The sequence below is a fragment of the Ambystoma mexicanum genome, chromosome 2p (assembly GCF_040938575.1).
Source record: "Ambystoma mexicanum isolate Mex_15411 chromosome 2p, UKY_AmexF1_1, whole genome shotgun sequence".
NCBI lineage: Eukaryota > Metazoa > Chordata > Amphibia > Caudata > Ambystomatidae > Ambystoma > Ambystoma mexicanum.
This window is the reverse complement of record NC_090923.1, coordinates 1,503,135,140-1,503,207,228: the sequence shown is the minus strand read 5'-3', so window position 1 is coordinate 1,503,207,228 and position 72,089 is coordinate 1,503,135,140.

The following is a 72,089-nucleotide window of genomic DNA, read 5'->3' as shown; positions in this document are numbered from 1 at the left end:
AAAGGAAGGGTCTCAGGTTTGGAAGGGGAAGGATTTGGATATCACATCTCATCCAATAGGAAGGGTCTCAGGTTTGGAATGGGAAGGAATTGGATATCACATCTCATGTTATAGGAAGGGTCTCAGGTTTTTTATTAGAAACATTGAGATATCACATCTCATGTTATAGGACGGTTCCCAGGTTTGGTATTAGAAGCATTGAGATATCACATCTCATGGTATAGGAAGGGTCTCAGGGTTGGAATGGGAAGGAGTTGGATATCACATCTCATCCAATAGGAAGGGTCTCAGGTTTGGAATGGGAAGGAATTGGATATCACATCTCATGTTATAGGAAGGGTCTCAGGTTTTTTATTAGAAACATTGAGATATCACATCTCATGTTATAGGACGGTTCCCAGGTTTGGTATTAGAAGCATTGAGATATCACATCTCATGGTATAGGAAGGGTCTCAGGGTTGGAATGGGAAGGAGTTGGATATCACATCTCATCCAATAGGAAGGGTCTCAGGTTTGGAATGGGAAGGATTTGGATATCACATCTCATGTTATAGGACGGGTCTCAGGTTTGGTATTAGAACCATTGTGATATCACATCTCATGCTATAGGATGTGTCTCAGGATTGGAATGGGAAGGAGTTGGATATCACATCTCATGCTATAGGAAGGGTTTCAGGTTTGGTAGAAGCATTGAGATATCACATCTCATGCTATAGGAAGAGTCTCAGGTTTGGGAAGGGAAGGATTTGGATTTCACATCTCATGTTATAGGATGGTTCTCATGTTTGGTTTTTGAAGCATTGAGATATCACAGCTCATGCTATCGGAAGGGTCTCAGGTTTGGAATGGGAAGGAGTTGGATATCACATCTCATGTTATAGGAAGGGTCTCAGGTTTGGAATGGGAAGGAGTTGGATATGACATCTCTTGTTATAGGGAGGGTCTCAGGATTTGAATGGTAAGGAGTTGGATATCATATCTCATGCTATAGGAAGGGTCTCAGGTTGGAATGGGAAGGAGTTGGATATCACATCTCATGTTATATACAGGAAGGGTCTCAGGATTGGAATGGGAAGGATTTGGATATCACATCTCTTGCTATAGGAAGGGTCTCAGGTTTTTTATTAGAAACATTGAGATATCAAATCTCATGCTATAGGAAGGGTTTTAGGATTGGAATGGGAAGTATTTGGATATCACATCTCATTCTAAAGGAAGGGTCTCAGGTTTGGAAGGGGAAGGATTTGGATATCACATCTCATCCAATAGGAAGGGTCTCAGGTTTGGAATGGGAAGGAATTGGATATCACATCTCATGTTATAGGAAGGGTCTCAGGTTTTTTATTAGAAACATTGAGATATCACATCTCATGTTATAGGACGGTTCCCAGGTTTGGTATTAGAAGCATTGAGATATCACATCTCATGGTATAGGAAGGGTCTCAGGGTTGGAATGGGAAGGAGTTGGATATCACATCTCATCCAATAGGAAGGGTCTCAGGTTTGGAATGGGAAGGAATTGGATATCACATCTCATGTTATAGGAAGGATCTCAGGTTTGGTATTAGAAGCATTGAGATATCACATCTCATGCTATAGGAAGGGTCTCAGGATTGGAATGTGAAGGATTTGGATATCACATCTCATGCTAAAGGAAGGGTCTCAGGTTTGGTAGAAGCATTGAGAAATCACATCTCATGCTATAGGAAGGGTCTCAGGATTTGAATGGCAAGGAGTTGGATATCACATCTCATGCCATAGGAAGGGTCTCAGGTTTGGTATAAGCATTGAGATATCACATATCTGCTATCGGAAGGTTCTCAGGATTGGATTGGGAAGGAGTTGGATATCCCTTCTCATGCTATAGGAAGTGTCTCAAGTTGGAATGGGAAGGAGTTGAATATCACATCTCATGTTATAGGAAGGGTCTCAGGATTGGAATGGGAAGGATTTGGATATCACATCTCTTACTATAGGAAGGGTCTCAGGATTGGAATGGGAAGGATATGGATATCACATCTCATGTCATAGGAAGGATCTCAGGTTTGGTATTAGAAGCATTGATATATCACATCTCATGCTATAGGAATGGTCTCAGGATTGGAATGGGTAGGAGGTGGATATTACATTCTTGCTATAGGAAGGGTCTCATGTTTGGAATGGGAAGGAGTTGGATATCACATATGCTATAGGAAGTGTCTCAGGTTTGGAACGGGAAGGAGTTGGATATCACATCTCATGTTATAGGAAGGGTCTCAGGTTTGGTATAAGCATTGAGATATCACATCTCTGCTATCAGGAGTGACTCAGGATTGGAATGGGAAGGAGTTGGATATCCCATCTCATATTAAAGGACGGGTCTCTGGTTTGGTATTAGAATCATTGAGATATCACATCGCATGCTGTAGGAAGGGTCTAAGGATTGGAATGGGATGGACTTGGATATCACATCTCATGCTATAGGTAGGCTCTCAGGTTTGGTATAAGCATTGAGATATCACATCTCATGCTATAGGAAGGGTCTCAGGATTGGAATGGGAAGGATTTGGATATCACATCTCATGCTATAGGAAGGGTCTCAGGTTTGGTATAAGCATGGAGATATCACTTCTCATGCTATAGGAAGGGTCTCAGGATTGGAATGGGAAGGTGTTGGATATCACATCTCATGCTATAGGAAGGGTCTCAGATTTGGTATAAGCATTGAGCTATCACATCTCATGCTATAGGAAGGGTCTCAGGATTGGAATGGGAAGGAGTTGTATATGACATCTCAGGCCTTAGGAAGGGTCTCAGGTTTGGTATAAGCATTGAGATATCACATCTCTGCTATCGGAAGAGTCTCAGGATTGGAATGGGAAGGAGTTGGATATCCCATCTCATGTTATAGGAAGGGTCTCAGGTTTGGTATTAGAAGCATTGAGATATCACATCTCATGCTATAGGAAGGGTCTCAGGATTGGAATGGGAAGGACTTGGATGTCACATCTCATGCTATAGGGAGGGTCTCAAGTTTGATATTAGAAGCATTGAGATAACAAATCTCATGATATCGGAAGGGTCTCAGGATTGGAATGGGAAGGAGTTGGATATCACATCTCATGATAAAGGAAGGGTCTAAGGTTTGGAAGGGGAAGGATTTGGATATCACATCTCATGTTATAGGACGGGTCTCAGGTTTGGTATTAGAAGCATTGAGATATCAAGTCTCATGGTATAAGAAGGGTCTCAGAATTGGAATGGGAAGGAGTTGGATATCACATCTCAAGCTATAGGAAGCGTCTCAGGATTGGAATGGGAAGGAGTTTGATATCACATCTCATGCCATAGTATGGGTCTCAGGTTTGGTAGAAGCATTGGGATATCACATCTCATGCTATCGGAAGGGTATCAGTATTGGATTTGGAAGGAGTTGGATATCCCATCTCATGCTATAGGAAGGGTCTCAGGTTAGAATGGGAAGGAGTTGGATATCACATTTCATGTTATAGGAAGGGTCTCAGGATTGGAATGGGAAGGACTTGGATATCATATCTCATGCTATACGAAGGCTCTCAGGTTTGGAAGGGGAAGGAGTTGGATATCACATTTCATGTTAGAGGAAGGATCTCAGGTTTGGTATTAGGGGCCTTGAGATATCACATCTCATGCTATAGGAAGGGTCTCAGGATTGAATGGGAAGGAGTTGGATATCACATCTCAAGCTATAGGAAGGGTCTCAGGTTTGGTATAAGCATTGAGATATCACATCTCATGCTATAGGAAGGGTCTCAGGATTGGAATGGGAAGAAGTTGGATATCACATCTCATGCTATAGGAAGGGTCTCAGGTTTGGTATAAGCATTGAGATATCACATCTCATGCTATAGGAAGGGTCTCAGGGTTGGAATGGGAAGGAGTTGTATATGACATCTCATGCCATAGGAAGGGTCTCAGGTTTGGTATAAGCATTGAGATATCACATCACATGCTATAGGAAGGGTCTCAGGATTGGAATGGGAAGGACTTGGATATCACATCTCATGCTATAGGCAGGGTCTCAGGTTTGGAAAGGGATGGAGATGGATATCACATTTCATGTTAGAGGTAGGATCTCAGGTTTGGTATTAGAGGCATTGAGATATCACATCTCATGCTATCAGAAGGGTCTCAGGATTGGAATGGGAAGGAGTTGGATATCACATTTCATGCTAAAGGGAGGGTCTCAGGTTTGGAAGGGGAAGGATTTGGAAATCACATCTCATATTATAGGAAGGATCTCAGGTTTGGTATTAGAAGCATTGAGATATCACATCTCATGCTATCGGAAGGATCTCAGGTTTGGTATAAGAGGCATTGAGATATCACATCTCATGCTATAGGAAGGGTCTCAGGATTGGAATGGGAAGGAGTTGGATATCACATCTCATGTTTGGTATTAGAAGCATTGAGACATCACATCTCATGCTATAGGAAGGGTCTCAGGATTGGAATGGGAAGGAGTTGGATATCACATCTCATGCTATAGGAAGGGTCTCAGGTTTGGTATAAGCATTGAGATATCACATCTCATGCTATAGGAAGGGTCTCAGGATTGGAATGGGAAGGAGTTGGATATCACATCTCATGCTATAGGAAGGGTCTCAGGTTTGGTATAAGCATTGAGATATCACATCTTATGCTATAGGAAGGGTCTCAGGTTTGGTATAAGCATTGAGATATCACATCTCATGCTATAGGAAGGGTCTCAGGATTGGAATGGGAAGAAGTTGGATATCACATCTCATGCTATAGGAAGGGTCTCAGGTTTGGTATAAGCATTGAGATATCACATCTCATGCTATAGGAAGGGTCTCAGGGTTGGAATGGGAAGGAGTTGTATATTACATCTCATGCCATAGGAAGGGTCTCAGGTTTGGTATAAGCATTGAGATATCACATCACATGCTATAAGAAGGGTCTCAGGATTGGAATGGGAAGGACTTGGATATCACATCTCATGCTATAGGCAGGGTCTCGGTTTGGAAAGGGAAGGAGATGGATATCACATTTCATGTTAGAGGTAGGATCTCAGGTTTGGTATTAGAGGCATTGAGATATCACATCTCATGCTATCAGAAGGGTCTCAGGATTGGAATGGGAAGGAGTTGGATATCACATTTCATACTAAAGGGAGAGTCTCAGGTTTGGAAGGGGAAGGATTTGGAAATCACATCATATGCTATAGGAAGGGTCTCAGGTTTGGTATAAGCATTGAGATATCACATCTCATGCTATAGGAAGGGTCTCAGGTTTGGTATAAGCATTGAGATATCACATCTCATGCTATAGGAAGGGTCTCATGATTGGAATGGGAAGGATTTGGATATCACATCTTATGCTATAGGAAGGGTCTCAGGTTTGGTATAAGCATTGAGATATCACATCTCATGCTATAGGAAGGGTCTCAGGATTGGAATGGGAAGGAGTTGTATATGACATCTCAGGCCATAGGAAGTGTCTCAGATTTGGTATAAGCATTGAGATATCACATCTCATGATATCGGAAGGGTCTCAGGATTGGAATGGGAAGGAGTTGGATATCACATCTCATGATAAAGGAAGGGTCTAAGGTTTGGAAGGGGAAGGATTTGGATATCACATCTCATGTTATAGGACGGGTCTCAGGTTTGGTATTAGAAGCATTGAGATATCAAGTCTCAAGCTATAGGAAGGGTCTCAGGATTGGAATGGGAAGGAGTTTGATATCACATCTCATGCCATAGTATGGGTCTCAGATTTGGTAGAAGCATTGGGATATCACATCTCATGCTATCGGAATGGTATCAGTATTGGATTTGGAAGGAGTTGGATATCCCATCTCATGCTATAGGAAAGGTCTCAGGTTGGAATGGGATGGAGTTGGATATCACATTTCATGTTATAGGAAGGGTCTCAGGATTGGAATGGGAAGGACTTGGATATCATATCTCATGCTATAGGAAGGCTCTCAGGTTTGGAAGGGGAAGGAGTTGGATATCACATTTCATGTTAGAGGAAGGATCTCAGGTTTGGTATTAGAGGCCTTGAGATATCACATCTCATGCTATAGGAAGGGTCTCAGGATTGGAATGGGAAGGAGTTGGATATCACATCTCAAGCTATAGGAAGGGTCTCAGGTTTGGTATAAGCATTGAGATATCACATCTCATGCTATAGGAAGGGTCTCAGGATTGGAATGGGAAGGAGTTGGATATCACATCTCATGTTATAGGAAAGATCTCAGGCCATAGGAAGGGTCTCAGGTTTGATATAAGCATTGAGATATCACATCTCTGCTATCGGAAGGGTCTCAGGATTGGAATGGGAAGGAGTTGGATATCCCATCTTACGTTATAGGAAGGGTCTCAGGTTTGGTATTAGAAGCATTGAGATATCACATCTCATGCTATAGGAAGGGTCTCAGGATTGGAATGGGAAGGACTTGGATATCACATCTCATTCTATAGGGAGGGTCTCACGTTTGGAAAGGGAAGGAGTTGGATATCACATTTCATGTTAGATGTAGGATCTCAGGTTTGGTATTAGAGGCATTGAGATATCACATCTCATGCTATCAGAAGGGTCTCAGGATTGGAATGGGAAGGAGTTGGATATCACATCTCATGCTAAAAGGAGGGTCTCAGGAATGGAAGGGGAAGGATTTGGATATTACATCTCATGTTATAGGAAGGATCTTAGGTTTGGTATTACAAGCATTGAGATATCACATCTCATGCTATCGGAAGGATCTCAGGTTTGGTATTAGAGGCATTGAGATATCACATCTCATGCTAAAGGGAGGGTCTCAGATTTGGAAGGGGAAGGATTTGGATATCACATCTCTTGTTATAGGAAGGATCACAGGTTTGGTATTAGAAGCATTGAGATAGCACATCTCATGCTATGGGAAGGGTCTCAGGATTGGAATGGGAAGGAGTTGGATATCGCATCTCATGCTATTGGAAGGGTCTCAGGTTTGGAACGGGAAGGAGTTAGATATCACATCTCATGTTATAGTAAGAGTCTCAGGTTTGGTATAAGCATTGAGATTTCACATCTCTGCTATCGGAGGTGTCTCAGGATTGGGATGGGAAGGAATTGGATATCACATCTCATGCTATAGGAGGGGTATCAGGTTTGGAACGGGAAGGAGTTGGATATCCCATCTCATGTTATAGGACGGGTCTCAGTTTTGATATTAGAAGCATTGAGATATCACATCACATGCTGTAGGATGGGTCTCAGGTTTGGAATGAGAAGGATTTAGATATCACATCTCATGTCATAGGAAGGATCTCAGGTTTGGTATAAGCATTGAGATATCACATCTCTGCTATTGGAAAGGTCTCAAGATTGGAATGGGAAGGACTTGGATATCACAATTCATGTTATAGGAAGGGTCTCAGGTTTGGTATTAGAAGCATTGAGATATGACATCTCATGCTATAGGAAGGGTCTCAGGATTGGAATGGGAAGGACTTGGATATCACATCTCATGTTATAGGAAGGGTCTCAGGTTTGGTATTAGAAGCATTGAGATATCACATCTCATGCTATAGGAAGGGTCTCAGGAGTGGAATGGGAAGGAGTTGGATATCACATCTCATGATAAAGGAAGGGTCTAATGTTTGGAAGGGGAAGGATTTGGATATCACATCTCATGTTATTGGACTGGTCTCAGGTTTGGTATTAGAAGCATTGAGATATCAAGTCTCATGGTATAGGACGGGAGTTTGATATCACATCTCATGCCATGGTATGGGTCTCAGGTTCTGTAGAAGCATTGGGATATCACATCTCATGCTATCGGAAGGATATCAGGATTAGATTTGGAAGGAGTTGGATATCCCATCTCATGCTATAGGAAGGGTCTCAGGTTGGAATGGGAAGGAGTTGGATATCACATCTCATGTTATAGGAAGGGTCTCAGGATTGGAATGGGAAGGACTTGGATATCACATCTCATGCTGTAGGAAGGCGCTCAGGTTTGGAAAGGGAAGGAGTTGGATATCACATTTCATGTTAGAGGTAGGATCTCAGGTTTGGTATTAGAGGCATTGAGATATCACATCTCATGCTATCAGAAGGGTATCAGGATTGGAATGGGAAGGAATTGGATCTCACATCTCATGCTAAAGGGAGGGTCTCAGGTTTGGTATTAGAAGCATTGAGATATCACATCTCATGCTATCGGAAGGATCTCAGGTTTGGTATTAGAAGCATTGAGATATCACATCTCATGCTATAGGAAGGGTCTCAGGATTGGAATGGGAAGGAGTTGGATATCACATCTCATGTTATAGGAAGGATCTCAGGTTTGGTATTAGAAGCATTGAGATATCACATCTCATGCTATAGGAAGGGTCTCAGGATTGGAATGGGAAGGGGTTGGATATCACATCTCATGCTAAAGGAAGGGTCTCAGTTTTGGTAGAAGCATTGAGATATCACATCTCATGCTATAGGAAGGGTCTCAGGATTGGAATGGGAAGGAGTTGGATATCACATCTCGTGCTATAGGAAGGGTCTCAGGTTTGGTATAAGCATTGAGATATCACATCTCTGCTATCGGAAGGGTCTCAGGATTGGAATAGGAAGGACTTAGATATCACATCTCATGCTATAGGGAGGGTCTCAGTATTGATATTAGAAGCATTGAGATATCACATCTCATGCTATCGGAAGGGTCTCAGGATTGGAATGGAAGGAGCTGGATATCACATCTCATGCTAAGACCTGATATACCCTTCCTATAAAATGAGATGGGAATATCCAACTCCTTCCCATTCCAATCCTGAGACCCTTCCGATAGCAGAGATGTGATATCTCAATGCTTATACCAAACCTGAGATCCTTCCTATAACATGAGGTGTGATATCCAACTCCTTCCCATTCCAATCCTGAGACACTTCCTATAGCATGAGATGTGATATCTCACTGCTTGTACCAAACCTGATACCCTTCCTATAGCATGAGATGTGATATCCAACTCCTTCCCATTCCAATCCTGAGTCCCTTCCTATAGCATGAGATGTGATATCTCAATGCTTCTAATATCAAACTTGAGACCCTCCCTATAGCATGAGATGTGAAATCTCAATGCCTCTAATACCAAACCTGAGATCCTTCCTCTAACATGAAATGTGATATCCAACACCTTCCCTTTCCAAACCTGAGAGCCTACCTATAGCTTGAGATGTGATATCCAAGTCCTTCCCATTCCAATCCTTAGACCCTTCCTACAGCATGCAATATGATATCTCAATGATTCTAATAACAAACCTGAGACCCGTCCTATAACATGAGATGGGATATCCAACTCCTTCCCATTCCAATCCTGAGACCCTTCCTATAGCATGAGATGTGATATTGCAATGCTTATACCAAACCTGAGACCCTTCCTAATAACATGAGATGTGATATCCAACTCCTTCCAAATCCAATCTTGATACCCTTCCGATAGCATGAGATGTGATATCCCAATGCTTCTACCAAACCTGGGACCCATACTATGGCATGAGATGTGATATCAAACTCCTTCCCATTCCAATCCTGAGACGCTTCCTATAGCTTGAGATGTGATATCCAACTCCTTCCCATTCCAATTCTGAGACCCTTCCTATACCATGAGACTTGATATCTCAATGCTTCTAATACCAAACCTGAGACCCGTCCTATAACATGAGATGTGATATCCAAATCCTTCCCCTTCCAAACCTTAGACCCTTCCTTTATCATGAGATGTGATATCCAACTCCTTCCCATTCCAATCCTGAGACCCTTCCTACAACATGAGATGGGAATATCCAACTCCTTCCCATTCCAATCCTGAGACCCTTCCGATAACAGAGATGTGATATCTCAATGCTTATACCAAACCTGAGATCCTTCCTATAACATGAGATGTAATATCCAACTTCTTCCCATTCCAATCCTGAGACACTTCCTATAGCATGAGATGTGATATCTCACTGCTTATACCAAACCTGAGACCCTTCCTATAGCATGAGATGTGATATCCAACTCCTTCCCATTCCAATCCTGAGACCCTTCCTATAGCATGAGATGAGATATCTCAATGCTTCTAATACCAAACCTGAGACTCTTCCTATAACATGAGATGGGATATCCAACTCCTTCCCATTCCAATCCTGAGACCCTTCCGATAGTAGAGATGTGATATCTCACTGCTTATACCAAACCTGAGACCCTTCCGATAGCATGAGATGTGATATCCAACTCCTTCCCATTCCAATCCTGAGACCCTTCCTATAGCATGAGATGTGATATCTCAATGCTTATACCAAACCTGAGACCCTTCATATAGCATGAGGTGTGAAATCCAACTCCTTCCCATTACAATCCTGAGACCCTTCCTATAGCATGAGATGTGATGTCTCAATGCTTCTAATACCAAACCTGAGATCCTTCCTATAACATGAGATGTGATATCCAACTCCTTCCATTCCAATCCTGAGACCCTTCCTATAGCATGAGATGTGATATCTCAATGCTTCTAATATCAAACTTGAGACCCTCCCTATAGCATGAGATGTGATATCCAAGTCCTTCCCATTCCAATCCTGAGACACTTCCTATAGCATGAGATGTGATATCTCAATGCTTCTAATACTAAACCTGAGACTCTTCCTATAACATGAGATGGGATATCCAACTCCTTCCCATTCCAATCCTGAGACCCTTCCAAAAGCAGAGATGTGATATCTCAATGCTTATACCAAACCTGAGACCCTTCCTATGGCATGAGATGTCATATACATATCCTTCCCATTCCAATCCTGAGACCCTTCCTATAGCATGAGATGTGATATCTCAATGCTTATACCAAACCTGAGACCCTTCCTATAGCATGAGATGTGATATCCAAGTCCTTCCCATTCCAATCCTTAGACCCTTCCTATAGCATGCAATATGATATCTCAATGAATCTAATACCAAACCTGAGACTCTTCCTATAACATGAGATGGGATATCCAACTCCTTCCCATTCCAATCCTGAGACCCTTCCAAAAGCAGAGATGTGATATCTCAATGCTTATACCAAACCTGAGACCCTTCCTATGGCATGAGATGTCATATACATATCCTTCCCATTCCAATCCTGAGACCCTTCCTATAGCATGAGATGTGATATCTCAATGCTTATACCAAACCTGAGACCCTTCCTATAGCATGAGATGTGATATCCAAGTCCTTCCCATTCCAATCCTTAGACCCTTCCTATAGCATGCAATATGATATCTCAATGATTCTAATAACAAACCTGAGACCCGTCCTATAACATGAGATGGGATATCCAACTCCTTCCCATTCCAATCCTGAGACCCTTCCGATAGCAGAGATGTGATATCTCAATGCTTATACCAAACCTGAGACCCTTCCTACGGCATGAGATGTCATATACAACTCCTTCCCATTCCAATCCTGAGACCCTTCCCATAGCATGAGATGTGATGTCTCAATGCTTCTAATACCAAACCTGAGATCCTTCTTATAACATGAGATGTGATATCCAACTCCTTCCATTCCAATCCTGAGACCCTTCCTATGGCATGAGATGTGATATCTCAATGCTTCTAATATCAAACTTGAGACCCTCCCTATAGCATGAGATGTGATATCCAATTCCTTCCCATTCCAATCCTGAGACACTTCCTATAGCATGAGATGTGATATCTCAATGCTTCTAATACCAAACCTGAGACTCTTCCTATAACATGAGATGGGATATCCAACTCCTTCCCATTCCAATCCTGAGACCCTTCCAAAAGCAGAGATGTGATATCTCAATGCTTATACCAAAGCTGAGACCCTTCTTATGTCATGAGATGTCATATACATATCCTTCCCATTCCAATCATGAGACCCTTCCTATAGCATGAGATGTTATATCTCAATGCTTATACCAAACCTGAGACACTTCCTATAGCATGAGATGTGATATCCAACTCCTTCCCATTCCAATCCTGAGACCCTTCCTATAGCATGAGATTTGATATCTCAATGCCTCTAATACCAAACCTGAGATCCTTCCTCTAACATGAAATGTGATATCCAACTCCTTCCCTTTCCAAACCTGAGAGCCTACCTATAGCATGAGATGTGATATCCAAGTCCTTCCCATTCCAATCCTTAGACCCTTCCTATAGCATGCAATATGATATCTCAATGATTCTAATAACAAACCTGAGACCCGTCCTATAACATGAGATGGGATATCCAACTCCTTCCCATTCCAATCCTGAGACACTTCCGATAGCAGAGATGTGATATCTCAATGGTTATACCAAACCTGAGACCCTTCCTATAACATGAGATGTGATATCCAACTCCTTCCCATTCCAAACCTGAGACCCTTCCTATAGCATATGTGATATCCAACTCCTTCCAATTCCAAACATGAGACCCTTCATATAGCAAGAATGTAATATCCAACTCCTTCCCATTCCAATCCTGAGACCATTCCTATAGCATGAGATGTGATATCTCAATGCTTCTAATACCAAACCTGAGATCCTTCCTATGACATGAGATGTGATATCCAATTCCTTCCCATTCCAAACCTGAGACCCTTCCTACAGCATGCGATGTGATATCTCAATGCTTCTAATACCAAACCTGAGACCAGTCCTATAACATGAGATGGGATATCCAACTCCGTCCCGTTCCAATCCTGAGACACTTCTGATTGCAGAGATGTGATATCTCAATGCTTATACCAAACCTGAGACTCTTCCTATAACATGAGATGTGATATCCAACTCCTTCCCGTTCCAAACCTGAGACCCTTCCTATAGCATGAGATGTGATATCCAACTCCTTCCCATTCCAATCCTGAGACCCTTCCGATAGCATGAGATGTGATATCTCAATGCCTCTAATAACAATCCTGAGATCCTTCCTATAACATGTGATGTGATATTCAATTCCTTCCCCTTCCAAACCTGAGACCCTCCCTTTAGCATGAGATGTGATATCCAACTCCTTCCCATTCCAATCCTGAGACCCTTATGATAGCATGAGATGTGATATCTCAATGCCTCTAATACCAAACCTGAGATACTTCCGATAGCATGAGATGTGATATCTCAATGCTTCTAATACCAAACCTGAGATCCTTCCTATAACATAAGATGTGATATCCAACTCCTTCCCATTCCTATCCTGAGACCCTTCTGATAGCATGAGATGTGATATCTCAATGCCTCTAATACCAAACCTGAGATCCTACCTCTAGCATGAAATGTGATATCCAACTCTTTCCCTTTCCAAACCTGAGAGCCTACCTATAGCATGAGATGTGATATCCAAGTCCTTCCCATTCCAATCCTTAGACCCTTCCTATAGCATGCAATATGATATCTCAATGATTCTAATAACAAACCTGAGACCCGTCCTATAACATGAGATGGGATATCCAACTCCTTCCCATTCCAATCCTGAGACACTTCCGATAGCAGAGATGTGATATCTCAATGCTTATACCAAACCTGAGACCCTTCCTATAACATGAGATGTGATATCCAACTCCTTCCAATTCCAAACATGAGACCCTTCCCATAGCAAGAATGTAATATCCAACTCCTTCCCATTCCAATCCTGAGACCATTCCTATAGCATGAGATGTGATATCTCAATGCTTCTAATACCAAACCTGAGATCCTTCCTATGACATGAGATGTGATATCCAATTCCTTCCATTCCAAACCTGAGACCCTTCCTACAGCATGCGATGTGATATCTCAATGCTTCTAATACCAAACCTGAGACCAGTCCTATAACATGAGATGGGATATCCAACTCCTTCCCGTTCCAATCCTGAGACACTTCCGATTGCAGAGATGTGATATCTCAATGCTTATACCAAACCTGAGACTCTTCCTATAACATGAGATGTGATATACAACTCCTTCCCGTTCCAAACCTGAGACCCTTCCTATAGCATGAGATGTGATATCCAACTCCTTCCCATTCCAATCCTGAGACCCTTCCGATAGCATGAGATGTGATATCTCAATGCCTCTAATACCAAACCTGAGATCCTTCCTATAACATGTGATGTGATATTCAATTCCTTCCCCTTCCAAACCTGAGACCCTCCCTTTAGCATGAGATGTGATATCCAACTCCTTCCCATTCCAATCCTGAGACCCTTATGATAGCATGAGATGTGATATCTCAATGCCTCTAATACCAAACCTGAGATACTTCCGAGAGCATGAGATGTGATATCTCAATGCTTCTAATACCAAACCTGAGATCCTTCCTATAACATGAGATGTGATATCCAACTCCTTCCCATTCCAATCCTGAGACCCTTCTGATAGCATGAGATGTGATATCTCAATGCCTCTAATACCAAACCTGAGATCCTACCTCTAAAATGAAATGTGATATCCAACTCCTTCCCTTTCCAAACCTGAGACCCTGCCTATAGCATGAGATGTGATATCCAAGTCCTTCCCATTCCAATCCTGAGACCCTTCCTATAGCATGAGATGTGATATCTCAATGTCTCGTCGTCGTGTTGAGTCTGCAGCAGCAGAGTTGAGTAAAAGACGTCCCAAACGATGGAACCCGCACAGTTTGTTACCACAGCAGGGCCACGGAGCGGCGGTGTGTATCTGAGCCAAATGTTCACTACTCACTTCAGACCTGGGAACGCCAAGTGTACGAATCATGTGAGAGTGACAAGGACTCGATATACTACACAACCTGGCGGCGGTTACAGAGCAAGACTCCTGTGTAGGCTGGTCAGTCTGCTGGATGGCCCAGAGACGCTTCCGAAGGCTTACTAGCAGGAGATGGTGAAGATGCCGAGAATAGCTGTCCCCGCTATTCCAAGGGTCGAAGTACCAGTACAGGCCTTCTGGTTCGATCAAAGGTGAAAAGGGTTTCACAAGGCGACAGCAGTGCAGAGGAGCAGTCCTTCAGCGGGTCACCAGCGATTCCTCGGTTCAGCCTCTTGGTTGCAGGATACTTGGCTCCTGTATTCCTTCGTTCGTGAGAACTCAGGAGATCGACATGGTAGTGGTGTTTCCAGCCCCCTCTTATCCACGGTTCCCTTCGCGCCAAAACGGAGGGGACCCAATGGGAGATCCGCTCATCAACACTCACACCATTCGTGGACCTATCACGGACCACGGTGGTCCCAGGCATTCACACCACCCTAGACTCTCTGGCACCCAGGATGTGTATTGGGACCAGACATCCCAGCCCACATCCTGGAGGCACACACAAGACATGTAGAAGCCCGCGAAAGCATCTGTGTTTCGCGGGAAAGTACATGCCCAAATAAGGAAGGCCCCAGGTCGGCTCGACCTGGGGAAGGTGAAGGGAGCAAGATGGTCAGCGGTCAGGACAAAGGAGCCTCGTGGTCTGGCCATTTTGGGCTCTAGGCCACCATTTTGGGTTAAGCGCGAGAAACGCGCTTAGAACGCCAAAAGGAGCTCAAAACACAATAAACGATCGCTGCCACCATTCCCGTCCGTGAATCACTTGCACCGATCAGTTACAATCCTGGAAGAGTATCTAGGGCCTGTAGAAGGCTAGAGACCCAAGAGAGCAGTAACTTATCTTACAGTGCCCTCTTGTGTCATGTTGCACGAAAGCCGCAACATGATAAAAGAAACTACGGAAACAAGCGTTTCTTGGTACTGACTGTCTTAAGGGCATGACAGTTTCCCCGTAATAAAGGAGCGAAAGCCCAGAGGAGTGCGGCAGAAGGCTGCACTTCTCTGGCAAAGTCGAGAACAAGGTGAAAAACAACAGCAAAAAGTTTAGGGGTTGCCACATGGAAGGAAAATTACCTACAATTACGAAATCTTTCCTAACACTCGCCCCTCCCAGACTATGGACAGGGGGAACTAATCCACCCCTGGATGAGTCTCTTGTTCAGGTCGGTTAAACATTCTGCACAACCCATCAGCATTGCTATGTTGGACACCTGGCCTATGCTCAATAGTGAAGTCGAAGCCTCGTAGACTTATGGACCACCTAAGCAACTTTGGATTCTCCCCCTTCATGTTTATTAGCCACTTTAAGGGCTTATGGTCAGTTTGCACAGTGAAGTGGGTCCCATAGAGGTAGGGCCTCAGCTTCCTTAGGGCCCACACAACAGAGAAACATTCTTTCTCTACCGTGGACCATCTGAGCTCTCTGTCCTTAAACTGGCGACTAATAAAACCAATAGGGTGTTCCTTGCCCTTCTCATCTACTTGCGATAGTACAGCTCCTATCCCAGTGTCAGAGGCGTCCGTCTGCACGATAAAAGGTCTTTGATAATCAGGGGCCCTGAGGACAGGGCCTGGCACAAGGAGTCTTTTAAGCCATTGAAGGCCTTCTCACACTCGTCGGTCCAAGTTACCTTCTTGGGTTTCTTCAGAGTTGTGAGGGCAGTCAGAGGGGCAGCTATGGTGCCATAGTCTGCCACAAAATTGCGGTAATACCCCGTGAGTCCTAAGAAGGCTCTCACTTGGGTTTGTGTAGTGGGGGTAGGCCAGTCTTGTACTGCTTGTACTTTACTGGGTAGAGGCTGTATCCTCCCTCCACCTACTTCATGTCCAAGGTAAAACACTGAGCCTTGTCCAATCTGGCATTTACTAGCCTTTATGGTCAAGTGTGCTTTCTGAAGAGCCTGGAGCACAATCCCGAGGTGTTTCACATGGTCTTCCCAGGTGGCACTGAAAACTGCTATATCGTCCAGATATGCAAGACAGAATTCGTCCAACCCATTCAAAACATGATGCACAAGCCTCTGGAAAGTGGCAGGTGCATTCTTCAACCCGAACGGCATTACCCGGAATTGGTAAAGGCCGTCTGGAGTAGAAAACGCTGTCTTCTCCTTGGCATGTTCTGCTAAAGCTATTTGCCCATAGCCAGCAGTGAGGTCAAACGTGCTGAGGTACTTGGAGGCACCCAAAGTATCCACCAGCTCATCTGTTCGAGGCAAGGGGTGTGCATCTGTCTTGGTGACAGCATTCAGAGCCCTGTAATCCACGCAGAACCTCAATTCAGAAGCGCCTGCCTTTGGAACGAAAACCACAGGGCTGGACCAAGGACTACTAGAGGGTTCAATCACCCCAAGGTCTAACATCTTGTTGACCTCGGTCTTAATATAAGACCGTACTTTGTCTGACATCCTGTATCCCCTACTTTTGGTAGGTACACTGTCTCCTGTGTCTATGTTATGTTTGCACCAAGGTGTCAAACCAGGCGACTGTGAAAACAGGGGGGAAAACTGCCTAAGCAAACTTTTCACCTCAGCCTGCTGATCAGAAGTCAGGTGAGGGGCCCCTCGGACACCCTCAAAGGAGCTATCTGAAGGACCGCTTTGGAACAGGTCGGGGAGAGGTTCAGACTCCTCTTCCTCAACATCTGAAGCCAGTAACAGTGCTGCGATTTCGACTCTTGGGACGAAAGCCTTCAGCCTATTCACGTGAAACACTTTTGGAGCCTGTCCAGGCCTTCCAAGGTCCACTAAATAGTTAACCTCACCCAGGGGCTCCACCACTGTGTAAGGGCCTGACCATTTGTCCTGTAAAGCTCAAGGCCTTATGGGATTCATGATCAGGACTTGCTGACCAGGTGTAAAGTTGATGAGGGAAGCTTTCTGGTCGTACCAATGTTTCACCAGTGCTTGTCCTGCCTTCAATTTATCACTAGCCAAGCCCATCAGAAGTACCATCCGTTTTCTGAGCCCTAGCACATAATCAACTACGTTGGTAGTAACAGGGGGAGTGGGCATCTCCCATCCCTCTTTGACTATGGCTAAAGGTCCCCGTACAGGATGACCAAACAGAAGTTTGAAGGGGCTGAAGCCAACACCCTCCTGTGGTACCTCTCGGTAGGCAAACAGTAAGCATGGTAAAAGAAGATCCCATTGTCTTCTCTGAAGCTTCTCCAGAGCCCCAATCATGCTTTTTAACGTTCTGTTGAAACGTTCCACCAGACCATTGGTCTGGGGGTGGTATGCAGAAGAGAACTTGTAGGTGACCCCACATTCTTTCCACATAGCCTGCATATACTTCGACATAAAGTTGCTGCCACGATCTGACACAACTTCTTTAGGGAAGCCAACCCTAGTAAATATGCCAAGTAAAGCTTTTGCAACTGACTTGGCAGTTACAGTTTTCAATGGGATGGCCTCAGGATATCTGGTTGCATGGTCGACCAGCACCAGGATAAACCTATTGCCCGAGGATGTTTGCGGGTCAAGGGGACCAACGATGTCGATCCCTACCCTTTCAAATGGTACCCCCACAACTGGGAGCGGTACCAACGGAGCTTGGATTGTCGAGCCAACCTTACCAGATAACTGGCAGGAGGCACAACTCCTGCAGTGACTTTCTACTTGCACCCCCATCTTAGGCCAGTAGAAGTGCATGGATAACCTTTGCTTGCTCCTCTTAATACCAAGGTGACCAGCAAGGAGCACTTCATGCGCCAACTGCAGGAGGAAGGGCCTAACAGCAAGGGGAACCACCAACCTCCTATGGTCTCCTTCTGTAGACTCTGTGGGCTCACTATACAGGAGTCCACCTTCCCAATAAATCCTATGCGTCCCAGGAGGTTCACCCTCAAGCTGGGAGCAGGCCTGTCTCCTTAGGCCTTCCAGAGATGGGCACTCTTGTTGGCCTTTACTGAATTCGTCCCTATCAGGACCTCCTTCAACTAACAAGTCTTTTAGTTCAGGATGGTCGTTGGGGTCAAATACTTCAGGCATCGCCACCTCCTCGTCAGGCCCGGGCGATTGACCAACTTCCTCCACCGCAGTGGTAGGCGAGCTCGGGGGAATATTCTCTTTCCCTCGTCTTGACTTGTTGACTCCTTTCGCCTTGGGTTTCCCCTTCGGCTGGGGCGGCGTATTGGTCTTGGCCAATGCTGCCCGTGCTTGAGACCGTGTGTAGGGTCTTTCGGCAGTGTCTCCTACGAGCCCTAAAGCTCTGAGATCATTACCTAACAAGACCTTTCCCGGGACGTTTCTCTGAATGCTCACTGGAATCCTGACTGCTGTACCATTTAAAGTAAGATTTACAGGTATTACTGGGAACATACGGAGTGGGCCGTCAGCCAACTTAGTGGGCATCAGAGTAGCTCTGGCAACTTCCTCTGAGTCTACCAAGGTAGAATCCACTACAGTTCGACTGCACCCACTATCCCTAAGAGCTGGAGTATCTACTCCATTGATCAGCACACTGTCTTTAAAGTAGTGCTTGGTATTATCTGTAATCCTAGCATAAGCCTCTGCGACTTTAGACTCCCAGGAACCCAGGGAAACTAAAACTACCTCAGCCTCTATCCCGCTGGGAAATGAGTCTGAGGAGAAGGATGCTCCTGTAATCTCTTCTTCCTCGTAGGAGGAGAAGGCCAGATTAGCGGAGTGGACCCCCAAAGGTCAAACCTTACACCGGGGATCCCCCTTCACGTGGTCAGTTGCTCCACAAGCAAAACAAGATCCATTGGGTCTGTTTACATAGGGAGGCTTATTGTAACCAGAGTTCTGTTTCGGAGGCTGACCTCCACTACCCTGTGAGTTCTCTTGTGTCTTACCCTTATTTTTCTTTTTGTGGCCCTTTTGAGAAGAAGATTTATCAGATTCTCCACCCTCCTTATCTTTGGACTTTTTCCCTTCCTCCTGCTTACCAGGATGAGTTTTGTCCTTATGGGACACTCGATGTGACACCCATAAGTCTGCTGCAATGGCCAGCTTCTTAGGATCTATCTCCTTCGAATCGGCCAAATGCTGCTTAAGCTGCGGGGAAGAAGATGCAAAAATGTGTTCCAGCATGACAAGATTTATCATGCCTTCGAAGGTAGAAACCTTATAACCTTCGACCCAGCCAGTTAAGTTTTTCAAGGATTCAGTGACATAAGATACCCAAGTACCACCTTCCTTTTTTTTATACTCTATGAATCGTTTCAAATATTGGGCCGGAGTCTTCCCAAACTTTAAAATGAGAGTTTGCTTTAACATTGCGAAATCAGCTTGCTCAGCCTTCGACATTTCCATAATGGCACTACAGCCAGAATGGGGCAGTCTGCTGAGTAACCAGGCAATCTTATCAGCATTGTCAACTTGTTGAACTTCGCATGCATACTCAAACGCATTCATCCAGTCCATAATGTCATTCCTTTCCTCATTCACAATGACCAGATCTTTCAGAAACCGTGGATGAGAGGAGGCCCCAGACCCATGTCCAGGACCCTTGGACCCATTTGCAACCTGAAGCTTGGCCAGTTCCAACTGGTGATCCCTGTCTTTCTGTTTTTCTGACTGTTCGATTTTTAGTTTGGCTATGCTGAATTCAAGCTCCTTCTGCCTAAACCGCAGCTCTTGCTTCTTGAATTCAAGCATAGCCTCCCCATCAACACTGGCAGAGGAAACATTAGACATCTCATCCTCCCTGTCCTCGTGGTCGCGGTGGATCAGTGCAGCGGCAGAACCGTCGGTTCTACCAGTGAGAGCAGCCCCACCTCCTTCCGCACTGTCCTCAGAAGTTATAGCGTCAAGCTGCGCTTCTTGCCACGCCACGATTCTTTGGATCATATCCAATTTCGTGCCTTGAGAGGAAACACCTCTCTCCGCACACATCTTTTTCAATGTTTCTGATTTGGAAGCATTTAAAGTTAACAAGGTATTTGTTTCCATACTGTTAGATAGGACTATGGCCTTTTTAAAGTTATACTACAACAATTCACTACGTGTCCTGGTAGGAATAACTTGAAATGCCTTAGTTCGTGCGCAACACTGGATACCTTCAGTCGTATCCCACCGCTGTACACCAATTTGTTAAGACGGATTTCTGAACTCTGTCCTGGTGGCGCAGAAGTTCAGAAGGCCAACCTAATTACTTGGAACAGGGTAACCTCTGGACAAGCCAGACCAATCAAGGTAGCGATCGCGGCGGTCAAGACTAGGTCTCAAGAGGGGTGAGGGTGACTGAAAGCCTGCAATGAGCACACAAAGCAAGGACACTTACAAACTACTCCAAACAGGTGCTATATTAAAAATATATACACATTTATTCCAAGGCCTTTAAAACAATGACCGTAGCGAGAAATCACAATACAACTCTAGTAAACCAACACATACCATACCAATACAATATATATACAAATACAAACAAGTCTCAAGCGTTAGATGCACGAAATGTGTAGTCCACCTAAAAGGGAAGGAAAACAGGCAGTGCGAAATAATGCTTAGACCCAGTCCGCCTTCAGAGGCACCTAACTAAAAGGAAGTCCGAGCCCTACGAAGAGTGGAGCCTTGTGCTCAAAAGTACCTGCACACGCTGGTGCCAACGGGCAAAAGGGGAGTCTCTTCGAGGGAGAACAGGCAGTTCAGTTTAGTGCACAAACGAAGAACAACAGTGTTCCGCGACTCAAGCGCAGCCTCCACTGTGGGCAGAAGCAGAGCGCGAGTACGGAAAGGCGTGCTGTTTTGACACAGCGGGGAAAAGCTATGGGCTCCTGCAGGAGGGCGACCAGTTCCTAGCTATGCTACTCACCGGACCCTGATGCAAGCAGACCCAGGCTTCTCCGCGTCAGTTTCAGTCGCTGGCAGGTTCAGAAGAGCAGGGGACGTCTCGTCGTCGTGTTGAGTCTGCAGCAGCAGAGTTGAGTAAAAGACGTCCCAAACGAAGGAACCCGCACAGTTTGTTACCACAGCAGGGCAACGGAGCGGCCGTGTGTATCTGAGCCAAATGTACACTACTCACTTCCGACCTGGGAACGCCAAGTGTACGAATCGTGTGAGAGTGACAAGGACTCGATATACTACACAACCTGGTGGCGGTTACAGAGCAAGACTCCTGTGTAGGCTGGTCAGTCTGCTGGATGGCCCAGAGACGCTTCCAAAGGCTTACTAGCAGGAGATGGTGAAGATGCCGAGAATAGCTGTCCCCGCTATTCAAAGGGTCAAAGGGTCGAAGTACTAGTACAGGCCTTCTGGTTCGATCAAAGGTGAAAAGGGTTTCACAAGGCGACAGCAGTGCAGAGGAGCAGTCCTTCAGCGGGTCACCAGCGATTCCTCGGTTCAGCCTCTTGGTTGCAGGATACTTGGCTCCTGTATTCCTTCGTTCTTGAGAACTCAGGAGATCGACATGGTAGTGGTGTTTCCAGCCCCCTCTTATCCACGGTTCCCTTCGCGCCAAAACGGTGGGGACCCAATGGGAGATCCGCTCATCAACACTCACACCATTCGTGGACCTATCACGGACCACGGTGGTCCCAGGCATTCACACAGGACCAGACATCCCAGCCCACATACTGGAGGCACACACAAGACATGTAGAAGCCCGCGAAAGCATCCGTGTTTCGCGGGAAAGTACATGCCCAAATAAGGAAGGCCCCGGGTCGGCTCGACCTGGGGAAGGTGAAGGGAGCAAGACGTTCAGCGGACAGGACAAAGGAGCCTCGTGGTCTGGCCATTTTGGGAGCCAGGCCACCATTTTGGTTAAGTGCGAGAAACGTGCTTAGAACGCCAAAAGGAGCTCAAAACACAAGAAACGATCGCTGCCACCATTCCCGTCCGTGAATCACTTGCACCGATCAGTTACAATCCTGAAAGAGTATCTAGGGCCTGTAGAAGGCTAGAATCCCAAGAGAGCAGCAACTTAGCTTACAGTGCCCTCTTGTGTCATGTTGCACGAAAGCCGCAACATGATAAAAGAAACTAGGGAAAACAGCGTTTCCCGGTACTGACTGTCTTAAGGGCATGTCAGTTTCCCCGTAAGAAAGGAGCGAAAGCCCAGAGGAGTGCGGCAGAAGGCTGCACTTCTCTGGCAAAGTCGAGAACAAGGTGAAAAACAACAGCAAAAAGTTTAGGGGTTGCCACATGGAAGGAAAATTACCTACAATTATTAAATCTTTCCTAACAGATATCACATCTCATGTTATAGGAAGAGTCTCAGGTTTGGTATAAGCATTGAGATATCACATCTCTGCAATCGGAAGTGTCTCAGGATTGGGATGGGAAGGAGTTGGATATCCCATCTCATGTTATAGGAGGGGTCTCAGGATTGTTATTAGAATCATTGAGATATCATATTGCATGCTGTAGGAAGGGTCTAAGGATTGGAATGGGAAGGACTTGGATATCACATTTCATGCTATGGATAGGCTCTCAGGTTTGGAAACGGAAGGAGTTGGATATCACATTTCATGTTAGAGGAAGGATCTCAGGTTTGGTATTAGAGGCATTGAGATATCACATCTCATGCTATAGGAAGGGTCTAAGGATTGGAATGGGAAGGAGTTGGATATCACATCTCATGCTATAGGAAGGGTCTCAGGTTTGGTATAAGCATTGAGATATCACACCTCATGCTATAGGAAGGGTCTCAGGATTGGAATGGAAGGAGTTGGATATCACATCTCATGTTAAACGAAGGATCTCAGGTTTGGTATTAGAAGCATTGAGACATCACATATCATGCTATAGGAAGGGTCTCAGGATTGGAATGGGAAGGAGTTGGATATCACATCTCATGCTATAGGAAGGGTCTCAGGTTTGGTATAAGCATTGAGATATCACATCTCATGCTATCGGAAGGGTCTCAGGATTGGAATGGGAAGGAGTTGTATATGACATTTCAAGTCATAGGAAGGGTCTCAGGTTTGGTATAAGCTTTGAGATATCACATCTCTGCTATCGGAAGGGTCTCAGGATTGGAATGGGAAGGAGTTGGATATCCCATCTCATGTTATAGGAAGAGTCTCAGGTTTGGTATTAGAAGCATTGAGATATCACATCTCATGCTATAGGAAGTGTCTCAGGATTGGAATGGGAAGGACTTGGATATCACATCTCATGCTGTAGGGAGGGTCTCAAGTTTGATATTAGAAGCATTGAGATATCACATCTCATGCTATAGGAAGGGTCTCAGGATTGGAATGGGAAGGAGTAGGATATCACATCTCATGCTATAGGAAGGATCTCAGGTTTGGTATAAGCATTGAGATATCACATCTCTTCTATCGGAAGGGTCTCAGGATTGGAATGGGAAGGAGTTGGATATTCCCATCTCATGGTATAGGAAGGGTCTCCGGTTTGGTATTAGAAGCATTGAGATATCACATCTCATGCTATAGGAAGGGTCTCAGGATTGGAATGGGAAGGACTTGGATATCACATCTCATGCTATAGGGAGGGTCTCAAGTTTGATATTAGAAGCATTGAGATATCACATCTCATGATATCGGAAGGGTCTCAGGATTGGAATGGGAAGGAGTTGGATATCACATCTCATGATAAAGGAAGGGTCTAAGGTTTGGTATAAGCATTGAGATATCACATCTCATGCTATAGGAAGGGTCTCAGGATTGGAATGGGAAGGAGTTGGATATCACATCTCATGTTATAGGAAGGATCTCAGGTTTGGTATTAGAAGCATTGAGACATCCCATCTCATGCTATCGGAAGGGTCTCAGGATTGGAATGGGAAGGACTTGGATATCACATCTCATGCTATAGGGAGGGTCTCAAGTTTGATATCAGAAGCATTGAGATATCATATCTCATGCTATAGGAAGGGTCTCAGGATTGGAATGGGAAGGAGTTGGATATCACATATCATGCTATAGGAAGGGTCTCAGGTTTGGTATAAGCAGTGAGATATCACATCTCATGCTATAGGAAGTGTCTCAGGATTGGAATGGGAAGGAGTTGGATATCACATCTCATGTTATAGGAAGGATCTCAGGTTTGGTATAAGCATTGAGATATCACATCTCTACTATCGGAAGGGTCTCAGGATTGGAATGGGAAGGAGTTGGATATTCCCATCTTATGTTATAGGAAGGGTCTCAGGTTTGGTATTAGAAGCATTGAGATATCACATCTCATGCTATAGGAAGGGTCTCAGGATTGGAATGGGAAGGAGTTGGTTATCACATCTCAAGCTATAGGAAGGGTCTCAGGTTTGGTATAAGCATTGAGATATCACATCTCATGCTATAGGAAGGGTCTCAGGATTGGAATGGGAAGGAATTGGATATCACATCTCATGCTATAGGAAGGGTCTCAGATTTGGTATAAGCATTGAGATATCACATCTCATGCTAAAGAAAGGGTCTCAGGATTGGAATGGGAAGGAGTTGTATATGACATCTCAGGCCATAGGAAGGGTCTCAGGTTTGGTATAAGCATTGAGATATCACATCTCTGCTATCGGAAGGGTCTCAGGATTGGAATGGGAAGGAGTTGGATATCCCATCTCATGTTATAGGAATGGTCTCAGGTTTGGTATTAGAAGCATAGAGATATCACATCTCATGCTATAGGAAGGGTCTCAGGATTGGAATGGGAAGGACTTGGATGTCACATCTCATGCTATAGGGAGGGTCTCAAGTTTGATATTAGAAGATTTGAGATAACAAATCTCATGATATCGGAAGGGTCTCAGGATTGGAATGGGAAGGAGTTGGATATCACATCTCATGATAAAGGAAGGGTCTAAGGTTTGGAAGGGGAAGGATTTGGATATCACATCTCATGTTATAGGACGGGTCTCAGGTTTCGTATTAGAAGCATTGAGATATCAAGTCTCATAGTATAAGAAGGGTCTCAGAATTGGAATGGGAAGGAGTTGGATATCACACCTCAAGCTATAGGAAGGGTCTCAGGATTGGAATGGGAAGGAGTTTGATATCACATCTCATGCCATAGTATGGGTCTCAGGTTTGGTAGAAGCATTGGGATATCACATCTCATGCTATCGGAAGGGTATCAGTATTGGATTTGGAAGAAGTTGGATATCCCATCTCATGCTATAGGAAGGGTCTCAGGTTGGAATGGGAAGGAGTTGGATATCACATTTCATGTTATAGGAAGGGTCTCAGGATTGGAATGGGAAGGACTTGGATATCATATCTCATGTTATAGGACTGGTCTCAGGTTTCGTATTAGAAGCATTGAGATATCAAGTCTCATGGTATAAGAAGGCTCTCAGGTTTGGAAGGGGAAGGAGTTGGATATCACATCTCAAGCTATAGGAAGGGTCTCAGGATTGGAATGGGAAGGAGTTGGATATCACATCTCAAGCTATAGGAAGGGTCTCAGGTTTGGTATAAGCATTGAGATATCACAACTCATGCTATAGGAAGGGTCTCAGGTTGGAATGGGAAGGAGTTGGATATCACATTTCATGTTATAGGAAGGGTCTCAGGATTGGAATGGGAAGGACTTGGATATCATATCTCATGCTATAGGAAGGCTCTCAGGTTTGGAAGGGGAAGGAGTTGGATATCACATCTCAAGCTATAGGAAGGGTCTCAGGATTGGAATGGGAAGGAGTTGTATATGACATCTCAGGCCATAGGAAGGGTCTCAGGTTTGGTATAAGCATTGAGATATCACATCTCTGCTATCGGAAGGGTCTCAGGATTGGAATGGGAAGGAGTTGGATATCCCATCTCATGTTATAGGAATGGTCTCAGGTTTGGTATTAGAAGCATAGAGATATCACATCTCATGCTATAGGAAGGGTCTCAGGATTGGAATGGGAAGGACTTGGATGTCACATCTCATGCTATAGGGAGGGTCTCAAGTTTGATATTAGAAGCATTGAGATAACAAATCTCATGATATCGGAAGGGTCTCAGGATTGGAATGGGAAGGAGTTGGATATCACATCTCATGATAAAGGAAGGGTCTAAGGTTTGGAAGGGGAAGGATTTGGATATCACATCTCATGTTATAGGACGGGTCTCAGGTTTGGTATTAGAAGCATTGAGATATCACATCTCATGCTATAGGAAGGGTCTCAGGATTGGAATGGGAAGGAGTTGGATATCACATCTCATGCTATAGGAAGGGTCTCAGGTTTGGTATACGCATTGAGATATCACATCTCATGCTATAGGAAGGGTCTCAGGATTGGAATGGGAAGGAGTTGGATATCACATCTCATGTTATAGGAAGGATCTCAGGTTTGGTATTAGAAGCATTGAGACATCACATCTCATGCTATCGGAAGGGTCTCAGGATTGGAATGGGAAGGACTTGGATATCACATCTCATGCTATAGGGAGGGTCTCAAGTTTGATATTAGAAGCATTGAGATATCATATCTCATGCTATAGGAAGGGTCTCAGGATTGGAATGGGAAGGAGTTGGATATCATATCTCATGCTATAGGAAGGGTCTCAGGTTTGGTATAAGCAGTGAGATATCACATCTCATGCTATAGGAAGTGTCTCAGGATTGGAATGGGAAGGAGTTGGATATCACATCTCATGTTATAGGAAGGATCTCAGGTTTGGTATAAGCATTGAGATATCACATCTCTACTATCGGAAGGGTCTCAGGATTGGAATGGGAAGGAGTTGGATATTCCCATCTTATGTTATAGGAAGGGTCTCAGGTTTGGTATTAGAAGCATTGAGATATCACATCTCATGCTATAGGAAGGGTCTCAGGATTGGAATGGGAAGGAGTTGGATATCACATCTCAAGCTATAGGAAGGGTCTCAGGTTTGGTATAAGCATTGAGATATCACATCTCATGCTATAGGAAGGGTCTCAGGATTGGAATGGGAAGGAATTGGATATCACATCTCATGCTATAGGAAGGGTCTCAGATTTGGTATAAGCATTGAGATATCACATCTCATGCTAAAGAAAGGGTCTCAGGATTGGAATGGGAAGGAGTTGTATATGACATCTCAGGCCATAGGAAGGGTCTCAGGTTTGGTATAAGCATTGAGATATCACATCTCTGCTATCGAAAGGGTCTCAGGATTGGAATGGGAAGGAGTTGGATATCCCATCTCATGTTATAGGAATGGTCTCAGGTTTGGTATTAGAAGCATAGAGATATCACATCTCATGCTATAGGAAGGGTCTCAGGATTGGAATGGGAAGGACTTGGATGTCACATCTCATGCTATAGGGAGGGTCTCAAGTTTGATATTAGAAGCATTGAGATAACAAATCTCATGATATCGGAAGGGTCTCAGGATTGGAATGGGAAGGAGTTGGATATCACATCTCATGATAAAGGAAGGGTCTAAGGTTTGGAAGGGGAAGGATTTGGATATCACATCTCATGTTATAGGACGGGTCTCAGGTTTCGTATTAGAAGCATTGAGATATCAAGTCTCATGGTATAAGAAGGGTCTCAGAATTGGAATGGGAAGGAGTTGGATATCACACCTCAAGCTATAGGAAGGGTCTCAGGATTGGAATGGGAAGGAGTTTGATATCACATCTCATGCCATAGTATGGGTCTCAGGTTTGGTAGTAGCATTGGGATATCACATCTCATGCTATCGGAAGGGTATCAGTATTGGATTTGGAAGAAGTTGGATATCCCATCTCATGCTATAGGAAGGGTCTCAGGTTGGAATGGGAAGGAGTTGGATATCACATTTCATCTTATAGGAAGGCTCTCAGGATTGGAATGGGAAGGACTTGGATATCATATCTCATGCTATAGGAAGGCTCTCAGGTTTGGAAGGGGAAGGAGTTGGATATCACATCTCAAGCTATAGGAAGGGTCTCAGGATTGGAATGGGAAGGAGTTGGATATCACATCTCAAGCTATAGGAAGGGTCTCAGGTTTGGTATAAGCATTGAGATATCACAACTCATGCTATAGGAAGGGTCTCAGGTTGGAATGGGAAGGAGTTGGATATCACATTTCATGTTATAGGAAGGGTCTCAGGATTGGAATGGGAAGGACTTGGATATCATATCTCATGCTATAGGAAGGCTCTCAGGTTTGGAAGGGGAAGGAGTTGGATATCACATCTCAAGCTATAGGAAGGGTCTCAGGATTGGAATGGGAAGGAGTTGTATATGACATCTCAGGCCATAGGAAGGGTCTCAGGTTTGGTATAAGCATTGAGATATCACATCTCTGCTATCGGAAGGGTCTCAGGATTGGAATGGGAAGGAGTTGGATATCCCATCTCATGTTATAGGAATGGTCTCAGGTTTGGTATTAGAAGCATAGAGATATCACATCTCATGCTATAGGAAGGGTCTCAGCATTGGAATGGGAAGGACTTGGATGTCACATCTCATGCTATAGGGAGGGTCTCAAGTTTGATATTAGAAGCATTGAGATAACAAATCTCATGATATCGGAAGGGTCTCAGGATTGGAATGGGAAGGAGTTGGATATCACATCTCATGATAAAGGAAGGGTCTAAGGTTTGGAAGGGGAAGGATTTGGATATCACATCTCATGTTATAGGACGGGTCTCAGGTTTGGTATTAGAAGCATTGAGATATCAAGTCTCATGGTATAAGAAGGGTCTCAGAATTGGAATGGGAAGGAGTTGGATCTCACACCTCAAGCTATAGGAAGGGTCTCAGGATTGGAATGGGAAGGAGTTTGATATCACATCTCATGCCATAGTATGGGTCTCAGGTTTGGTAGAAGCATTGGGATATCACATCTCATGCTATCGGAAGGGTATCAGTATTGGATTTGATAAAAGTTGGATATCCCATCTCATGCTATAGGAAGGGTCTCAGGTTGGAATGGGAAGGAGTTGGATATCACATTTCATGTTATAGGAAGGGTCTCAGGATTGGAATGGGAAGGACTTGGATATCATATCTAATGCATAGGAAGGCTCTCAGGTTTGGAAGGGGAAGGAGTTGGATATCACATCTCAAGCTATAGGAAGGGTCTCAGGATTGGAATGGGAAGGAGTTGGATATCACATCTCAAGCTATAGGAAGGGTCTCAGGTTTGGTATAAGCATTGAGATATCACATCTCATGCTATAGGAAGGGTCTCAGGATTGGAATGGGAAGGAGTTGGATATCACATCTCATGTTATAGGAAATATCTCAGGTTTGGTATTAGAAGCATTGAGACATCACATCTCATGTTATAGGAAGGGTCTCAGGATTGGAATGGGAAGAAGTTGGATATCACATCTCATGCTATAGGAAGGGTCTCAGGTTTGGTATAAGCATTGAGATATCACATCACATGCTATAGGAAGGGTCTCAGGATTGGAATGGGAAGGACTTGGATATCACATCTCATGCTATAGGCAGGGCCTCAGGTTTGGAAAGGGAAGGAGATGGATATCACATTTCATGTTAGAGATAGGATCTCAGGTTTGGTATTAGAGGCATTGAGATATCACATCTCATGCTATCAGAAGGGTCTCAGGATTGGAATGGGAAGGAGTTGTATATCACATCTCATGCTAAATGGAGGGTCTCAGGTTTGGAAGGGGAAGGATTTGGAAATCACATCTCATGTTATAGGAAGGATCTCAGGTTTGGTATTAGAAGCATTGAGATATCACATCTCATGCTATCGGAAGTATCTCAGGTTTGGTATTAGAGGCATTGAGATATCACATCTCATGCTATCATAAGGGTCTCAGGATTGGAATGGGAAGGCGTTGGATATCACATCTCATGTTATTGGAAGGATCTCAGGTTTGGTATTAGAAGCATTGAGACATCACATCTCATGCTATAGGAAGGGTCTCAGGATTGGAATGGGAAGGAGTTGGATATCACATCTCATGCTATAGGAAGGGTCTCAGATTTGGTATAAGCATTGAGATATCACATCTCATGCTATAGGAAGGGTCTCAGGATTGGATTGGGAAGGAGTTGTATATGACATCTCATGTTATAGGAAGGGTCTCAGGTTTAGTATTAGAAGCATTGAGATATCACATCTCATGCTATAGGAAGGGTCTCAGGATTGCAATGGGGAGGACTTGGATGTCACATCTCATGCTATAGGGAGGGTCTCAAGTTTGATATTAGAAGCATTGAGATAACAAATCTCATGATATCGGAAGGGTCTCAGGATTGGAATGGGAAGGAGTTGGATATCACATCTCATGATAAAGGAAGGGTCTAAGGTTTGGAAGGGGAAAGATTTGGATATCACATCTCATGTTATAGGACGGGTCTCAGGTTTGGTATTAGAAGCATTGAGATATCAAGTCTCATGGCATAGGAAGGGTCTCAGAATTGGAATGGGAAGTAGTTGGATATCATATCTCATGCTATAGGAAGGCTCTCAGGTTTGGAAGGGGAAGGAGATGGATATCACATTTCATGTTAGAGGAAGGATCTCAGGTTTGGTATTAGAAGCATTGAGACATCACATCTCATGTTATAGGAAGGGTCTCAGGATTGGAATGGGAAGAAGTTGGATATCACATCTCAAGCTATAGGAAGGGTCTCAGGTTTGGAAGGGGAAGGAGTTGGATATCCAATCTCTTGTTATAGGACTGGTCTCAGGTTTGGTATTAGAAGCATTGAGATATCACATCGCATGCTGTAGGAAGGTTCTCAGGTTTGGAATGGGGAGGAATTGGATATCACATCTCATGTCATAGGAAGGATCTCAGGTTTGGTATTAGAAGCATTGAGATATCACATCTCATGCTATAGGAATGGTCTCAGGATTGGAATGGGAAGGAGTTGGATATTACATTCCTGCTATAGGAAGGGTCTCATGTTTGGAATGGGAATGTGTTGGATATCACATATGCTATAGGAAGGGTCTCGGGTTTGGAACGGGAAGGAGTTGGATATCACATCTCATGTTATAGGAAGGGTCTCAGGTTTGGGAAAAGCATTGAGATATCACATCTCTGCTATCGGAAGTGTCTCAGGATTGGAATGGGAAGGTGTTGGATATCCCATCTCATGTTATAGGACGGGTCTCAGGTTTGTTATTAGAATCATTGAGATATCATATTGCATGCTGTAGGAAGGGTCTAAGGATTGGAATGGGAAGGAGTTGGATATCCCATCTCATGTTATAGGAAGAGTCTCAAGTTTGGTATTAGAAGCATTTAGATATCACATCTCATGCTATAGGAAGTGTCGCAGGATTGGAATGGGAAGGAGTTGGATATCACATTTCATGTTAGAGGAAGGATCTCAGGTTTGGTATTAGAGGCATTGAGATATCACATCTCATGCTATAGGAAGGGTCTCAGGATTGGAATGGGAAGGAGTTGGATATCACATCTCATGCTATAGGAAGGGTCTCAGGTTTGGTATAAGCATTGAGATATCACATCTCATGCTATAGGAAGGGTCTCAGGATTGGAATGGGAAGGAGTTGGATATCACATCTCATGTTATAGGAAGGATCTCAGGTTTGGTATTAGAAGCATTGAGACATCACATCTCATGCTATCGGAAGGGTCTCAGGATTGGAATGGGAAGGACTTGGATATCACATCTCATGCTATAGGGAGGGTCTCAAGTTTGATATTAGAAGCATTGAGATATCATATCTCATGCTATAGGAAGGGTCTCAGGATTGGAATGGGAAGGAGTTGGATATCACATCTCATGCTATAGGAAGGGTCTCAGGTTTGGTATAAGCAGTGAGATATCACATCTCATGCTATAGGAAGTGTCTCAGGATTGGAATGGGAAGGAGTTGGATATCACATCTCATGTTATAGGAAGGATCTCAGGTTTGGTATAAGCATTGAGATATCACATCTCTACTATCGGAAGGGTCTCAGGATTGGAATGGGAAGGAGTTGTATATTCCCATCTTATGTTATAGGAAGGGTCTCAGGTTTGGTATTAGAAGCATTGAGATATCACATCTCATGCTATAGGAAGGGTCTCATGATTGGAATGGGAAGGACTTGGATATCACATCTCATGCTTTAAGGAGGGTCTCAAGTTTGATATTAGAAGCATTGAGATATCACATCTCATGATATCGGAAGGGTCTCAGGGATGGAATGGGAAGGAGTTGGATATCACATCTCATGATAAAGGAAGTGTCTAAGGTTTGGAAGGGGAAGGAGTTTGATATCACATCTCATGCCATAGTATGGGTCTCAGGTTTGGTAGAAGCATTGGGATATCACATCTCATGCTATCGGAAGGGTCTCAGGTTGGAATGGGAAGGAGTTGGATATCACATTTCATGTTATAGGAAGGGTCTCAGGATTGGAATGGGAAGGACTTGGATATCATATCTCATGCTATAGGAAGGCTCTCAGGTTTGGAAGGGGAAGGAGTTGGATATCACATCTCAAGCTATAGGAAGGGTCTCAGGATTGGAATGGGACGGAGTTGTATATGACATCTCAGGCCATAGGAAGGGTCTCAGGTTTGGTATAAGCATTGAGATATCACATCTCTGCTATCGGAAGGGTCTCAGGATTGGAATGGGAAGGAGTTGGATATCCCATCTCATGTTATAGGAATGGTCTCAGGTTTGGTATTAGAAGCATAGAGATATCACATCTCATGCTATAGGAAGCGTCTCAGGATTGGAATGGGAAGGACTTGGATGTCACATCTCATGCTATAGGGAGGGTCTCAAGTTTGATATTAGAAGCATTGAGATAACAAATCTCATGATATCGGAAGGGTCTCAGGATTGGAATGGGAAGGAGTTGGATATCACATCTCATGATAAAGGAAGGGTCTAAGGTTTGGAAGGGGAAGGATTTGGATATCACATCTCATGTTATAGGACGGGTCTCAGGTTTGGTATTAGAAGCATTGAGATATCAAGTCTCATGGTATAAGAAGGGTCTCAGAATTGGAATGGGAAGGAGTTGGATCTCACACCTCAAGCTATAGGAAGGGTCTCAGGATTGGAATATGAAGGAGTTTGATATCACATCTCATGCCATAGTATGGGTCTCAGGTTTGGTAGAAGCATTGGGATATCACATCTCATGCTATCGGAAGGGTATCAGAATTGGATTTGGAAGAAGTTGGATATCCCATCTCATGCTATAGGAAGGGTCTCAGGTTGGAATGGGAAGGAGTTGGATATCACATTTCATGTTATAGGAAGGGTCTCAGGATTGGAATGGGAAGGACTTGGATATCATATCTAATGCTATAGGAAGGCTCTCAGGTTTGGAAGGGGAAGGAGTTGGATATCACATCTCAAGCTATAGGAAGGGTCTCAGGATTGGAATGGGAAGGAGTTGGATATCACATCTCAAGCTATAGGAAGGGTCTCAGGTTTGGTATAAGCATTGAGATATCACATCTCATGCTATAGGAAGGGTCTCAGGATTGGAATGGGAAGGAGTTGGATATCACATCTCATGTTATAGGAAATATCTCAGGTTTGGTATTAGAAGCATTGAGACATCACATCTCATGTTATAGGAAGGGTCTCAGGATTGGAATGGGAAGAAGTTGGATATCACATCTCATGCTATAGGAAGGGTCTCAGGTTTGGTATAAGCATTGAGATATCACATCACATGCTATAGGAAGTGTTAGGAAAGATTTCATAATTGTAGGGAATTTTCCTTCCATGTGGCAACCCCTAAACTTTTTGCTGTTGTTTTCACCTTGTTCTTGACTTTGCCAGAGAAGTGCAGCCTTCTGCCGCACTCCTCTGGGCTTTTGCTCCTTTCTTACGGGGAAACTGACATGCCCTTAAGACAGTCAGTACCGGGGAACGCTGTTTCCCGTAGTTTCTTCTATCATGTTGCGGCTTTAGTGCAACATGACACAAGAGGGTACTGTAAGCTAAGTTACAGCTCTCTTGGGTCTCTAGCCTTCTACAGGCCCTAGATACTCTTTTAGGATGGTATTTGATCGGTGCAAGTCATTCAGGGACTCGAATGGTGGCAGCGATCGTTTTGTTTATTTTGAGCTCCTTTTGGCGTTCTGAGCACGTTTTTCGCACTGAACCCAAAATGGTGGCCTGGCTCCCAAAATGGCCAGACCACGAGGCTCCTTTGTCTTGTCCACTGACCGTCTTGCTCCCGTCACCTTCCCCAGGTCGAGCGACCCGGGGCCTTCCTTATTTGGGCATGTACTTTCCCGCGAAACGTGGTTGCTTTTGCGGGCTTCTACATGTCGTTTGTGTGCCTCCAGGGTGTGGGCTGGGATGTCTGGTCCCAATACACATCCTGGGTGCCAGAGAGTCTAGGGTGGTGTGAATGCCTGGGACCACCGTGGTCCGTGATTGGTCCACGTATGGTATGTGTGTTGATGAGCGGATCTCCCATTGGCTCCCCTCCGTTTTGGCGCGAAGGGAACCGTGGATAAGAGGGGGCTGGAAACACCACTACCATGTCGATCTCCTGAGTTCTCACGAACGAAGGAATACAGGAGCCAAGTATCCTGCAACTACGAGGCTGGACCGAGGAATCGCTGGTGACCCGCTGAAGGAATCCTCCTTTGCACTGCTGTCGTCCTGTGAAACCCTTTCCTCCTTGGATCGAACCAGAAGGCCTGTACTGGTGCTTCGACCTTTGGAATAGCAGGAACAGCTATTCCCGGCGACTTCATCAACTCCTGCCAAGTAAGCCTTCGGAAGTGTCTTCGGGCCATCCAGTTGACTGACCAGCTTACAAGGGAGTCCTGCTCTGTAACTGCCGCCAGGTTGTGTTGTATTTCGAGTCCTGGTCACTCTCCCACGCTTCGTACGCTTGGCGTCCCCAGGTCTGAAGGGAGGAGTGTACATTTGGCTCGAATACACACGGCCGCTCCGTTGTCCTGCTGCGGCAACAAAACTGTACTGGTTTCGTCGATTGGGACGTCTTTTTGCTCTACACGACTACGAGGCGTTCCCTGCTCTTCTGAACCTGCCAGCTGCTGAAACTAACGTGGAGAAGCCTGGGTCTGCTTGCTTCGGGGACCGGTGAGTAGCTTAGCTAGGATCTGGTCACCCTCCTGCAGTATCCCATTGCTTTTCCCTGGTGTGTAAAAACAGCACCCTTTTGGCCGTACTCGCGCTCTGCTTCTGCCCGCTGTGGAGGCTGCGCTTGAGTTGCAGAACCTGTTCTCCTTCTGCTGTGCACTAACCCGAACTGCCTGACTTCCTCCGAAGAGCTTCCCCTTTTGCCCGTTGGCACCGGCGTGGCAGGTACTTTGAGCACAAGGCTCCACTCTTCTCAGGGCTCGGACTTCCATCTAGTTAGGTGCCTCTGAAGGCGAACTGAGTCTAAAGCGTTATCGCACTGCCTGTTTTCCTTTCCTTTCAGGTAGACTGCATATTTCGTGCTTTAAACGCTTGCGACTGTGTATTTGTATATATATTGTGTTGATATGGTATGTGTTGGTTTAATATTGTGATATTGTGATTTTCTCGCTCCGGTCATTATTTTAAAGGCCTTAAAATAAATGTGTATCTATTTTTGATATAACAACTGTTTGGAGTAGTTTGTAAGCGCTCTTGCTTTGTGTGCTCACTGCGGGCTTTCAGTCACCCTCACCCCTCTTGAGACCTAGTCTTGACCGCCGCGATCGCTACCTTGATTGGTCTGGCTTGTCCAGAGGTTACCCTGTTCCAAGTAATTAGGTTGGCCTTCTGAACTTCTGCGCCACCAGGACAGAGTTCAGAAATCCGTCTTAACAAATTGGTGTACAGCGGTGGGATACGACTGAAGGTACCCAGTGTTGCGCTCGAACTAAGGCATTTCAGGTTATTCCAACCAGTACACGTAGTGAATTGTTGTAGTATAACTTTAAAAAGGCCATAGTCCTATCAAACAGTATGGAAACAAATACCTTGTTAACTTTAAATGCTTCCAAATCAGAAACGCTGAAAAAGATGTGTGCGGAGAGAGGTGTTTCCTCTCAAGGCACAAAATTGGAAATGATCCAGAGAATCGTGGCGTGGCAAGAAGCGCAGCTTGACGCTATAACTTCTGAGGACAGTGCAGAAGGTGGTGGGGCTGCTCTCACTGGTAGAACCGACGGGTCTGCCGCTGCACTGATCCATCGGGACCACGAGGACAGGGAGGACGAGATGTCTAATGTTTCCTCTGCCAGTGTTGATGGGGATGCTATGCTTGAATTCAAGAAGCAAGAGCTGCGGTTTAGGCAGCAGGAGCTTGAATTCAGCATAGCCAAACTAAAAATCGAACAGGCAGAAAAACAGAAAGACAGGGATCACCAGTTGGAACTGGCCAAGCTTCAGGTTGCAAATGGGTCCAAGGGTCCTGGACATGGGTCTGGGGCCTCCTCTCATCCACGGTTTCCGAAAGATCTGCTCAGTGTGTATGAAGAAAGGAATGACATTATGGACTGGCTGAATGCGTTTGAGTATGCATGCGAGGTTCAAGAAGTTGACAATGCTGATAAGATTGCGTGGTTGCTCAGTAGACTGCCCCATTCTGGCTGCAGTGCCATTATGGAAATGTCGAAGGCTGAGCGGGCTGATTTCGCAATGTTAAAGCAAACTCTCATTTTAAAGTTTGGGAAGACTCCGGCCCAATATTTAAAGCGTTTTCGAGAGTATAAGAAAAAGGAAGGTGGTACTTGGGTGTCTTATGTCACTGAATCTTTGAAAAACTTAACTGGCTGGGTTGAAGGTTATAAGGTTTCTACCTTCGAAGGCATGATAAATCTTGTCATGCTGGAACACATTTTTGCTTCTTCTTCCCCGGAGCTTAAGCAGCATTTGGCCGATTCGAAGGAGATAGATCCTAAGAAGCTGGCCATTGCAGCAGACTTATGGGTGTCACATCGAGTGTCCCATAAGGACAAAACTCATCCTGGTAAGCAGGAGGAAGGGAAAAAGTCCAAAGATATGGAGGGTGGGGAATCTGCTAAATCTTCTTCCCATAAGGGCCACAAAAAGAAAAACAAGGGTAAGACACAAGAGAACTCACAGGGCAGTGGAGGTCCGCCTCCGAAACAGAACTCTGGTTACAATAAGCCTCCCTACGTAAACAGACCCACTGGGGCTTGTTTTTCCTGTGGAGCAACTGACCATGTGAAGGGGGATCCCCGTTGTAAGGTTAGACCTTTGGGGGTCCACTCCGCTAATCTGGCCTTCTCCTCCTACGAGGAAGAAGAGATTACAGGAGCATCCTTCTCCTCAGACTCATTTCCCAGTGGAATAGAGGCTGAGGTAGTTTTAGTGTCCCTGGGTTCCTGGGAGCCTAAAGTCGCAGAGGCTTATGCTAGGATTCCGGATAATACCAAGCACTACTTTAAAGACAGTGTGCTGATCAATGGAGTGGATACTCCAGTTCTTAGGGATAGTGGGTGCAGTCGCACTGTAGTGGATTCTACCTTGGTAGACTCAGAGGAAGTTGCCAGAGCTACTCTGATGCCCACTAAGTTGGCTGACGGCCCCCTCCGTATGTTTCCAGTAATACCTGAAAATCTTACTTTAAATGGTACAGCAGTCAGGATTCCAGTGAGCATTCAGAGAAACGTCCCGGGAAAGGTCTTGTTGGGTAATGATCTCAGAGCTTTAGGGCTCGTAGGAGACACTGCCGAAAGACCCTACACACGGTCTCAAGCACGGGCAGCATTGGCCAAGTCCAATACGCCGCCCCAGCCGAAGGGGAAACCCAAGGCGAAAGGAGTCTACAAGTCAAAACGAGGGAAAGAGAATGTTCCCCCGAGCTCGCCTACCACTGCGGTGGAGGAAGTTGGTCAATCGCCCGAGCCTGACGAGGAGGTGGCGATGCCTGAAGTATTCGACCCCAACGATCATCCTGAACTAAAAGACTTGTTAGTTGAAGGAGGTCCTGATAGGGACGAATTCAGTAAAGGCCAACGTGAGTGCCCATCTCTGGAAGGCCTAAGGAGACAGGCCTGCTCCCAGCTTGAGGGTGAACCTCCTGGGAAGCATAGGATTTATTGGGAAGGTGGACTCCTGTATAGTGAGCCCACAGAGTCTACAGAAGGAGACCATAGGAGGTTGGTGGTTCCCCTTGCTGTTAGGCCCTTCCTCCTGCAGTTGGCGCATGAAGTTCCCCTTGCTGGTCACCTTGGTATGAAGAGGACCAAGCAAAGGTTATCCATGCACTTCTACTGGCCCAAGATGGGGGTGCAAGTAGAAAGTCACTGCAGGAGTTGTGCCTCCTGCCAGTTGTCTGGTAAGGTTGGCGCGACAATCCAAGCTCCGTTGGTACCGCTCCCAGTTGTGGGGGTACCATTTGAAAGGGTAGGGATCGACATCGTTGGTCCCCTTGACCCGCAAACATCCTCGGGCAATAGGTTTATCCTGGTGCTGGTCGACCATGCAACCAGGTATCCTGAGGCCATCCCATTGAAAACTGTAACTGCCAAGTCAGTTGCAAAAGCTTTACTCGGCATATTTACTAGGGTTGGCTTCCCTAAAGAAGTTGTGTCAGATCGTGGCAGCAACTTTATGTCGAAGTATATGCAGGCTATGTGGAAAGAATGTGGGGTCACCTACAAGTTCTCTTCTGCATACCACCCCCAGACCAATGGTCTGGTGGAACGTTTCAACAGAACGTTAAAGAGCATGATTGGGGCTCTGGAGGAGCCTCAGAGAAGAAAATGGGATCTTCTTTTACCATGCTTGCTGTTTACCTACCGAGAGGTACCACAGGAGGGTGTTGGCTTCAGCCCCTTCGAACTTCTGTTCGGTCATCCCGTACGGGGACCCTTAGCCATCGTCAAAGAGGGATTCGAGATGCCCACTCCCCCTGTTACTACCAATGTAGTTGATTATGTGCTAGGGCTCAGAAAACGGATGGTACTTCTGATGGGCTTGGCTAGTGATAAATTGAAGGCAGGGCAAGCGCTGGTGAAACATTGGTACGACCAGAAAGCTTCCCTCATCAACTTTACATCTGGTCAGCAAGTCCTGATCATGAATCCCATAAGGCCTCGTGCTTTACAGGACAAATGGTCAGGCCCTTACCCAGTGGTGGAGCCCCTGGGTGAGGTTAACTATTCAGTGGACCTTGGAAGGCCTGGACAGGCTCCAAAAGTGTTTCACGTGAATAGGCTGAAGGCTTTCGTCCCAAGCGACGAAATCGCAGCACTGCTATTGGCTTCAGACGTTGAGGAAGAGGAGTCTGAACCTCTCCCCGACCTGTTCCAAAGCAGTCCTTCAGAAAGCTCTTTTGAGGGTGTCCGAGTGGCCCCTCACCAAAATGGACAAGGCTCAGTGGTTTACCTTGGACATGAAGTAGGTGGAGGGAGGAGACAGCCTCTACCCAGTAAGGTACACACAGTACAAGACTGGCCTACCCCCACTACGCAAACCCAAGTGAGAGCCTTCTTAGGACTCACGGGGTATTACCACAATTTTGTGGCAGACTATGGCACCATAGCTGCTCCTCTGACTGCCCTCACAACTCCGAAGAAACCCAAGAAGGTAACTTGGACTGACGAGTGTGAGAAGGCCTTCAATGGCTTAAAAGACTCCTTGTGCCAGGCCCCTGTCCTTAGGGCCCCTGATTATCAAAGACCTTTTATCGTGCAGACGGATGCCTCTGACACTGGGATAGGAGCTGTACTATCACAAGTAGATGAGAAGGGTAAGGAACACCCTATCGGTTTTATTAGTCGCCAGCTTAAGGATAGAGAGCTCAGATGGTCCACGGTAGAGAAAGAATGTTTCTCTGTTGTGTGGGCCCTAAGGAAGCTGAGGCCCTACCTCTATGGGACCCACTTCACTGTGCAAACTGACCATAAGCCGTTAAAGTGGCTAATGAACATGAAGGGGGAGAATCCAAAGTTGCTTAGGTGGTCCATAAGTCTACAAGGTTTCGACTTCACTATTGAGCATAGGCCAGGTGTCCAACATAGCAATGCTGATGGGTTGTCCAGAATGTTTTACCGACCTGAACAAGAGACTTATCCAGGGGTGGATTAGTTCCCCCTGTCCATAGTCTGGGAGGGGCGAGTGTTAGGAAAGATTTCATAATTGTAGGGAATTTTCCTTCCATGTGGCAACCCCTAAACTTTTTGCTGTTGTTTTCACCTTGTTCTTGACTTTGCCAGAGAAGTGCAGCCTTCTGCCGCACTCCTCTGGGCTTTTGCTCCTTTCTTACGGGGAAACTGACATGCCCTTAAGACAGTCAGTACCGGGGAACGCTGTTTCCCGTAGTTTCTTCTATCATGTTGCGGCTTTAGTGCAACATGACACAAGAGGGCACTGTAAGCTAAGTTACGGCTCTCTTGGGTCTCTAGCCTTCTACAGGCCCTAGATACTCTTTTAGGATGGTATTTGATCGGTGCAAGTCATTCAGGGACTCGAATGGTGGCAGCGATCGTTTTGTTTATTTTGAGCTCCTTTTGGCGTTCTGAGCACGTTTTTCGCACTGAACCCAAAATGGTGGCCTGGCTCCCAAAATGGCCAGACCACGAGGCTCCTTTGTCTTGTCCACTGACCGTCTTGCTCCCGTCACCTTCCCCAGGTCGAGCGACCCGGGGCCTTCCTTATTTGGGCATGTACTTTCCCGCGAAACGTGGTTGCTTTCGCGGGCTTCTACATGTCGTTTGTGTGCCTCCAGGGTGTGGGCTGGGATGTCTGGTCCCAATACACATCCTGGGTGCCAGAGAGTCTAGGGTGGTGTGAATGCCTGGGACCACCGTGGTCCGTGATTGGTCCACGTATGGTATGTGTGTTGATGAGCGGATCTCCCATTGGCTCCCCTCCGTTTTAGCGCGAAGGGAACCGTGGATAAGAGGGGGCTGAAAACACCACTACCATGTCGATCTCCTGAGTTCTCACGAACGAAGGAATACAGGAGCCAAGTATCCTGCAACTACGAGGCTGGATCGAGGAATCGCTGGTGACCCGCTGAAGGAATCCTCCTTTGCACTGCTGTCGTCCTGTGAAACCCTTTCCTCCTTGGATCGAACCAGAAGGCCTGTACTGGTGCTTCGACCTTTGGAATAGCAGGAACAGCTATTCCCGGCGACTTCATCAACTCCTGCCAAGTAAGCCTTCGGAAGTGTCTCTGGGCCATCCAGTTGACTGACCAGCTTACAAGGGAGTCCTGCTCTGTAACTGCCGCCAGGTTGTGTTGTATTTCGAGTCCTGGTCACTCTCCCACGCTTCGTACGCTTAGCGTTCCCAAGTCTGAAGGGAGGAGTGTACATTTGGCTCGAATACACACGGCCGCTCCGTTGTCCTGCTGCGGCAACAAAACTGTGCTGGTTTCGTCGATTGGGACGTCTTTTTGCTCTACACGACTACGAGGCGTTCCCTGCTCTTCTGAACCTGCCAGCTGCTGAAACTAACGTGGAGAAGCCTGGGTCTGCTTGCTTCGGGGACCGGTGAGTAGCTTAGCTAGGATCTGGTCGCATTCCTGCAGTATCCCATTGCTTTTCCCTGCTGTGTAAAAACAGCACCCTTTTGGCCGTACTCGCGCTCTGCTTCTGCCCGCTGTGGAGGCTGCGCTTGAGTTGCGGAACCTGTTCTCCTTCTGCTGTGCACTAACCCGAACTGCCTGACTTCCTCCGAAGAGCTTCCCCTTTTGCCCGTTGGCACCGGCGTGGCAGGTACTTTGAGCACAAGGCTCCACTCTTCTCAGGGCTCGGACTTCCATCTAGTTAGGTGCCTCTGAAGGCGAACTGAGTCTAAAGCGTTATCGCACTGCCTGTTTTCCTTTCCTTTCAGGTGGACTGCATATTTCGTGCTTTAAACGCTTGCGACTGTGTATTTGTATATATATTGTGTTGATATGGTATGTGTTGGTTTAATATTGTGATATTGTGATTTTCTCGCTCCGGTCATTATTTTAAAGGCCTTAAAATAAATGTGTATCTATTTTTGATATAACAACTGTTTGGAGTAGTTTGTAAGCGCTAATGCTTTGTGTGCTCACTGCGGGCTTTCAGTCACCCTCACCCCTCTTGAGACCTAGTCTTGACCGCCGCGATCGCTACCTTGATTGGTCTGGCTTGTCCAGAGGTTACCCTGTTCCAAGTAATTAGGTTGGCCTTCTGAACTTCTGCGCCACCAGGACAGAGTTCAGAAATCCGTCTTAACAGGAAGGGTCTCAGGATTGGAATGGGAAGGACTTGGATATCACATCTCATGCTATAGGCAGGGCCTCAGGTTTGGAAAGGGAAGGAGATGGATATCACATTTCATGTTAGAGATAGGATCTCAGGTTTGGTATTAGAGGCATTGAGATATCACATCTCATGCTATCAGAAGGGTCTCAGGATTGGAATGGGAAGGAGTTGTATATCACATCTCATGCTAAATGGAGGGTCTCAGGTTTGGAAGGGGAAGGATTTGGAAATCACATCTCATGTTATAGGAAGGATCTCAGGTTTGGTATTAGAAGCATTGAGATATCACATCTCATGCTATCGGAAGTATCTCAGGTTTGGTATTAGAGGCATTGAGATATCACATCTCATGCTATCATAAGGGTCTCAGGATTGGAATGGGAAGGCGTTGGATATCACATCTCATGTTATTGGAATGATCTCAGGTTTGGTATTAGAAGCATTGAGACATCACATCTCATGCTATAGGAAGGGTCTCAGGATTGGAATGGGAAGGAGTTGGATATCACATCTCATGCTATAGGAAGGGTCTCAGATTTGGTATAAGCATTGAGATATCACATCTCATGCTATAGGAAGGGTCTCAGGATTGGATTGGGAAGGAGTTGTATATGACATCTCATGTTATAGGAAGGGTCTCAGGTTTGGTATTAGAAGCATTGAGATATCACATCTCATGCTATAGGAAGGGTCTCAGGATTGCAATGGGGAGGACTTGGATGTCACATCTTATGCTATAGGGAGGGTCTCAAGTTTGATATTAGAAGCATTGAGATAACAAATCTCATGATATCGGAAGGGTCTCAGGATTGGAATGGGAAGGAGTTGGATATCACATCTCATGATAAAGGAAGGGTCTAAGGTTTGGAAGGGGAAAGATTTGGATATCACATCTCATGTTATAGGACGGGTCTCAGGTTTGGTATTAGAAGCATTGAGATATCAAGTCTCATGGCATAGGAAGGGTCTCAGAATTGGAATGGGAAGTAGTTGGATATCATATCTCATGCTATAGGAAGGCTCTCAGGTTTGGAAGGGGAAGGAGTTGGATATCACATTTCATGTTAGAGGAAGGATCTCAGGTTTGGTATTAGAAGCATTGAGACATCACATCTCATGTTATAGGAAGGGTCTCAGGATTGAAATGGGAAGAAGTTGGATATCACATCTCAAGCTATAGGAAGGGTCTCAGGTTTGGAAGGGGAAGGAGTTGGATATCCAATCTCTGGTTATAGGACTGGTCTCAGGTTTGGTATTAGAAGCATTGAGATATCACATCGCATGCTGTAGGAAGGTTCTCAGGTTTGGAATGGGGAGGAATTGGATATCACATCTCATGTCATAGGAAGGATCTCAGGTTTGGTATTAGAAGCATTGAGATATCACATCTCATGCTATAGGAATGGTCTCAGGATTGGAATGGGAAGGAGTTGGATATTACATTCTTGCTATAGGAAGGGTCTCATGTTTGGAATGGGAAGGAGTTGGATATCACATATGCTATAGGAAGGGTCTCAGGTTTTGGAAAAGCATTGAGGTATCACATCTCTGCTATCGGAAGTGTCTCAGGATTGGAATGGGAAGGTGTTGGATATCCCATCTCATGTTATAGGACGGGTCTCAGGTTTGTTATTAGAATCATTGAGATATCATATTGCATGCTGTAGGAAGGGTCTAAGGATTGGAATGGGAAGGAGTTGGATATCCCATCTCATGTTATAGGAAGAGTCTCAAGTTTGGTATTAGAAGCATTGAGACATCACATCTCATGCTATAGGAAGGGTCTCAGGATTGGAATGGGAAGGAGTTGGATATCACATCTCAGGCCATAGGAAGGGTCTCAGGTTTGGTATAAGCATTGAGATATCACATCTCTGCTATCAGAAGGGTCTCAGGATTGGAATGGGAAGGATTTGGAAATCACATCTCATGTTATAGGAAGGATCTCAGGTTTGGTACTAGAAGCACTGAGATATCACATCTCATGCTTTCATAAGGGTCTCAGGATTGGAATGGGAAGGAGTTGGATATCACATCTCATGTTATAGGAAGGATCTCAGGTTTGGTATTAGAAGCATTGAGACATCACATCTCATGCTATAGGAAGGGTCTCAGGATTGGAATGGGAAGGAGTTGGATATCACATCTCAGGCCATAGGAAGGGTCTCAGGTTTGGTATAAGCATTGAGATATCACATCTCTGCTATCAGAAGGGTCTCAGGATTGGAATGGGAAGGAATTGGATATCACATCTCATGTTATAGGAAGGATCTCAGGTTTGGTATTAGAAGCATTGAGATATCCCTTCTCATGCTATAGGAAGGGTCTCAGGATTGGAATGTGAAGGATTTGGATATCACATCTCATGCTAAAGGAAGGGTCTCAGGTTTGGTAGAAGCATTGAGATATCACGTCTCTGCTATCGGAAGGGTCTCAGGATTGGATTGGGAAGGAGTTGGATATCACTTCTCATGCTATAGGAAGGGTCTCAGGTTTGGTATAAGCATTGAGATATCACATCTCTGCTATCGGAAGGGTCTCAGGATTGGATTGGGAAGGAGTTGGATATCCCTTCTCATGCTATAGGAAGTGTCTCAGGTTTGGTATAAGCATTGAGATATCACATCTCTGCTATCAGAAGGGTCTCAGGATTGGAATGGGAAGGAATTGGATATCACATCTCATGTTATAGGAAGGATCTCAGGTTTGGTATTAGAAGCATTGAGATATCCCTTCTCATGCTATAGGAAGGGTCTCAGGATTGGAATGTGAAGGATTTGGATATCACATCTCATGCTAAAGGAAGGGTCTCAGGTTTGGTAGAAGCATTGAGATATCACGTCTCTGCTATCGGAAGGGTCTCAGGATTGGATTGGGAAGGAGTTGGATATCACTTCTCATGCTATAGGAAGGGTCTCAGGTTTGGTATAAGCATTGAGATATCACATCTCTGCTATCGGAAGGGTCTCAGGATTGGATATGGAAGGAGTTGGATATCCCTTCTCATGCTATAGGAAGTGTCTCAGGTTGGAATGGGAAGGAGTTGGATATCACATCTCATGTTATAGGAAGGGTCTCAGGATTGCAATGGGAAGGATTTGGATATCACATCTCTTGCTATAGGAAGGGTCTCAGGATTGCAATGGGTAGGAGTTGGATATTACTTTCTTGCTATAGGAAGGGTCTCATGTTTGGAATAGGAAGGAGTTGGATATCACATATGCTACAGTTAGTGTCTCAGGTTTGGAACGGGAAGGAGTTGGATATCACATCTCATGTTATAGGAAGGGTCTCAGGTTTGGTATAAGCATTGAGATATCACATCTCTGCTATCGGAAGTGGCTCAGGATTGGAATGGGAAGGAGTTGGATATCCCATCTCATGTTATAGGACGAGTCTCTGGTTTGGTATTAGAATCATTGAGATATCACATTGCATGCTGTAGGAAGGGTCTAAGGATTGGAATGGGATGGACTTGGATATCACATCTCATGCTATAGGTAGGCTCTCAGGTTTGGTATAAGCATTGAGATATCACATCTCATGCTATAGGAAGGGTCTCAGGATTGGAATGGGAAGGAATTGGATATCACATCTCATGCTATAGGAAGGGTCTCAGATTTGGTATAAGCATTGAGATATCACATCTCATGCTATAGGAAGGGTCTCAGGATTGGAATGGGAAGGAGTTGTATATGACATCCCAGGCCATAGGAAGGGTCTCAGGTTTGGTATAAGCATTGAGATATCACATCTCTGCTATCGGAAGGGTCTCAGGATTGGAATGGGAAGGAGTTGGATATCACATTTCATGTTAGAGGAAGGATCTCAGATTTGGTATTAGAGGCATTGAGATATCACATCTCTGCTATCGGAAGTGTCTCAGGATTGGAATGGGAAGGTGTTGGATATCCCATCTCATGTTATAGGACGGGTCTCAGGTTTGTTATTAGAATCATTGAGATATCATATTGCATGCTGTAGGAAGGGTCTAAGGATTGGAATGGGAAGGAGTTGGATATCCCATCTCATGTTATAGGAAGAGTCTCAAGTTTGGTATTAGAAGCATTTAGATATCACATCTCATGCTATAGGAAGTGTCTCAGGATTGGAATGGGAAGGAGTTGGATATCACATTTCATGTTAGAGGAAGGATCTCAGGTTTGGTATTAGAGGCATTGAGATATCACATCTCATGCTATAGGAAGGGTCTCAGGATTGGAATGGGAAGGAGTTGGATATCACATCTCATGCTATAGGAAGGGTCTCAGGTTTGGTATAAGCATTGAGATATCATATCTCATGCTATAGGAAGGGTCTCAGGATTGGAATGGGAAGGAGTTGGATATCACATCTCATGTTATAGGAAGGATCTCAGGTTTGGTATTAGAAGCATTGAGACATCACATCTCATGCTATCGGAAGGGTCTCAGGATTGGAATGGGAAGGACTTGGATATCACATCTCATGCTATAGGGAGGGTCTCAAGTTTGATATTAGAAGCATTGAGGTATCATATCTCATGCTATAGGAAGGGTCTCAGGATTGGAATGGGAAGGAGTTGGATATCACATCTCATGCTATAGGAATGGTCTCAGGTTTGGTATAAGCAGTGAGATATCACATCTCATGCTATAGGAAGTGTCTCAGGATTGGAATGGGAAGGAGTTGGATATCACATCTCATGTTATAGGAAGGATCTCAGGTTTGGTATAAGCATTGAGATATCACATCTCTACTATCGGAAGGGTCTCAGGATTGGAATGGGAAGGAGTTGGATATTCCCATCTCATGTTATAGGAAGGGTCTCAGGTTTGGTATTAGAAGCATTGAGATATCACATCTCATGCTATAGGAAGGGTCTCAGGATTGGAATGGGAAGGACTTGGATATCACATCTCATGCTTTAAGGAGGGTCTCAAGTTTGATATTAGAAGCATTGAGATATCACATCTCATGATATCGGAAGGGTCTCAGGGATGGAATGGGAAGGAGTTGGATATCACATCTCATGATAAAGGAAGTGTCTAAGGTTTGGAAGGGGAAGGAGTTTGATATCACATCTCATGCCATAGTATGGGTCTCAGGTTTGGTAGAAGCATTGGGATATCAAATCTCATGCTATCGGAAGGGTATCAGGATTGGATTTGGAAGGAGTTGGATATCCCATCTCATGCTGTAGGAAGGGTCGCAGGTTGGAATGGGAAGGAGTTGGATATCACATCTCATGTTATAGGAAGGGTCTCAGGATTGGAATTAGAAGGACTTGGATATCACATCTCATGCTATAGGAAGGCTCTCAGGTTTGGAAGGGGAAAGAGTTGGATATCACATTTCATGTTAGAGGTAGGATCTCAGGTTTGGTATTAGAGGCATTGAGATATCACATCTCATGCTATAGGAAGGGTCTCAGGATTGGAATGGGAAGAAGTTGGATATCACATCTCTTGCTATAGCAAGGGTCTCAGATTTGGTATAAGCATTGAGATATCACATCTCATGCTATAGGAAGGGTCTCAGGATTGGAATGGGAAGGAGTTGTATATGACATCTCATGCCATAGGAAGGGTCTCAGGTTTGGTATAAGCATTGAGATATCACATCACATGCTATAGGAAGGGTCTCAGGATTGGAATGGGAAGGACTTGGATATCACATCTCATGCTATAGGCAGGGTCTCAGGTTTGGAAAGGGAATGAGATGGATATCACATTTCATGTTAGAGGTAGGATCTCAGGTTTGGTATTAGAGGCATTGAGATATCACATCTCATGCTATCAGAAGGGTCTCAGGATTGGAATGGGAAGGAGTTGGATATCACATCTCATGCTAAAGGGAGGGTCTCAGGTTTGGAAGGGGAGGGATTTGGAAATCACATCTCATGTTATAGGAAGGATCTCAGGTTTGGTATTAGAAGCATTGAGATATCACATCTCATGCTTTCATAAGGGTCTCAGGATTGGAATGGGAAGGAGTTGGATATCACATCTCATGTTATAGGAAGGATCTCAGGTTTGGTATTAGAAGCATTGAGACATCACATCTCATGCTATAGGAAGGGTCTCAGGATTGGAATGGGAAGGAGTTGGATATCACATCTCATGCTATATGAAGGGTCTCAGATTTGGTATAAGCATTGAGATATCACACCTCATGCTATAGGAAGGGTCTCAGGATTGGAATGGGAAGGAGTTGTATATGACATCTCAGGCCATAGGAAGGGTCTCAGGTTTGGTATAAGCATTGAGATATCACATCTCTGCTATCGGAAGGGTCTCAGGATTGGAATGGGAAGGAATTGGATATCACATCTCATGTTATAGGAAGGATCTCAGGTTTGGTATTAGAAGCATTGAGATATCCCTTCTCATGCTATAGGAAGGGTCTCAGGATTGGAATGTGAAGGATTTGGATATCACATCTCATGCTAAAGGAAGGGTCTCAGGTTTGGTAGAAGCATTGAGATATCACGTCTCTGCTATCGGAAGGGTCTCAGGATTGGATTGGGAAGGAGTTGGATATCCCTTCTCATGCTATAGGAAGGGTCTCAGGTTTGGTATAAGCATTGAGATATCACATCTCTGCTATCGGAAGGGTCTCAGGATTGGATTGGGAAGGAGTTGGATATCCCTTCTCATGCTATAGGAAGTGTCTCAGGTTGGAATGGGAAGGAGTTGGATATCACATCTCATGTTATAGGAAGGGTCTCAGGATTGGAATGGGAAGGATTTGGATATCACATCTCTTGCTATAGGAAGGGTCTCAGGATTGCAATGGGTAGGAGTTGGATATTACTTTCTTGCTATAGGAAGGGTCTCATGTTTGGAATGGGAAGGAGTTGGATATCACATATGCTATAGTTAGTGTCTCAGGTTTGGAACGGGAAGGAGTTGGATATCACATCTCATGTTATAGGAAGGGTCTCAGGTTTGGTATAAGCATTGAGATATCACATCTCTGCTATCGGAAGTGGCTCAGGATTGGAATGGGAAGGAGTTGGATATCCCATCTCATGTTATAGGACGAGTCTCTGGTTTGGTATTAGAATCATTGAGATATCACATCGCATGTTATAGGAAGGGTCTCAGGATTGGAATGGGAAGGATTTGGATATCACATCTCTTGCTATAGGAAGGGTCTAAGGATTGGAATGGGATGGACTTGGATATCACATCTCATGCTATAGGTAGGCTCTCAGGTTTGGTATAAGCATTGAGATATCACATCTCATGCTATAGGAAGGGTCTCAGGATTGGAATGGGAAGGAATTGGATATCACATCTCATGCTATAGGAAGGGTCTCAGATTTGGTATAAGCATTGAGATATCACATCTCATGCTATAGGAAGGGTCTCAGGATTGGAATGGGAAGGAGTTGTATATGACATCCCAGGCCATAGGAAGGGTCTCAGGTTTGGTATTAGAAGCATAGAGATATCACATCTCATGCTATAGGAAGGGTCTCAGGATTGGAATGGAAAGGACTTGGATGTCACATCTCATGCTATAGGGAGGGTCTCAAGTTTGATATTAGAAGCATTGAGATAACAAATCTCATGATATCGGAAGGGTCTCAGGATTGGAATGGGAAGGAGTTGGATATCACATCTCATGATAAAGGAACGGTCTGAGGTTTGGAAGGGGAAGGATTTGGATATCACATCTCATGTTATAGGACGGGTCTCAGGTTTGGTATTAGAAGCATTGAGATATCAAGTCTCATGGTATAAGAAGGGTCTCAGAATTGGAATGGGAAGGAGTTGGATATCACACCTCAAGCTATAGGAAGGGTCTCAGGATTGGAATGGGAAGGAGTTTGATATCACATCTCATGCCATAGTATGGGTCTCAGGTTTGGTAGAAGCATTGGGATATCACATCTCATGCTATCGGAAGGGTATCAGTATTGGATTTGGAAGGAGTTGGATATCCCATCTCATGCTATAGGAAGGGTCTCAGGTTGGAATGGGAAGGAGTTGGATATCACATTTCATGTTATAGAAAGGGTCTCAGGATTGGAATGGGAAGGACTTGAATATCATATCTCATGCTATAGGAAGGCTCTCAGGTTTGGAAGGGGAAGGAGTTGGATGTCACATTTCATGTTAGAGGAAGGATCTCAGGTTTGGTATTAGAGGCCTTGAGATATCACATCTCATGCTATAGGAAGGGTCTCTGGATTGGAATGGGAAGGAGTTGGATATCACATCTCAAGCTATAGGAAGGGTCTCAGGTTTGGTATAAGCATTGAGATATCACATCTCATGCTATAGGAAGGGTCTCAAGATTGGAATGGGAAGGAGTTGGATATCACATCTCATATTATAGGAAATATCTCAGGTTTGGTATTAGAAGCATTGAGACATCACATCTCATGTTATAGGAAGGGTCTCAGGATTGGAATGGGAAGAAGTTGGATATCACATCTCATGCTATAGGAAGGGTCTCAGGTTTGTTATATGCATTGAGATATCACATCTCATGCTATAGGAAGGGTCTCAGGATTGGAATGGGAAGGAGTTGTATATGACATCTCATGCCATAGGAAGGGTCTCAGGTTTGGTATAAGCATTGAGATATCACATCACATGCTATAGGAAGGGTCTCAGGATTGGAATGGGAAGGACTTGGATATCACATATCATGCTATAGGCAGGGTCTCAGGTTTGGAAAGGGAAGGAGATGGATATCACATTTCATGTTAGAGATAGGATCTCAGGTTTGGTATTACAGGCATTGAGATATCACATCTCATGCTATCAGAAGGGTCTCAGGATTGGAATGGGAAGGAGTTGTATATCACATCTCATGCTAAAGGGAGGGTCTCAGGTTTGGAAGGGGAAGGATTTGGAAATCACATCTCATGTTAAAGGAAGGGTTTCAGGTTTGGTATTAGAAGCATTGAGATATCACATCTCATGCTATAGGAAGCGTCTCAGGATTGGAATGGGGAGAACTTGGATGTCACATCTCATGCTATAGGGAGGGTCTCAAGTTTGATATTAGAAGCATTGAGATAACAAATCTCATGATATCGGAAGGGTCTCAGGATTGGAATGGGAAGGAGTTGGATATCACATCTCATGATAATGGAAGGGTCTAAGGTTTGGAAGGGGAAAGATTTGGATATCACATCTCATGTTATAGGACGGGTCTCAGGTTTGGTATTAGAAGCATTGAGATATCAAGTCTCATGGCACAGGAAGGGTCTCAGAATTGGAATGGGAAGGAGTTGGATATCACATCTCAAGCTATAGGAAGAGTCTCAGGATTGGAATGGGAATGAGTTTGATATCACATCTCATGCCATAGTATGGGTCTCAGGTTTGGTAGAAGCATTGGGATATCACATCACATGCTCTTGGAAGGGTATCAGTATTGGATTTGGAAGGAGTTGGATATCCCATCTCATGCTATAGTATGGGTCTCAGGTTTGGTAGAAGCATTGGAATATCACATCTCATGCTATTGGAAGGGTATCAGTATTGGATTTGAAAGGAGTTGGATATCCCATCTCATGCTATAGGAAGGGTCTCAGATTTGGTATAAGCATTGAGATATCACATCTCATGCTATAGGAAGGGTCTCAGGATTGGATTGGGAAGGAGTTGGATATCCCTTCTCATGCTATAGGAAGGGTCTCAGGTTTGGTATGAGCATTGAGATATCACATCTCTGCTATCGGAAGGGTCTCAGGATTGGATTGGGAAGGAGTTGGATATCCCTTCTCATGCTATAGGAAGTGTCTCAGGTTGGAATGGGAAGGAGTTGGATATCACATCTCATGTTATAGGAAGGGTCTCAGGATTGGAATGGGAAGGATTTGGATATCACATCTCTTGCTATAGGAAGGGTCTCAGGATTGCAATGGGTAGGAGTTGGATATTACTTTCTTGCTATAGGAAGGGTCTCATGTTTGGAATGGGAAGGAGTTGGATATCACATCTCATGTTATAGGAAGGGTCTCAGGTTTGGTATAAGCATTGAGATATCACATCTCTGCTATCGGAAGTGGCTCAGGATTGGAATGGGAAGGAGTTGGATATCCCATCTCATGTTATAGGACGAGTCTCTGGTTTGGTATTAGAATCATTGAGATATCACATCGCATGCTGTAGGAAGGGTCTAAGGATTGGAATGGGATGGACTTGGATATCACATCTCATGCTATAGGTAGGCTCTCAGGTTTGGTATAAGCATTGAGATATCACATCTCATGCTATAGGAAGGGTCTCAGGATTGGAATGGGAAGGAATTGGATATCACATCTCATGCTATAGGAAGGGTCTCAGATTTGGTATAAGCATTGAGATATCACATCTCATGCTATAGGAAGGGTCTCAGGATTGGAATGGGAAGGAGTTGTATATGACATCCCAGGCCATAGGAAGGGTCTCAGGTTTGGTATAAGCATTGAGATATCACATCTCTGCTATCGGAAGGGTCTCAGGATTGGAATGGGAAGGAGTTGGATATCCCATCTCATGTTATAGGAAGGGTCTCAGGTTTGGTATTAGAAGCATAGAGATATCACATCTCATGCTATAGGAAGGGTCTCAGGATTGGAATGGGAAGGACTTGGATGTCACATCTCATGCTATAGGGAGGGTCTCAAGTTTGATATTAGAAGCATTGAGATAACAAATCTCATGATATCGGAAGGGTCTCAGGATTGGAATGGGAAGGAGTTGGATATCACATCTCATGATAAAGGAACGGTCTGAGGTTTGGAAGGGGAAGGATTTGGATATCACATCTCATGTTATAGGACGGGTCTCAGGTTTGGTATTAGAAGCATTGAGATATCAAGTCTCATGGTATAAGAAGGGTCTCAGAATTGGAATGGGAAGGAGTTGGATATCACACCTCAAGCTATAGGAAGGGTCTCAGGATTGGAATGGGAAGGAGTTTGATATCACATCTCATGCCATAGTATGGGTCTCAGGTTTGGTAGAAGCATTGGGATATCACATCTCATGCTATCGGAAGGGTATCAGTATTGGATTTGGAAGGAGTTGGATATCCCATCTCATGCTATAGGAAGGGTCTCAGGTTGGAATGGGAAGGAGTTGGATATCACATTTCATGTTATAGAAAGGGTCTCAGGATTGGAATGGGAAGGACTTGAATATCATATCTCATGCTATAGGAAGGCTCTCAGGTTTGGAAGGGGAAGGAGTTGGATGTCACATTTCATGTTAGAGGAAGGATCTCAGGTTTGGTATTAGAGGCCTTGAGATATCACATCTCATGCTATAGGAAGGGTCTCTGGATTGGAATGGGAAGGAGTTGGATATCACATCTCAAGCTATAGGAAGGGTCTCAGGTTTGGTATAAGCATTGAGATATCACATCTCATGCTATAGGAAGGGTCTCAAGATTGGAATGGGAAGGAGTTGGATATCACATCTCATATTATAGGAAATATCTCAGGTTTGGTATTAGAAGCATTGAGACATCACATCTCATGTTATAGGAAGGGTCTCAGGATTGGAATGGGAAGAAGTTGGATATCACATCTCATGCTATAGGAAGGGTCTCAGGTTTGTTATATGCATTGAGATATCACATCTCATGCTATAGGAAGGGTCTCAGGATTGGAATGGGAAGGAGTTGTATATGACATCTCATGCCATAGGAAGGGTCTCAGGTTTGGTATAAGCATTGAGATATCACATCACATGCTATAGGAAGGGTCTCAGGATTGGAATGGGAAGGACTTGGATATCACATATCATGCTATAGGCAGGGTCTCAGGTTTGGAAAGGGAAGGAGATGGATATCACATTTCATGTTAGAGATAGGATCTCAGGTTTGGTATTACAGGCATTGAGATATCACATCTCATGCTATCAGAAGGGTCTCAGGATTGGAATGGGAAGGAGTTGTATATCACATCTCATGCTAAAGGGAGGGTCTCAGGTTTGGAAGGGGAAGGATTTGGAAATCACATCTCATGTTAAAGGAAGGGTTTCAGGTTTGGTATTAGAAGCATTGAGATATCACATCTCATGCTATAGGAAGCGTCTCAGGATTGGAATGGGGAGAACTTGGATGTCACATCTCATGCTATAGGGAGGGTCTCAAGTTTGATATTAGAAGCATTGAGATAACAAATCTCATGATATCGGAAGGGTCTCAGGATTGGAATGGGAAGGAGTTGGATATCACATCTCATCATAATGGAAGGGTCTAAGGTTTGGAAGGGGAAAGATTTGGATATCACATCTCATGTTATAGGACGGGTCTCAGGTTTGGTATTAGAAGCATTGAGATATCAAGTCTCATGGCACAGGAAGGGTCTCAGAATTGGAATGGGAAGGAGTTGGATATCACATCTCAAGCTATAGGAAGAGTCTCAGGATTGGAATGGGAATGAGTTTGATATCACATCTCATGCCATAGTATGGGTCTCAGGTTTGGTAGAAGCATTGGGATATCACATCACATGCTCTTGGAAGGGTATCAGTATTGGATTTGGAAGGAGTTGGATATCCCATCTCATGCTATAGTATGGGTCTCAGGTTTGGTAGAAGCATTGGAATATCACATCTCATGCTATTGGAAGGGTATCAGTATTGGATTTGAAAGGAGTTGGATATCCCATCTCATGCTATAGGAAGGGTCTCAGATTTGGTATAAGCATTGAGATATCACATCTCATGCTATAGGAAGGGTCTCAGGATTGGATTGGGAAGGAGTTGTATATGACATCTCAGGCCATAGGAAGGGTCTCAGGATTGGTATAAGCATTGAGATATCACATCTCTGCTATCGGAAGGGTCTCAGGATTGGAATGGGAAGGAGTTGGATATCCCATCTCATGTTATAGGAAGGGTCTCAGGTTTGGTATTAGAAGCATTGAGATATCACATCTCATGCTATAGGAAGGGTCTCAGGATTGGAATGGGGAGGACTTGGATGTCACATCTCATGCTATAGGGAGGGTCTCAAGTTTGATATTAGAAGCATTGAGATAACAAATCTCATGATATCGGAAGGGTCTCAGGATTGGAATGGGAAGGAGTTGGATATCACATCTCATGATAAAGGAAGGGTCTAAGGTTTGGAAGGGGAAAAATTTGGATATCACATCTCATGTTATAGGACGGGTCTCAGGTTTGGTATTAGAAGCATTGAGATATCAAGTCTCATGGCATAGGAAGGGTCTCAGAATTGGAATGGGAAGGAGTTGGATATCACATCTCAAGCTATAGGAAGAGTCTCAGGATTGGAATGGGAAGGAGTTTGATATCACATCTCATGCCATAGTATGGGTCTCAGGTTTGGTAGAAGCATTGGGATATCACATCTCATGCTATTGGAAGGGTATCAGTATTGGATTTGGAAGGAGTTGGATATCCCATCTCATGCTATAGGAAGGGTCTCAGGTTGGAATGGGAAGGAGTTGGATATCACATTTCATGTTATAGGAAGGGTCTCAGGATTGGAATGGGAAGGACTTGGATATCATATCTCATGCTATAGGAAGGCTCTCAGGTTTGGAAGGGGAAGGAGTTGGATATCACATTTCATGTTAGAGGAAGGATCTCAGGTTTGGTATTAGAGGCCTTGAGATATCACATCTCATGCTATAGGAAGGGTCTCAGGATTGGAATGGGAAGGAGTTGGATATCACATCTCAAGCTTTAGGAAGGGTCTCAGGTTTGGTATAAGCATTGAGATAGCACATCTCATGCTATAGGAAGGGTCTCAGGATTGGAATGGTAAGGAGTTGGATATCACATCTCATGTTATAGGAAAGATCTCCGGTTTGGTATTAGAAGCATTGAGACATCACATCTCATGTTATAGGAAGGGTCTCAGGATTGGAATGGGAAGAAGTTGGATATCACATCTCATGCTATAGGAAGGGTCCCAGGTTTGGAAGGGGAAGGAGTTGGATATCCAATCTCATGTTATAGGACTGGTCTCAGGTTTGGTATTAGAAGCATTGAGATATCACATCACATGCTGTAGGAAGGTTCTCAGGTTTGGTATTAGAAGCATTGAGACATCACATCTCATGCTATAGGAAGGGTCTCATGATTGGAATGGGAAGGAGTTGGATATCACATCTCATGTTATAGGAAGGATCTCAGGTTTGGTATTAGAAGCATTGAGACATCACATCTCATGCTATAGGAAGGGTCTCAGGATTGGAATGGGAAGGAGTTGGATATCACATCTCATGCTATAGGAAGGGTCTCAGATTTGGTATAAGCATTGAGATATCACATCTCATGCTATAGGAAGGGTCTCAGGATTGGATTGGGAAGGAGTTGTATATGACATCTCAGGCCATAGGAAGGGTCTCAGGATTGGTATAAGCATTGAGATATCACATCTCTGCTATCGGAAGGGTCTCAGGATTGGAATGGGAAGGAGTTGGATATCCCATCTCATGTTATAGGAAGGGTCTCAGGTTTGGTATTAGAAGCATTGAGATATCACATCTCATGCTATAGGAAGGGTCTCAGGATTGGAATGGGAAGGAGTTGTATATGACATCCCAGGCCATAGGAAGGGTCTCAGGTTTGGTATAAGCATTGAGATATCACATCTCTGCTATCGGAAGGGTCTCAGGATTGGAATGGGAAGGAGTTGGATATCCCATCTCATGTTATAGGAAGGGTCTCAGGTTTGGTATTAGAAGCATAGAGATATCACATCTCATGCTATAGGAAGGGTCTCAGGATTGGAATGGGAAGGACTTGGATGTCACATCTCATGCTATAGGGAGGGTCTCAAGTTTGATATTAGAAGCATTGAGATAACAAATCTCATGATATCGGAAGGGTCTCAGGATTGGAATGGGAAGGAGTTGGATATCACATCTCATGATAAAGGAACGGTCTGAGGTTTGGAAGGGGAAGGATTTGGATATCACATCTCATGTTATAGGACGGGTCTCAGGTTTGGTATTAGAAGCATTGAGATATCAAGTCTCATGGTATAAGAAGGGTCTCAGAATTGGAATGGGAAGGAGTTGGATATCACACCTCAAGCTATAGGAAGGGTCTCAGGATTGGAATGGGAAGGAGTTTGATATCACATCTCATGCCATAGTATGGGTCTCAGGTTTGGTAGAAGCATTGGGATATCACATCTCATGCTATCGGAAGGGTATCAGTATTGGATTTGGAAGGAGTTGGATATCCCATCTCATGCTATAGGAAGGGTCTCAGGTTGGAATGGGAAGGAGTTGGATATCACATTTCATGTTATAGAAAGGGTCTCAGGATTGGAATGGGAAGGACTTGAATATCATATCTCATGCTATAGGAAGGCTCTCAGGTTTGGAAGGGGAAGGAGTTGGATGTCACATTTCATGTTAGAGGAAGGATCTCAGGTTTGGTATTAGAGGCCTTGAGATATCACATCTCATGCTATAGGAAGGGTCTCTGGATTGGAATGGGAAGGAGTTGGATATCACATCTCAAGCTATAGGAAGGGTCTCAGGTTTGGTATAAGCATTGAGATATCACATCTCATGCTATAGGAAGGGTCTCAAGATTGGAATGGGAAGGAGTTGGATATCACATCTCATATTATAGGAAATATCTCAGGTTTGGTATTAGAAGCATTGAGACATCACATCTCATGTTATAGGAAGGGTCTCAGGATTGGAATGGGAAGAAGTTGGATATCACATCTCATGCTATAGGAAGGGTCTCAGGTTTGTTATATGCATTGAGATATCACATCTCATGCTATAGGAAGGGTCTCAGGATTGGAATGGGAAGGAGTTGTATATGACATCTCATGCCATAGGAAGGGTCTCAGGTTTGGTATAAGCATTGAGATATCACATCACATGCTATAGGAAGGGTCTCAGGATTGGAATGGGAAGGACTTGGATATCACATATCATGCTATAGGCAGGGTCTCAGGTTTGGAAAGGGAAGGAGATGGATATCACATTTCATGTTAGAGATAGGATCTCAGGTTTGGTATTACAGGCATTGAGATATCACATCTCATGCTATCAGAAGGGTCTCAGGATTGGAATGGGAAGGAGTTGTATATCACATCTCATGCTAAAGGGAGGGTCTCAGGTTTGGAAGGGGAAGGATTTGGAAATCACATCTCATGTTAAAGGAAGGGTTTCAGGTTTGGTATTAGAAGCATTGAGATATCACATCTCATGCTATAGGAAGCGTCTCAGGATTGGAATGGGGAGAACTTGGATGTCACATCTCATGCTATAGGGAGGGTCTCAAGTTTGATATTAGAAGCATTGAGATAACAAATCTCATGATATCGGAAGGGTCTCAGGATTGGAATGGGAAGGAGTTGGATATCACATCTCATCATAATGGAAGGGTCTAAGGTTTGGAAGGGGAAAGATTTGGATATCACATCTCATGTTATAGGACGGGTCTCAGGTTTGGTATTAGAAGCATTGAGATATCAAGTCTCATGGCACAGGAAGGGTCTCAGAATTGGAATGGGAAGGAGTTGGATATCACATCTCAAGCTATAGGAAGAGTCTCAGGATTGGAATGGGAATGAGTTTGATATCACATCTCATGCCATAGTATGGGTCTCAGGTTTGGTAGAAGCATTGGGATATCACATCACATGCTCTTGGAAGGGTATCAGTATTGGATTTGGAAGGAGTTGGATATCCCATCTCATGCTATAGTATGGGTCTCAGGTTTGGTAGAAGCATTGGAATATCACATCTCATGCTATTGGAAGGGTATCAGTATTGGATTTGAAAGGAGTTGGATATCCCATCTCATGCTATAGGAAGGGTCTCAGATTTGGTATAAGCATTGAGATATCACATCTCATGCTATAGGAAGGGTCTCAGGATTGGATTGGGAAGGAGTTGTATATGACATCTCAGGCCATAGGAAGGGTCTCAGGATTGGTATAAGCATTGAGATATCACATCTCTGCTATCGGAAGGGTCTCAGGATTGGAATGGGAAGGAGTTGGATATCCCATCTCATGTTATAGGAAGGGTCTCAGGTTTGGTATTAGAAGCATTGAGATATCACATCTCATGCTATAGGAAGGGTCTCAGGATTGGAATGGGGAGGACTTGGATGTCACATCTCATGCTATAGGGAGGGTCTCAAGTTTGATATTAGAAGCATTGAGATAACAAATCTCATGATATCGGAAGGGTCTCAGGATTGGAATGGGAAGGAGTTGGATATCACATCTCATGATAAAGGAAGGGTCTAAGGTTTGGAAGGGGAAAAATTTGGATATCACATCTCATGTTATAGGACGGGTCTCAGGTTTGGTATTAGAAGCATTGAGATATCAAGTCTCATGGCATAGGAAGGGTCTCAGAATTGGAATGGGAAGGAGTTGGATATCACATCTCAAGCTATAGGAAGAGTCTCAGGATTGGAATGGGAAGGAGTTTGATATCACATCTCATGCCATAGTATGGGTCTCAGGTTTGGTAGAAGCATTGGGATATCACATCTCATGCTATTGGAAGGGTATCAGTATTGGATTTGGAAGGAGTTGGATATCCCATCTCATGCTATAGGAAGGGTCTCAGGTTGGAATGGGAAGGAGTTGGATATCACATTTCATGTTATAGGAAGGGTCTCAGGATTGGAATGGGAAGGACTTGGATATCATATCTCATGCTATAGGAAGGCTCTCAGGTTTGGAAGGGGAAGGAGTTGGATATCACATTTCATGTTAGAGGAAGGATCTCAGGTTTGGTATTAGAGGCCTTGAGATATCACATCTCATGCTATAGGAAGGGTCTCAGGATTGGAATGGGAAGGAGTTGGATATCACATCTCAAGCTTTAGGAAGGGTCTCAGGTTTGGTATAAGCATTGAGATAGCACATCTCATGCTATAGGAAGGGTCTCAGGATTGGAATGGTAAGGAGTTGGATATCACATCTCATGTTATAGGAAAGATCTCCGGTTTGGTATTAGAAGCATTGAGACATCACATCTCATGTTATAGGAAGGGTCTCAGGATTGGAATGGGAAGAAGTTGGATATCACATCTCATGCTATAGGAAGGGTCCCAGGTTTGGAAGGGGAAGGAGTTGGATATCCAATCTCATGTTATAGGACTGGTCTCAGGTTTGGTATTAGAAGCATTGAGATATCACATCACATGCTGTAGGAAGGTTCTCAGGTTTGGTATTAGAAGCATTGAGACATCACATCTCATGCTATAGGAAGGGTCTCATGATTGGAATGGGAAGGAGTTGGATATCACATCTCATGTTATAGGAAGGATCTCAGGTTTGGTATTAGAAGCATTGAGACATCACATCTCATGCTATAGGAAGGGTCTCAGGATTGGAATGGGAAGGAGTTGGATATCACATCTCATGCTATAGGAAGGGTCTCAGATTTGGTATAAGCATTGAGATATCACATCTCATGCTATAGGAAGGGTCTCAGGATTGGATTGGGAAGGAGTTGTATATGACATCTCAGGCCATAGGAAGGGTCTCAGGATTGGTATAAGCATTGAGATATCACATCTCTGCTATCGGAAGGGTCTCAGGATTGGAATGGGAAGGAGTTGGATATCCCATCTCATGTTATAGGAAGGGTCTCAGGTTTGGTATTAGAAGCATTGAGATATCACATCTCATGCTATAGGAAGGGTCTCAGGATTGGAATGGGGAGGACTTGGATGTCACATCTCATGCTATAGGGAGGGTCTCAAGTTTGATATTAGAAGCATTGAGATAACAAATCTCATGATATCGGAAGGGTCTCAGGATTGGAATGGGAAGGAGTTGGATATCACATCTCATGATAAAGGAAGGGTCTAAGGTTTGGAAGGGGAAAGATTTGGATATCACAGCTCATGTTATAGGACGGGTCTCAGGTTTGGTATTAGAAGCATTGAGATATCAAGTCTCATGGCATAGGAAGGGTCTCAGAATTGGAATGGGAAGGAGTTGGATATCACATCTCAAGCTATAGGAAGAGTCTCAAGATTGGAATGGGAAGGAGTTTGATATCACATCTCATGCCATAGTATGGGTCTCAGGTTTGGTAGAAGCATTGGGATATCACATCTCATGCTATTGGAAGGGTATCAGTATTGGATTTGGAAGGAGTTGGATATCCCATCTCATGCTATAGGAAGGGTCTCAGGTTGGAATGGGAAGGAGTTGGATATCACATTTCATGTTATAGGAAGGGTCTCAGGATTGGAATGGGAAGGACTTGGATATCATATCTCATGCTATAGGAAGGCTCTCAGGTTTGGAAGGGGAAGGAGTTGGATATCACATTTCATGTTAGAGGAAGGATCTCAGGTTTGGTATTAGAGGCCTTGAGATATCACATATCATGCTATAGGAAGGGTCTCAGGATTGGAATGGGAAGGAGTTGGATATCACATCTCAAGCTTTAGGAAGGGTCTCAGGTTTGGTATAAGCATTGAGATAGCACATCTCATGCTATAGGAAGGGTCTCAGGATTGGAATGGGAAGGAGTTGGATATTACATCTCATGTTATAGCAAAGATGTCAGGTTTGGTATTAGAAGCATTGAGACATCACATCTCATGTTATAGGAAGGGTCTCAGGATTGGAATGGGAAGAAGTTGGATATCACATCTCATGCTATAGGAAGGGTCTCAGGTTTGGAAAGGGAAGGAGTTGGATATCCAATCTCATGTTATAGGACTGGTCTCAGGTTTGGTATTAGAAGCATTGAGATATCACATCGCATGCTGTAGGAAGGTTCTCAGGTTTGGTATTAGAAGCATTGAGACATCACATCTCATGCTATAGGAAGGGTCTCAGGATTGGAATGGGAAGGAGTTGGATATCACATCTCATGTTATAGGAAGGATCTCAGGTTTGGTATTAGAAGCATTGAGACATCACATCTCATGCTATAGGAAGGGTCTCAGGATTGGAATGGGAAGGAGTTGGATATCACATCTCATGCTATAGGAAGGGTCTCAGATTTGGTATAAGCATTGAGATATCACATCTCATGCTATAGGAAGGGTCTCAGGATTGGATTGGGAAGGAGTTGTATATGACATCTCAGGCCATAGGAAGGGTCTCAGGATTGGTATAAGCATTGAGATATCACATCTCTGCTATCGGAAGGGTCTCAGGATTGGAATGGGAAGGAGTTGGATATCCCATCTCATGATAAAGGAAGGGTCTAAGGTTTGGAAGGGGAAAGATTTGGATATCACATCTCATGTTATAGGACGGGTCTCAATTTTGATATTAGAAGCATTGAGACAACAAATCTCATGATATCGGAAGGGTCTCAGGATTGGAATGGGAAGGAGTTGGATATCACATCTCATGATAAAGGAAGGGTCTAAGGTTTGGAAGGGGAAAGATTTGGATATCACATCTCATGTTATAGGACGGGTCTCAGGTTTGGTATTAGAAGCATTGAGATATCAAGTCTCATGGTATAGGAAGGGTCTCAGAATTGGAATGGGAAGGATTTCGGATATCACATCTCAAGCTATAGGAAGAGTCTCAGGATTGGAATGGGAAGGAGTTTGATATCACATCTCATGCCATAGTATGGTTCTCAGGTTTGGTAGAAGCATTGGGATATCACATCTCATGCTATTGGAAGGTTATCAGTATTGGATTTGGAAGGAGTTGGATATCCCATCTCATGCTATAGGAAGGGTCTCAGGTTGGAATGGGAAGGAGTTGGATATCACATTTCATGTTATAGGAAGGGTCTCAGGATTGGAATGGGAAGGAGTTGGATATCACATCTCAAGCTTTAGGAAGGGTCTCAGGTTTGGTATAAGCATTGAGATAGCACATCTCATGCTATAGGAAGGGTCTCAGGATTGGAATGGGAAGGAGTTGGATATCACATCCCATGTTATAGGAAAGATCTCAGGTTTGGTATTAGAAGCATTGAGACATCACATCTCATGTTATAGGAAGGGTCTCAGGATTGGAATGGGAAGAAGTTGGATATCACATCTCATGCTATAGGAAGGGTCTCAGGTTTGGAAGGGGAAGGAGTTGGATATCCAATCTCATGTTATAGGACTGGTCTCAGGTTTGGTATTAGAAGCATTGAGATATCACATCGCATGCTGTAGGAAGGTTCTCAGGTTTGGAATGGGGAGGAATTGGATATCACATCTCATGTCATAGGAAGGATCTCAGGTTTGGTATTAGAAGCATTGAGATATCACATCTCATGCTATAGGAATGGTCTCAGGATTGGAATGGGAAGGAGTTGGATATTACATTCTTGCTATAGGAATCGTCTCATGTTTGGAATGGGAAGGAGTTGGATATCACATATGCTATAGGAAGGGTCTCAGGTTTGAAACGGGAAGGAGTTGGATATCACATCTCATGTTATAGGAAGGGTCTCAGGTTTGTTATAAGCATTGAGATATCACATCTCTGCTATCGGAAGTGTCTCAGGATTGGAATGGGAAGGTGTTGGATATCCCATCTCATGTTATAGGACGGGTCTCAGGTTTGTTATTAGAATCATTGAGATATCATATTGCATGCTGTAGGAAGGGTCTAAGGATTGGAATGGGAAGGACTTGGATATCACATCTCATGCTATAGGTAGGCTCTCAGGTTTGGAAAGGGAAGGAGTTCGATATCACATTTCATGTTAGAGGAGGGATCTCAGGTTTGGTATTAGAGGCATTGAGATATCACATATCATGCTATAGGAAGGGTCTCAGGATTGGAATGGGAAGGAGTTGGATATCACATCTCAAGCTTTAGGAAGGGTCTCAGGTTTGGTATAAGCATTGCGATAGCACATCTCATGCTATAGGAAGGGTCTCAGGATTGGAATGGGAAGGAGTTGGATATTACATCTCATGTTATAGGAAAGATCTCAGGTTTGGTATTAGAAGCATTGAGACATCACATCTCATGTTATAGGAAGGGTCTCAGGATTGGAATGGGAAGAAGTTGGATATCACATCTCATGCTATAGGAAGGGTCTCAGGTTTGGAAGGGGAAGGAGTTGGATATCCAATCTCATGTTATAGGACTGGTCTCAGGTTTGGTATTAGAAGCATTGAGATATCACATCGCATGCTGTAGGAAGGTTCTCAGGTTTGGTATTAGAAGCATTGAGACATCACATCTCATGCTATAGGAAGGGTCTCAGGATTGGAATGGGAAGGAGTTGGATATCACATCTCATGTTATAGGAAGGATCTCAGGTTTGGTATTAGAAGCATTGAGACATCACATCTCATGCTATAGGAAGGGTCTCAGGATTGGAATGGGAAGGAGTTGGATATCACATCTCATGCTATAGGAAGGGTCTCAGATTTGGTATAAGCATTGAGATATCACATCTCATGATATAGGAAGGGTCTCAGGATTGGAATGGGGAGGACTTGGATGTCACATCTCATGCTATAGGGAGGGTCTCAAGTTTGATATTAGAAGCATTGAGATAACAAATCTCATGATATCGGAAGGGTCTCAGGATTGGAATGGGAAGGAGTTGAATATCACATCTCATGATAAAGGAAGGGTCTAAGGTTTGGAAGGGGAAAGATTTGGATATCACAGCTCATGTTATAGGACGGGTCTCAGGTTTGGTATTAGAAGCATTGAGATATCAAGTCTCATGGCATAGGAAGGGTCTCAGAATTGGAATGGGAAGGAGTTGGATATCACATCTCAAGCTATAGGAAGAGTCTCAAGATTGGAATGGGAAGGAGTTTGATATCACATCTCATGCCATAGTATGGGTCTCAGGTTTGGTAGAAGCATTGGGATATCACATCTCATGCTATTGGAAGGGTATCAGTATTGGATTTGGAAGGAGTTGGATATCCCATCTCATGCTATAGGAAGGGTCTCAGGTTGGAATGGGAAGGAGTTGGATATCACATTTCATGTTATAGGAAGGGTCTCAGGATTGGAATGGGAAGGACTTGGATATCATATCTCATGCTATAGGAAGGCTCTCAGGTTTGGAAGGGGAAGGAGTTGGATATCACATTTCATGTTAGAGGAAGGATCTCAGGTTTGGTATTAGAGGCCTTGAGATATCACATATCATGCTATAGGAAGGGTCTCAGGATTGGAATGGGAAGGAGTTGGATATCACATCTCAAGCTTTAGGAAGGGTCTCAGGTTTGGTATAAGCATTGAGATAGCACATCTCATGCTATAGGAAGGGTCTCAGGATTGGAATGGGAAGGAGTTGGATATTACATCTCATGTTATAGGAAAGATCTCAGGTTTGGTATTAGAAGCATTGAGACATCACATCTCATGTTATAGGAAGGGTCTCAGGATTGGAATGGGAAGAAGTTGGATATCACATCTCATGCTATAGGAAGGGTCTCAGGTTTGGAAAGGGAAGGAGTTGGATATCCAATCTCATGTTATAGGACTGGTCTCAGGTTTGGTATTAGAAGCATTGAGATATCACATTGCATGCTGTAGGAAGGTTCTCAGGTTTGGTATTAGAAGCATTGAGACATCACATCTCATGCTATAGGAAGGGTCTCAGGATTGGAATGGGAAGGAGTTGGATATCACATCTCATGTTATAGAAAGGATCTCAGGTTTGGTATTAGAAGCATTGAGACATCACATCTCATGCTATAGGAAGGGTCTCAGGATTGGAATGGGAAGGAGTTGGATATCACATCTCATGCTATAGGAAGGGTCTCAGATTTGGTATAAGCATTGAGATATCACATCTCATGCTATAGGAAGGGTCTCAGGATTGGATTGGGAAGGAGTTGTATATGACATCTCAGGCCATAGGAAGGGTCTCAGGATTGGTATAAGCATTGAGATATCACATCTCTGCTATCGGAAGGGACTCAGGATTGGAATGGGAAGGAGTTGGATATCCCATCTCATGATAAAGGAAGGGTCTAAGGTTTGGAAGGGGAAAGATTTGGATATCACATCTCATGTTATAGGACGGGTCTCAATTTTGATATTAGAAGCATTGAGATAACAAATCTCATGATATCGGAAGGGTCTCAGGATTGGAATGGGAAGGAGTTGGATATCACATCTCATGATAAAGGAAGGGTCTAAGGTTTGGAAGGGGAAAGATTTGGATATCACATCTCATGTTATAGGACGGGTCTCAGGTTTGGTATTAGAAGCATTGAGATATCAAGTCTCATGGTATAGGAAGGGTCTCAGAATTGGAATGGGAAGGATTTCGGATATCACATCTCAAGCTATAGGAAGAGTCTCAGGATTGGAATGGGAAGGAGTTTGATATCACATCTCATGCCATAGTATGGTTCTCAGGTTTGGTAGAAGCATTGGGATATCACATCTCATGCTATTGGAAGGGTATCAGTATTGGATTTGGAATGAGTTGGATATCCCATCTCATGCTATAGGAAGGGTCTCAGGTTGGAATGGGAAGGAGTTGGATATCACATTTCATGTTATAGGAAGGGTCTCAGGATTGGAATGGGAAGGAGTTGGATATCACATCTCAAGCTTTAGGAAGGGTCTCAGGTTTGGTATAAGCATTGAGATAGCACATCTCATGCTATAGGAAGGGTCTCAGGATTGGAATGGGAAGGAGTTGGATGTCACATCTCATGTTATAGGAAAGATCTCAGGTTTGGTATTAGAAGCATTGAGACATCACATCTCATGTTATAGGAAGGGTCTCAGGATTGGAATGGGAAGAAGTTGGATATCACATCTCATGCTATAGGAAGGGTCTCAGGTTTGGAAGGGGAAGGAGTTGGATATCCAATCTCATGTTATAGGACTGGTCTCAGGTTTGGTATTAGAAGCATTGAGATATCACATCGCATGCTGTAGGAAGGTTCTCAGGTTTGGAATGGGGAGGAATTGGATATCACATCTCATGTCATAGGAAGGATCTCAGGTTTGGTATTAGAAGCATTGAGATATCACATCTCATGCTATAGGAATGGTCTCAGGATTGGAATGGGAAGGAGTTGGATATTACATTCTTGCTATAGGAAGGGTCTCATGTTTGGAATGGGAAGGAGTTGGATATCACATATGCTATAGGAAGGGTCTCAGGTTTGAAACGGGAAGGAGTTGGATATCACATCTCATGTTATAGGAAGGGTCTCAGGTTTGTTATAAGCATTGAGATATCACATCTCTGCTATCGGAAGTGTCTCAGGATTGGAATGGGAAGGTGTTGGATATCCCATCTCATGTTATAGGACGGGTCTCAGGTTTGTTATTAGAATCATTGAGATATCATATTGCATGCTGTAGGAAGGGTCTAAGGATTGGAATGGGAAGGACTTGGATATCACATCTCATGCTATAGGTAGGCTCTCAGGTTTGGAAAGGGAAGGAGTTCGATATCACATTTCATGTTAGAGGAGGGATCTCAGGTTTGGTATTAGAGGCATTGAGATATCACATATCATGCTATAGGAAGGGTCTCAGGATTGGAATGGGAAGGAGTTGGATATCACATCTCAAGCTTTAGGAAGGGTCTCAGGTTTGGTATAAGCATTGCGATAGCACATCTCATGCTATAGGAAGGGTCTCAGGATTGGAATGGGAAGGAGTTGGATATTACATCTCATGTTATAGGAAAGATCTCAGGTTTGGTATTAGAAGCATTGAGACATCACATCTCATGTTATAGGAAGGGTCTCAGGATTGGAATGGGAAGAAGTTGGATATCACATCTCATGCTATAGGAAGGGTCTCAGGTTTGGAAGGGGAAGGAGTTGGATATCCAATCTCATGTTATAGGACTGGTCTCAGGTTTGGTATTAGAAGCATTGAGATATCACATCGCATGCTGTAGGAAGGTTCTCAGGTTTGGTATTAGAAGCATTGAGACATCACATCTCATGCTATAGGAAGGGTCTCAGGATTGGAATGGGAAGGAGTTGGATATCACATCTCATGTTATAGGAAGGATCTCAGGTTTGGTATAAGCATTGAGATATCACATCGCATGCTGTAGGAAGGTTCTCAGGTTTGGTATTAGAAGCATTGAGACATCACATCTCATGCTATAGGAAGGGTCTCAGGATTGGAATGGGAAGGAGTTGGATATCACATCTCATGCTATAGGAAGGGTCTCAGATTTGGTATAAGCATTGAGATATCACATCTCATGATATAGGAAGGGTCTCAGGATTGGATTGGGAAGGAGTTGTATATGACATCTCAGGCCATAGGAAGGGTCTCAGGATTGGTATAAGCATTGAGATATCACATCTCTGCTATCGGAAGGGTCTCAGGATTGGAATGGGAAGGAGTTGGATATCCCATCTCATGATAAAGGAAGGGTCTAAGGTTTGGAAGGGGAAAGATTTGGATATCACATCTCATGTTATAGGACGGGTCTCAATTTTGATATTAGAAGCATTGAGATAACAAATCTCATGATATTGGAAGAGTCTCAGGATTGGAATGGGAAGGAGTTGGATATCACATCTCATGATAAAGGAAGGGTCTAAGGTTTGGAAGGGGAAAGATTTGGATATCACATCTCATGTTATAGGACGGGTCTCAGGTTTGGTATTAGAAGCATTGAGATATCAAGTCTCATGGTATAGGAAGGGTCTCAGAATTGGAATGGGAAGGATTTGGATATCACATCTCAAGCTATAGGAAGAGTCTCAGGATTGGAATGGGAAGGAGTTTGATATCACATCTCATGCCATAGTATGGTTCTCAGGTTTGGTAGAAGCATTGGGATATCACATCTCATGCTATTGGAAGGGTATCAGTATTGGATTTGGAAGGAGTTGGATATCCCATCTCATGCTATAGGAAGGGTCTCAGGTTGGAATGGGAAGGAGTTGGATATCACATCTCATGCTAAAGGGAAGATCTCAGGTTTGGAACGGGAAGGATTTGGATCTCACATCTCATGTTTTAGGACGGGTGTCAGGTTTGGTATTAGAAGCATTGAGATATCACATCTCATGGTATAGGAAGGGTCTCAGGATTGGAATAGGAAGGAGTTGGATATCACATCTCAAGCTATCTCAGGATTGGAATGGGAAGGAGTTTGATATCACATCTCATGCAATCGGAAGGGTCTCAGGTTTGGAATGGGAAGGAGTTGGATATCACATCTCATGTTATAGGAAGGATCTCAGGTTTATTATTAGAAGCATTGAGATATCACATCTCATGCTATAGGAAGGGTCTCAGGATTGGAATCGGAAGGAGTTGTATTTGACATCTCATGCCATAGGAAGGGTCTCAGGTTTGGTATAAGCATTGAGATATCACATCTCTGCTATCGGAAGGGTCTCAGGATTGGAATGGGAAGGAGTTGGATATCCCATCTCATTATAGGAAGGGTCTCAGGTTTGGTATTAGAAGCATTGAGATATCACATCTCATGCTATAGGAAGGGTCTCAGGATTGGAATGGGAAGGACTTGAATATCACATCTCATGTTATAGCAAGGGTCTCAGGTTTGGTATTAGAAGCATTGAGATATCACATCTCATGCTATAGGAAGGGTCTCAAGATTGGAATGGGAACGACTTGGATATCACATCTCATGATAAAGGAAGGGTCTAAGGTTTGGAAGGGGAAGGATTTGGATATCACATCTCATGTTATAGGACCGGTCTCAGGTTTGGTATTAGAAGCATTGAGATATCAAGTCCCATGGTATAGGACGGGTCTCAGAATTGGAATGGGAAGGAGTTGGATATCACATCTCAAGCTATAGGAATGGTGTCAGGATTGGAATGGGAAGGAGTTTGATATCACATCTCATGCCATGGTATGGGAGTCAGGTTTTGTAGAAGCATTGGAATATCACATCTCATGCTATCGGAAGGGTATCAGGATTGGATTTGGAAGGAGTTGGATATCCCATCTCATGCTATAGGAAGGGTCTCAGGTTGGAATGGGAAGGAATTGGATATCACATCTCATGTTATAGGAAGGGTATCAGGATTGGAATGGGAAGTACTTGGATATCACATCTCATGCCATGGTATGGGTCTCAGGTTTTGTAGAAGCATTGGGATATCACATCTCATGCTATCAGAAGGGTATCAGGATTGGATTTGGAAGGAGTTGGATATCCCATCTCATGCTATAGGAAGGGTCTCAGGTTGGAATGGGAAGGAGTTGGATATCACATTTCATGTTATAGGAAGGGTCTCAGGATTGGAATGGGAAGGAGTTGGATATCACATCTCAAGCTTTAGGAAGGGTCTCAGGTTTGGTATAAGCATTGAGATAGCACATCTCATGCTATAGGAAGGGTCTCAGAATTAGAATGGGAAGGAGTTGGATATCACATCTCATGTTATAGGAAATATCTCAGGTTTGGTATTAGAAGCATTGAGACATCACATCTCATGTTATAGGAAGGGTCTCAGGATTGGAATGGGAAGAAGTTGGATATCACATCTCATGCTATAGGAAGGGTCTCAGGTTTGGAAGGGGAAGGAGTTGGATATCCAATCTCATGTTATAGGACTGGTCTCAGGTTTGGTATTAGAAGCATTGAGATATCACATCGCATGCTGTAGGAAGGTTCTCAGGTTTGGAATGGGGAGGAATTGGATATCACATCTCATGTCATAGGAAGGATCTCAGGTTTGGTATTAGAAGCATTGAGATATCACATCTCATGCTATAGGAAGGGTCTCAGGATTGGAATGGGAAGGAGTTGGATATCACATCTCAAGCTTTAGGAAGGGTCTCAGGTTTGGTATAAGCATTGAGATAGCACATCTCATGCTATAGGAAGGGTCTCAGGATTGGAATGGGAAGGAGTTGGATATTACATCTCATGTTATAGGAAAGATCTCAGGTTTGGTATTAGAAGCATTGAGATATCACATCTCATGCTATAGGAAGTGTCTCAGGATTGGAATGGGAAGGACTTGGGTATCACATCTCATGCTATAGGGAGGGTCTCAAGTTTGATATTAGAAGCATTGAGGTATCACATCTCATGCTATAGGAAGTGTCTCAGGATTGGAATGGGAAGGACTTGGGTATCACATCTCATGCTATAGGGAGGGTCTCAAGTTTGATATTAGAAGCATTGAGATATCACATCTCAAGCTTTAGGAAGGGTCTCAGGTTTGGTATAAGCATTGAGATAGCACATCTCATGCTATAGGAAGGGCCTCAGGATTGGAATGGGAAGGAGTTGGATATTACATCTCATGTTATAGGAAAGTTCTCAGGTTTGGTATTAGAAGCATTGAGACATCACATCTCATGTTATAGGAAGGGTCTCAGGATTGGAATGGGAAGAAGTTGGATATCACATCTCATGCTATAGGAATGGTCTCAGGTTTGGAAGGGGAAGGAGTTGGATATCCAATCTCATGTTATAGGACTGGTCTCAGGTTTGGTATTAGAAGCATTGAGATATCACATCGCATGCTGTAGGAAGGTTCTCAGGTTTGGTATTAGAAGCATTGAGACATCACAT